Consider the following 72,089-nt stretch of genomic DNA (forward strand, 5'->3'; position numbering starts at 1 on the left):
CTGCATTTGGTGGCTACAATAAGCTAGCTAATTAGTTTATGGCCAGCTATGTTTTTTGGGTGGAAAAGAAAATATGGCAGCAGACTTGATCCACAAACGGCAAGAGTAGAAGACCTCCTCGGGGATGAAAATTTCAAGTACAAAACCTCCTTCATGAGCCTAAAGTGCTACTATTGTCCCTTACCCACTTGGTAGCAAGCATGCGTTAGGCTCATGCAAAAGGTCTAGAAGGAACTGATCTATACTCTCAAAACCACACTACCTCAATATGTTGCATGAGCTTGGGTCATTCTTAAAGGAATAAAATACAGTATAATACATGAATTGAACCCATAAGAAAGTTAGGCTTGGTTGAATTGGCCTTATAGAAAATGTGTCACAAAAATTTGTATCAACAACAATATTAATGCCATTTGTGTAAAACAAATGATAGCGGAAACATAAGTACACATAATATGGTGACACAGGGAAAACCGATGGAAAATTATTCAAAAGCAAAAACCACAGTGGGGTTTTGCAACCAACCCCAAGGAAAACAAATCACCATATAGAATCAAAGTTTTTAAGAGATAGAATAACTTTATTCTAAATTGCTACAACCTGTGGTAATTAATGTAATTACCCAATGCAACTATGAAACCATAAACTTCTTCTATATATGAACCATTGCGCGTGAACTTCCTGATCATGACTCCAAGTACCCACTTGAAGCTTTTGTTCCAACAACTTGATAATTCTGGATTCAGCAGCTTCTGAATCAATTTTCGATCTTTTTTCAATCTTGATCTCTGAATGATGCTTTGAGAGAGCTTGGTATGAACTAACCCTAGATGTAATTTAAAAGTCTTGAATCACATCCTATAGGATTTCTTTTATAGCTTGGCTTAGGAGGCACGAAACCCTAGAAACTTAAACAGTTAAATGGGCTCAAAAACTGAAATTTGATACGATTGTTGATTGAGTGACTTCAATTCTTGATAGAATGAAAGTATTAAATCTTGATTTATCAAGTATATATCGAAACGGTGTTAAGAACACAAAAACATTAGTGTTCATTTCGTAGTCTTGAGCATCAATCTTGAATTTGAAATCAACTCAAAACACACTCACAAGACTTACACTTGATCACATGAAAACGCTCACAAGACTTACATTTGATCACAATGTTCATGGTTTTCCAACCTACCACTGTGGACTCAACAATATTGAACAATATGATGTGGTCATGCAATAATACAAGAGCAAAATTGCCACTTCCAGTTTTCCACACATGCACCTCTATCAAGCCAGCTCCAAAAACAATGAAATCACAAAATTTTCTAAAACCTAGCCCTCCCTCATCCTTCGGTTTACACAGGATACTCCATTCCAAAGTAGTGAGGTAGTGCTTCATTCTTTCAATTGATTTTGATTTCCACCAAAAGTGTTTCAAAATTGAATCTATGCTTTCACTAAAGCTTTTAGGAAATAGTAGCACTGACATTGTATAAGAGGTATTGGCTAATGCTACTAACTTGATTAGAGTGTCTCTTCCCATTCAAGATTGACTCTTGCACTTCCAATTTGCTAGGTGTATTTGTAAATTGTGACTCTAAATTTGTTGGATCTAAAAATTTGTGTACTAATTATATGCTTACTATGAGCTTCCTTTCTCCTCTTCTTTTTTAGTTACTTAATCTCAATAAGGGTTAGTTCTTGATGTTAATGTATGTTTGTTTGTTTAAACCCCTTAAAACAGATTGTTTAACCTTATATATTAGCCAAGTGATTACTTAGGTTAATTACTTAGATCTAGATTAAAAAATAACAAATCATATCATGCAAAGTAGCGGAAAGTAAAAAACACCACGATATGATGACCTAGGAAAACCAATGAGACCAGCAATTTCAAGGTAAAAACCTGGGGAGTATTTGACATAGCTATTTTCAAGGTAAAGAAAATCTAGTATAAGAGAATCGGAATTTTTACAATTAGATTTAACCCTTAATCTATTGCTACCTCCAGCAGTAACTTACTGACATGACCACGTGCAAGTTTCGAATCCATGGACTCCTTCTTTTCTTAGACTTACTGCAACACAAGCACCCACGCTTGTGACTTTGAGATCCCACTCAAAGATTTCAGATCAGCTTCAGTTGTTGATCTTTGTAGCAGCAAGTAGGTTCTACCAATGCTTGATTGTAGATCTTGCTTCAGTAGACGATTGTGTAGTTAGATAATATAACACATCTCAGATTTCAAAAGGAGTAGCTCATAAGTCTTCCAAAAGTCTTCAAAATGTAGCTAGGGTTTCCCTTTTATATGTGGACAAGTTAGATTGAAACCCTAGATATTTTCGCGGGCTTGTACCTTATTTCAAAATTTTGCAAAATCTAATTTCTACAATTTTTGATTGGTCAAATTTGTTTTTTGATCGATTAAGCTTGACAGATTCTCAACTTTCTTTTCTACAGTTAGTTTGAACTTAAAGCTTGAAACAGACATCTTTAAGCAATGCCTAACACATAGACTAGACATCTTTTGTTCTCGGTTTGTCAACACATACAAAATAGAATTCTAAACTTTTAATCCTAAATCTTTAGAACCTAACAATGTAATCAATGGAAAATCTATGATTCTAGACCAAAATTAAAGAAGAAAACAATGAGGATTAAGAACAAAATAGATGTCATGCCTCAAACGTTTAAACAATTTTCTTGCCATCAACAAGAATTTTTTTTAAATATATTTTATTTATTGATTTTGCATACACTTCAGATTCAAAGTTAGAACCCCTTAAAAGTTACTAGGGCTTTTGAGTAAAGTTGTGGTGCGCCTTTATGTTAGAACTATTTTTCTTCTCTCTTATGTGTGTGTGTTTGTTTTTCAAAAAAAAAAAAAAAAAAAAAAATCCCCCATATGTACACAAAAGAAAAAAAGAAAAAGACTACTTCGCCAAGATTTGTGACTAGTTTTATAATAATTGGAAGCATTTGACTTTTTTACACTCCATCCAATGTTTACATTTTAATTTTGAGAAACCCATCCAATGATTTCATGATAACTCTTTTTTCTCCATATTAACATTGTACTTTTCTTTTTCTTTTTCTTTTTTTTTTTAAATTTTTTAATTTGGCTTTTAACTTTTATGAGTTATAAAGAATATTAAAGTATCATGGATTTTGAGTTGTGTTTATAGTGTGCTTTTGTGTTAAAACTTCTTTCTCTCTCTCTTGTGTGTGTGCTTATTTCTATATAAAAAAAAAAGTATTAAAGTGTTAAATTTTATTTTACGAAAATTATAACTCACCATTCTATTAAACTAAATGAACCTCATGTTCTCCCTTGAAAAAAAAAAAAAAAAAGTAACCTCACGTTAAACAAATTTAGAATTAACCTTAATGGGCCCTATTCTCATATGGGTCTATCCTTGCCAAGATGCTCAATCCTCAAGAGGAGATAGCCTAGGTCCATCTATCTTACTATTTCTTCTCATGTTTGGCTAATGAATTATCCATAGAGAAAGTCTAGGGATCCGTTCCACTTATTTTGCTGAAACTGAAAATTTTTTGTTGAAAGTACTATAGATAAATGTAAAATTTAGCTGAAATAATACAATGAGACTCATGAATAGTATCAAAAAGTGCAGTGAGACCCATAAATAATAGCAAAAATAAGATAAATAGTAAAATAAGTTGGCAAAAATAATCTTAACTAAACGAACACTAAAGACACAAAAGTTTTGATAAAATAATACACTTGTCGATGTGACATATTAGTAGTGGTAAATAATAAAAAATGATGTTAGTATAGGCCCAAATTAGAATCGGTGAAAGCTTGCCAATTCAATAAGTGTAAAAAAATTGACAAATATTTTGTGTATATACTTATTCAAAAATATAAAAAATCGATACTTCACTTTTCATTAAATGAGCTTTAAAATTCATCTTATCATGTCTGAAAACATAATAGATATGGAATCTACAACAAAGTCAACATCAACAAATTTGGAAAGGTACTGATATGGAAGCTACTGCAGAATCCGCTCCAATAGATTTGGAAAGCTTCTAAATCAACTCTTTCATAATTCTTTGCATCATATCTTCCACAATTCCAGCCTCTATCAATAGAATATAACAGCTACTGTGTATTAAATTCTCACTGATTCAACATGTATTTCACCCACTGATTCAACATGTATTTCACCTATATATGTAAATACAAAATCTCTCTCTAACTTATCTTGAGATAGATTTTCTCAATTTGTCTTTATGGTATTAGAGCTAAAGGTGAGATAGAGAGATTTTTTTTTCCTTTGCTTTATTCACAGCCATAACATGTCTTCCACCTCAAATTCCTCTTTGTCTTCAACTCAATCTAAAGAATACCCTTACCCTGTGACACAAAATGTCGCTAATTTTGTGTCACTCAAACTTTCATCCACAAACTTTCTTCTTTGGAAGACACAAATGTTAAACATCCTTGAAAGCTATAATCTTCAGGGCTTCATCACAGGTGAGGCAAAGCCACCATCCCAGTTTGTTACTACTGAGGAATCCGACTTACAGTCAGAGAGTCTCAATCCCAGCTTTATAAAATGGTGAAAGACTGATCGCCTAGTAAAGGGATGGCTAACAACCACCCTCTCAGAAGAAGTGCTTGGCATTGTAGTAGGTCTTGATACTGCTGTCGAGGTCTGGAATGCATTAGTCCATGCCTTTGCCTGTATTTCTTCAGATTGAAGCCTTGCACTCAAGTAGCGGCTCACCTCTATGAATCAAGGTACTAACACCTTAGCAGAATATCTAAGTAGATTTAAGGTTGTTTGTGACGACCTTCTTGCCATAGGAAAACCTGTACCAGACCATAAGAAGTCATGGTGGCTCCTTAATGGTCTTGACAAAGGTTATGAGATGTTCACTACCATGAAGCTTCGGTCACCAATCCTACCTTACACAAAGATTGTTACTCTATTGGAGAGTCACTCCGAGAGGCATCAGTTGGACACACAACCTACACCTCAAATGGCCTTCCATGGCCAACGTGCAAACAAAAAAAAGAAAAACAATGTGGGGGGGGGGGAAGCTCCTTCAAATCCGAAGAACATGGTTTTTCTCAAGGAAACTCATCTAGTTCAAGGAAACCAAATCAACCAGATGCATAATTTCAAAGTGCAAATAATCCTTTCAAATCCAACAATAAGGATGAAGTTCCTATATGTCAAATATGCAACAAACGAAATCACACAGCCCTCAAAATATTTCAACCTTTCAATCATTCCTTTACACCAAAAACATACCACAAGCACTTGCTGCCATTACCATTGCTGACAGCCAGGACTCTGAGGGTTCAAGGACATTGATGGTACTGACCACATCACAAGAAACCTAGGTAATCTCCATTCTTTGACACCTTATATGGAAGGAGTAATGGTTGGAAATGGAGATGTCTTACAGATCACTCATATTGGACAAGCAAACATTAAGTTTGGTAACAATTCTCTACAACTTAATAATGTGCTATTAGTTCCTGATATAAAGAAAGATTTAATATCTGTAAGTAAACTTACATCTGACCTTCCACTTAAATTTGAATTTGATGGAGATGGTTTTGTGATCAAGGACAAGTCAACCAATAGAATAGTAGCAAGGGGAACTAAGAAGGATGGGTTGTATGCACTTGCTGGAGAGTCAAAGGATGGTTTCAATACAACAATATTCTTTTCTTCTTGATTCAGATGTGTCGACAATGAATGTTGGCATCAACGCTTGGGTCATCCACATCAAAGGGTTGTAGATCATCTTCATATTAAGAAATTTATCTCTCTTGATCTTAAAAATAAGTTCTCTGCCATATGTACTAGTTATCAAATGGGAAAGTCATGTAGACTTCCTTTCTTATCTGTTGAACATGAAATAAAAACCCCATTCCATAAGATTCATTGTGATCTATGGGGACCAGCCCCAATGAGGTCTAAAGAACAATTTCGATTTTATGCAATTTTTATTGATGACTATACACATTTCACTTGGTTCTATCCTATGCGCAAGAAATCTAATTTAATTGATTGCTTTGAACATTTTCATAAGTATATAAGTTGTCAGTTCAATGCCAATATTCATATTTTCCAAAGTGATGAGGGAGGAGAAATTAGCTACTCTTGGCATTCATCATCAGTCTGCTTGTCCAAAAACACTTGAGCAAAATGGTATTGCTGAACATAAGCATCAAAAGATCATATCATTAGGCCTCACAATTATGTTCCATACACACTTACCACTTATGTTTTGGACTGAGTGTTTTTCCACTGCAGTGTACTTGATCAATCGTTTACCTTCACCAACACTTGGTATGGACTCTTCATTCTCAAAGCTTTATGGCAAACAACCTGATTATTCATCACTTCGTGTGTTAGGTTGTAAATGCTTCCCATATCTTGGAGATTATAAGAGCAACAAACTATAACCCAAGTCTCTCCTTTGTGTATTCATTGGATATAGCACCAAGCATAAAGGCTACAATTGCTTTTAGCCACCCACTGGCTAAATTTACATCTCTCGCCATGTTGTGTTTGATGAGAAGATCTTACCATTCTCCACACCAACACAACTATATGACAGTAATCCAATTGAAGGGGAACTTAATACCTTTTCAAATTGGGAGGCATCTTCATTACCAATATAATTGACTAATGCTCTTCCTATTTCAGGTTTTGCACCACCAACCGTTTCTCACATGGACCGTCACCAAGACTCAATTGAAACACCTCATGTTCAGCCCCTTACAACTAAAGCTGAATCAAATCAACCAAGCTTGGTTCCACCCTCTACCAGCACTACATCTTGCTTTGTTTCTCCTCTTATAGAACAAAGCAACAAGCTAGAATTATATGTTCTAGTTCCAAATGGCCATTCCATGGTGACTCGCTCCAAACGAGGGATTCAATGTCCCAATCCCAAGTATTTTGGCCTCAACACAATACAAGTTCCACCCATCATACCTACTAAACCAAGGTCAATTACATCTGCCAAGAAAGTCCCTGGCCGGTCTGCTGCAATGTATGAAGAACGTGCTGCCTTGCACACCAATCATACATGGACTTTAGTACCCCATCGCCTCAATATGAATGTCATTGGGTGTAAATGGGTATACAAAGCTAAATTGACAGTAGATGGCTCCCTTGAACGTCTCAAAGCAAGGCTGGTAGCTAAGGGGTTTAACCAAGTTTATGGTATTGATTTCTCAGAAACTCTCTCCTGTAATCAAACCTGCTAGCATTTGCCTTGTTCTCACAGTGGCAGTTGTCAAAGGTTGGAATATTAGGCAACTTGATGTCAAAAACGCATTTCTTCATGGTTCTCTTTCCTCACTAGTTTAGATGCATCAACCTCCAGGATATATTGATCCTAAATATCCAACTCATGTTTGCCAACTTAGTCGTGCTTTGTATGGACTTAAACAAGCTCCTCAAGCTTGGTTTGATTAACTTGGTACATTTCTCCTTAACCTTGGATTTTATTCCAGCATCTCTTATCCCAGCATGTTCATTTGTCACTCACAACATGGTGTCCTTATATTACTCCTCTATGTTGATGATATGGTGATCATTGGTAATGATGCCAACCACATCAATTGGCTTATTACTAAACTTGGTCAGGAATTCTCTATCAAAGACATGGGGCTCCTTCACCATTTCCTAAATATTGAAGTTCACCATTGTCAGCATGGCCTCTTTCTTTGCCAACACTGATATGCTGAGGAAATTCTTAGTCGTGCCTCTATGAAGTCGTGCAAACCAATCTCTACTCCCATGCCTGAAAAAGAATGATACTTATCAGCTACTATGGAGCTATATCCTGATCCATCTTACTACAGAAGCATAGTGGGAGCCCTTCAGTACTTAACATTCACTAGACCAGACCTTTCCTATAGTGTCAACTTTGCCTGCCAATTCATGCATGCTCCTACTATGGGTCACTGCAAGATGGTCAAACGCATTCTTCACTATGTTCGTGGCACCACTACCCTTGGGATAAACATTCATAAATCAAGCACCCTTGACTTGTATGGATTCTCTGATGCAGATTGTGCCGGCTGCCTAATCACTAGGCGATCCACAACTGGTTTTTGTACCTTTCTACGTGGAAATTGCATTTCTTGGAGTGCCAAGAAACAGTCCACAGTAGCCCGCTTAAGTGCTGAAGTTGAATATTGAGCTATGGCCTCCACTGCAGCAGAATTAACTTGGCTATCCTTCACTCTTCGTGGTCTTGGTATCCCATTGCCATGCCCTCCTATCTTACATTATGATAATCTCAGTGCATTATACATGACTGAATCTTGTCTTCCATGGTCGAACAAAGCACATTGAATTAAATTATCACTACGTATGTGAAAGAGTGGCCCTTGGCGCTCTTGAAACTCGCTTCGCTCCTTCCAAACACCAATTGGTAGACATTTTCACCAAGCCAACATCCAAGGCATTATTCCTTGATTCAAGACTTAAACTGGGCCTTGTGTTTGACCCTCGATACAGTTTGCGGGGGAGTGAAAACATAACAGATATGAAATCTACAACAAAGTCAACATCAGCAGATTTGGAAAGGTACTGATATGGAAGCTACTGTAGAATTTGCTCCAACATATTTGGAAAGCTTCTGAATCAACTCCTTCATAATTCTTTGCATCATATCTCCCACAATTCTAGCCTCTGACAATGGAATATACCAGCTACTGTGTATTAAATTCCCATTGATTCAGCATGTATTTCACCCACTGATTCAGCATGTATTTCACCTATATATGTAAATACAAAATCTCTCTCTTACTCATCTTGAGATAGAGTTTCTCAATTTGTCTTTAATGTCAAGGGTATCCTAACCTAGTAAAATAACATGCTCTACTTTAGTAGAAGAACCAAGTTCAAATCTTTTTTTTTTTTTTTTTTTTTCTTGTTGTAGTAATTATTGAATTATGTTTTTTTTTTTATATAAAAAAATCACCTCACAATGTGTCTATAGTTTGTGGGATGTGAAAGTGTTATATATATATTTGATAATTTGTACAATAAGTGGGGTAAGAGATTCGAATCCTAATTCTTCTTTAAAGAGCATTCCTTGCGAGGAATGCAAAATTACCTTGTAGCAAATAAAATACCAAAAGATGCCCCCATTAGTTTGTGTTTGATTGTAGCAAACAATATGCATATTATTGTAGCATGGTGTAAAACATATTTTCATTGATTTTTTATTCTCTCTCTTGTTTTGGTTATATTGGGTTTGTTACTATTGCTTTTTTTTTTTTGGGGGAGGTTGCTATTGCTGCAAGTGGTGTAATATATTATGTTATTATGATTTAGTGTAAAATATAAAATGGGATCTATGGTATGTTGCTTTATGTGGTGATATAAAATAAATAATGTGGGTTTTGGTAGTGTACAAAAATGCATTTTTTTTTTTAAAGAATCTCATGGAAATGCTCTAAGGGAGATCAAATGATACCACTAAATAGGCTCTTGACCAATTTTTTTTTTCTCTGTAAGTATCATGTATAAATTCACAATTATCTTAGATTAGTTTGTTTGTTTGCTCCCTTTTATTTTTGGATAGACATCTTATGATTAGTTTTGAACTTGGGTATATAGGAATAAGCCCAAATTGTCTATACGCCTTAAGCCCACTTGAGAGAGAAAGAAGATAGCCGAAACTTGTGGCTGTGTGGCAGCATATTGTCTATACGCCTTATCCACTGGCTGTTGTGGTCGTTATAACTTCAAATATAGTGATAATACATTCTCTGACATTTGCTTCCCTCTTCACAGTACCACCAAGAATTCTCCACCATGGCTTCCTCCATTGTGTACCCAGCAATACCTTCAGAGGTAAGTTTCATCGATATCATCTAAGACTATGTTTAATTTCTTCGTTCATAATGTAGTCCTCAAGTTGCCAAATGCCAAACCTTTGTTTGGAACTTAACATGGTGTTGTTTTTTATCAGCTATGCTCTAGAAAGAGTGCAATTTTCTCTTCCTCAAATGCACTTCTTGTCAAGCCCACAAGGACCCAGATGGTGGGGAAGGGCAAGGGAGTGAGAATCACTTGCCAAGCCACAAGTATTGCCGATGATCGAGTTCCTGACATGGCTAAGAGGGAGACCTTGAATCTGCTTCTTCTAGGTGCTCTTTCGCTTCCGACTGCAGGCATGTTGATTCCTTATGCTACTTTCTTTGCTCCACCTGGGTTAGTCTTGCCCTCTTCCATATTCTTTTTTCTTTGTTATTTACTTTCCCCATTAATTTCTTTAAATAATCGATTACTTTATTTTTATTGCTGATTAGAATATGGTTGGCTAGCTGCTATGTGATTTTAATTAAAGTTATTTATATAGTCTAAAAATCGAATGCATTTTTTATCCTACAATAAATCGCCTGTGGTCTTTATTTCTTTCCATAGAAAAGATTTTCATTGAAAATTTCTTAAACCGAAAGCTAAACTTTTTTTCCTCCTTCCCCCAAATCTAACTAAATGAAACATTATATTTTATTTCTCCAAAGCTTAAACGGTCAGAAAATGATTAATTCAATCATTTAATCTTAATTCTAATTATCCTTCTCATCTCATGTGTTAGTCTAAACTTTCATTTAATAAGTGGAGTTATCTATGACTTTCAACTTTTTAAATGGGAAATGGAAAAGGAGACAAGGTTCAGGACCAGTGGCAGTGCCACGTTGGGGGCAGGGGGTTCAAATGAACTCCCTGACCTGAAGAAAATGAAAAAAATTAAACATAATATTTTAAAAAAAATTTCTTTTGAGCCCCTAAAATTAAAATTTGACCACCTTAACACTAAAAACTGATAAAAAAGATGGGAAGATCCAACAATAAATTAAAAGATGCGTGGCTACACGATAAGAGGAGAAAAACAAGAAGAGGAAGTAGAAGATAACAGAAATTCACAAGCGGGTAGCGGAAGCTTAATAGTTTGTTTGAATAGAGGGAGAGTAGAGTAGAGGGAATGAGAGTCAGTTAAATTAACTTGTTTAGATTTTTTTAAGGGAGGAGGGGGAGGGATTTGGAGGGTTCTAGTTGCTTCCAACCCCTCATTTTTAATTTCCTAAATTGAGAGATTTGGAGAAAAAGTAGAGCATAGAAATGCTTGACCAAATGAATTACCAAATTTATTCTTACCATATTAACAAAATTACAAACTATGATTAGCCTTATTATTCCCCTCACTCTTACTTAATTTTAAAACATCTAAACAAGGTGGAGAATAACCATTCCCCTCTATTCTCTCCCCACTACTCTCTTCCCCTCTACTCCCTATCTACTCTCCTCTCCCTCCAGACTTCCATACATAGCATAAGTCTGAAATTTTATCCTTCATCGTCTACACCTAAAACTTTGAGAAGGGAAACTGAAAAGTGAGATAGGTTATGAGATTTGGAAATAAAAAAATAGTAGTAATAAAGGTGATATTCCGTGAGTAGGTGGTGGGAGTGGGGTTTAAGGATTTTTTTTTCCCTAATAAGGACTGGAGTTTAAGGTTTAAAGGAAGCTTCCTTGAAGCTTCATAACTTACAAATATCCCTACATGTTTTTTTATTTAAAGAAAATACCAAATTTGATTTTTTTTTTTAATAACCAATTTAATCATTTTATATTATTATGAATTTTATTTAAAAAATTACGTTCAGTTCATTAATTTAATTTGCAAATAATATCTTAATAATAAAGATATAAGTAGTAATATTTATATTTGAGAAAGGTAAACAAATCTTTTTTTTTTTTTTGATACAAGGCAAATGACAATAGGGTATGATAGAGTAACTAGTAAGGAGTGAAGACATTATTTTTGATTGAATTGTTGAGTTTAGTCCTTAATAGTCTAATAATATAGACCCCCCCCCCCCCAAAAAAAAAAAAATCTTTTAATAGTTAATACAAACATCATGACAAGATATGTACAAAAGAAATGGAACCTTAAATTTTCTAGGTGGTATTTTGACTTGAAACAACAACGATAAGATTCACGTATGATTACAAAAATTTTAAGGTAGCGAGGCAAATTTTCAGTAAATTTTACAATATTGATTAAGAATGAATTTAAAGGCTGTTGCTTTTAAAAAATTTACTTTGTATGATAGTTGAATACTCTAATGTCTAAACTCACCTTTTTAAAGGACACATCAAAAAATTTTGAATGAGCAATCATCTCCTTATCTGGGAGGAAAAGAAAATGAAGATTGATGATCACGATTGGCACATTAGAATGCAGATACGTAGTATATAAATATTTCTCCCCAATTATGCTCATATAATCATCTGTCTTCATTAAGAAGGTATATTAAGGGGAGCAATAACTTCGTTGGTATAAATGGCTGATAAAAGTAGTGTTTTTCCCAAAGAACAAGATAATAAGTAAGTCTAGACCTATATTCGCAAGTTACTGGAAGATCCATCTCTACAGTGGCTTCGAGTTATATTTTGACATCCTTTTGAGGCCAAAGAGATGAAACATAGCATTGTGAACATAATCTCTTTTTTATTTTTTATTTTCTATTTGAAGTCAGCATAATCTCATTGATTTGCTTGAAATGTGATGGAAAGTTGTCTTCTACAAAATGGAGTTCCTTATTATTATCTTAACTCTATTGTCACTATATGAACATTGCCTCTGCCTCTAAATCCAACTCTTTGCAGCTAAGTTCTAAAATTGCACCGGCATCATGCCTAATGCTCATTGTATTTGGCATTAATTTGCTGATAGTTATGTTTGTTATCATCAAGATACCAATTTTTTGTTCAAGTTGGAGTCTGAGTTTTCTAATCTCTCTTCTTATGCTTAATTGGAAAACAATTACAGGTCAGGAGGTGCTGGTGGTGGTACCATTGCAAAGGATGCCATTGGCAATGATATCATTGCAGCTGAATGGGTCAAAACCCATGGCCCAGGGGACCGGACCCTTTCACAAGGACTAAAGGTACTGATATATCACACTAGTCACCACTGAAACTATTTGCCATAAACATGGATTCAGAAAGTTTTTATTAATATGTTTTCAAAGGAAGGAGCATTGAATACGCACGATTGAAATTTTACACGGAAGGCATGTTTGGGCACCCTATGACTCACAACATGCTGTCAAAATAAGATGTTGGAGTAAGAATATAATAAAATATGTGAAAAGCAATCCATAGAAAGGCAGAGACACTAAGGATATGCTAGGGCTTAAAATATGTGACAAACAGGGACTCTTTTAAATGTAGTCATGAAGGATATGCTAGGAATTTAAGATCATGATAGAGCAGCTGTTATGAGATTAACTTGGTTTGACTTGATAACCTACATTCGTAAGCCCTAACAACTAAATTTTTACTATATTAACTATATTATTGCAATGAGTTCATTTGAGAGTATATAGAATGCTATCAACCCTAAACTAATTATTGACTAGTCCTAGATTGTATATATACAATACAAAGTATTGTTGTTAAAGCGGAAGCAAAGATTTCCAAAACAAATAATAAGAAATAAAAAGAAAATATTGACATAAATATACACGATACAACATCAAGAATTTACGTGGTTTGACTTTTGGCTTATGCTCATAGGTGGTGGAAAAGAAATTTCACTAACAAATTTACAGAATTCAAAATGGTGTAAAAGCATGCTCAAAAAGCCTAAGCACGAATACACCCAAAATCTCTCTCACACATATATACTAAGTTCTCTCTCTCAAATACAAAGTTTAGGGCTAAATACAAAGTTTGGGATGCACTTAAAATAAAGAAAATTTATCTTTTATTTGGAATTGTTGCACAGTGTCTTCCACAAAACCCCTTCAAAGTTCAAAGAGGAGTATCACTCTCACAATTTGTCACACCATATCTCTCTCTTGCCAAAGCACCTGTACATACAAATTTTGTGTTTTTTTTGTTGTCACAAACATCACCGTTGCAGTCTCAATTTGTTTGTGAGAGAAATTGGTTTTTCATCGCATTTAATATAGGCGTGAAACAAAAGCCACGCATAAGAAAGGAAAAAGGATGCATGCATTAACGAAGCCTTGAAAATTCAAATCAAACATCTCACAAGTAATACTCTCTAATAGTACATATTGTACTAGCTAGTATAATAAACCTAGACCAAAGTCAGTGGGTTTTAAGCAAGATGTCTTTCAAACGTGCTGTATACATCGTCAATAATAGATTATAGCACATTTCAACTTTAGACTCATGTACAGTTATAGAAAAAGCAGTATGGATTTTTCACTTTTGATTTCCAGGGAGATCCAACCTACCTTGTTGTGGAGAAAGACAGAACTCTGGCAACGTATGGAATTAATGCTGTCTGCACGCACCTTGGGTGTGTTGTGCCATGGAACTCAGCTGAGAAAAAATTCATCTGCCCTTGTCATGGATCTCAGTACAATGATCAAGGGAGAGTTGTTAGAGGACCTGCACCTCTGGTAATTGAAACATAACTTTACCCTTTCTTGCTTATTCAATTTCTTCTAGTTCTAGATGACATTGCATGTAAAAGTACCATTAATAAAATGACTTATTTAAATGACCTCTATGTTGAAATGGTATATGTTTGAGAAATTTAGCCATCTGAATTCCCTTGTGATTACCAAAAATTTTAGTTCCTTGAACATCTGAAACATATGAAGCATGCGGATGTATAACTTTCCTTTGCATATTTATTGACTTTTTTTTTTTGGGGTACTTGTTGGAACAGTCTTTGGCATTGGCTCATGCAGATGTGGATCCTGATAATGGAAAGGTTGTGTTTGTACCATGGGTCGAAACAGATTTCAGGACTGGTGAAAATCCATGGTGGTCTTGATTCTCTTCTCAGCTCGTCCCTCCATCATATATCCTAAGTTGAAATGGGTAATTAATCATAATGTTATGCACCATTGCTTAAGCATACTGTAACATTGATTTGAAAAGTTTGTAATTTTAGCACGAAGGGTTGTATTGTAAAATGAAACAAAAGATTTTGATTCTGTCACCGTAATTATCTGATATTGACAGCGTCTTTTGGTCTATTGCTTGCATCTTATTGCGTTAATTATTTGTATCTTGTACGTATATAGTTCCCACAAGAAACAAAATATGTTTGTTTTTTAAAAATAACATTGATTCTATAAGGGTTTCTTTAATCCACAATGATAAAGACTAGAATTCACTAGAATAATATTGGAGAAAACTCTCAATTAAGTTTTATTGATTGAAAAACTTAATTGTTTTGTAGGCTACCATGCGTTTTTAAATAGAAATCATAAGGCTACTTGGAGATGCTTAGAAAACACTAAAGCATTTCTAAAAAGACTAGGAAAATATCTAAAAACTCTAATTTGCACTAAAGTAAGAATTTGGTGGCAAAATAGGAAAAATTACCAAAAATGAAAAAGAATTTGATATAATTGCAAAATCAAATCTGTTGTATCAAGGAGACGTCTTAAAAATTAAAATATAATAGACATTATTCTGAATTTTAAATTAAAAGTTAAAACAATAAAAATAAAAATTGCTAAAAATGGCAAAAATGAAGATTTTAGAGATTTAATAAAGAAATTTGCCTACAAAGTGACTTTGGTTGTGACTGAAGGCAATGATTTTTTCTCTTAGTGCCGTTTCATATGATATCGCTAATTTTCACAGAAGACCATCGTTATCATCAATGATCTCTATTAGCACTTTTCTGTTTCCTAGATTTTTTGCGCACTGATTTTTTTATGGTTTTTCTACTCGGACAAAGTATGTGCTGTTCATTCTACATCATTATATGTTCACTGTGTCCTTTTCTTGGGCTTGATTTGCTTATGTAAGTTGCCCACAAAAACACAGGAACCAAGCCAGTCGTTAAGCAGATAAAAAGCCTTCCCAAAAAAAAAAAAAAAAATCAACGAAGGAGCAATCAGAACTAAATTATATATTCCAAAACAAATTACGTCGATATCTATGTATCTCCGAATTCCTAACTTTTTTGTTTGTATATGCTTTGCTATTAAGTTAGGATATCTCCACATTTGAGTGAGATGGTAGACAAAAGGATTAGTCTCAGCTTCTCACCATCTAATCATTCAAATTAAATGAAGTTGTTCCACACTCCCAAAGTCAATTAGAAGTTTTCTTAACCAAAAAAAAAAAAAAAGAGGGGCTGTGGCGACTTCAGAATTTTTTTTAAGAAAGTCAGTAGTAGTGAAATTAAAAATTTGTCATAGGGACAAGTAAAAAAAATAAAATAATTAATTTTTTTTATATGTACAACTTCCGTACTATATACATTATACAATAATCTAAAATAGTATTTTAAATATAATTTAGTAAAAATATCAGTAAGACAATAACCATTGAATGCATAAATAAATATAATTAAATAACTAATCATACATGTGGTTAGTCTTTTGGAGTTAGACTAATTGTAAATGCGAAACTAAGAAAAAAAAAAAAGTAACTAATATAAGTTTTTATTTTTAAAGTGTATAATTTCCTAACTATACACGAGGTCAATCTCTTAGAATTGGAGAAAGCACTAAAAGACTTACTAGATTTGGAAATCTATAGAGCATTTATCAATCTACTTGATTAAAAAGAGAGAAAAACTAAGAAAACATAGAAGGGAAAAAGAAAGATAGAGAGAACGAGGAGATAATCACAGATATAGATAACGATTTGTTAGTTGTAACAGTAATGTACTTTTTTGTTGATGAAGAAGAAAAGTGTAGGAAAAACAACTTTATTTTCCTATTAATGGAACAGTAAGCCAAAGTCCTGATTTTTTTTAATGAATGAGCAAAAATTTGAAACTTTTTTCTTCTTATAAAATTAAATATTTTCAGAGTGGTGCTATTGACACAACATATTCACAATAAAATCTAGGTGACAAGTTGTTAAAGGTAGGAAAAAAATGATGTTAGTTGTGAGTCCAAATAAAAACTAATTACAACTTGTCACTTACCCTTTATATATATTAAATTATTGTGAAACTAGCGTTAAGATACTCATATTCAAACTAATATCAGCTTCGTTTAAACAAAACTTAGGGTCGGAGGTTCAAAATTTTATTTTAGGGGCTTAAAAAAAGTATTAAAAATTATATATATATATATATATATATATATATATGTATGTATGTATGTATGTATATGTATCCAACCCCTTGGCTTTAAGGTAACGTCACCCCAAGGGGGTCAATTATAGAAGAGCGTGACTACATTGATTTTACTTGCAAGCTCCCTTCATAATTTTTTTTTTTTTACTTGGTAAATAAAAAATGGTTAAGGGGGGCGATTAATATGACTTATCTACTTAGGCGTAATCATAATAGTACCATAACCGCTCCCGAGTAGGACTCTTACACAAATATTGAACCATGTTTAGGCAAATAAGTGCAAGAAGTAGAGATGCGCATAGTGGCATAGAACCTACTGCGGAGAAAATATTAATCGCTTGAAGCCTAAATGTACAAAATATTAATTTTTTGAAGTGAAAATCATTAGATTCTATCGTAACAAAACAATATGATACTCTTTTATTCACATAAATGATGGATCTTATTATGAATTTAATGAATGATTATATTAATTGATGCTTGATTGCACTCATTAAGAAGGAATCAATCCGTTTTCATTATATTAAAAAATGGTCATACTAACCAATGCCCTTAGGGCATTCTCATGAAAATTTTCTTTAAATGAATTATTAACCAATACCCTTAGGGCATTCGTTAGCATTTTTCATTAAGAAATAGCAAAAGCTAATAAAAAATATCTTGTTAATTCATTCTCAAAAAAAGGAGTGTCTTGTTAATTGAATGTTGTGCTACTCTCTAAAAAAGTTGATTAATTATAATAAAAATTTCAATCTTAACTAATGTTCTTAAGCATTCGGTAACCCAACTCTTAAATAGAAAAAAAGTATATTTCATAATTACGTAGGAAGAGTGAGTATTATACTCCGAAAATTTTGAATAATTATTCCTTCAACGTCTTACCAAAATTAACACTTAGCATTTTGATTTTATTTCACAGTTTTTCCAAATCATCAAATGGTATAAGGAAGACCATCATAAATTTTCCGGACGACTTTGACTTTGTCCAACTTGGAGGAAACAAATCAAAGTAACCAACAAATACAGTTGAAATTTAACACACTGTCTCATGTAATTAATGTCCTAACACGTACAGGTACAGGTTTATTAATTATGTATACCCTTAAGAATGGTATCAGCTCCTTCCTTGATCAACTTCCACGCAGCAGCCACGTGGTGATCTTCAGTAAGTGTGGCTCCCACAGCAAACCTCAGGATATAAATACCACCGACTATTGTGTGGGTCATATAAACCCGCCCACTTGAGTTGACCCACTCAAGTAGCTTCCGGTTCAACAACTCGGTATAACCCGACCCGGCCCATGAAAACGGGTTTAACCGAAAACACACTAACCCGAATCGCCTTGGCACGACGATTTCGAACCGTGGATCGGATTTCACGAGCCCCTCGAACGCCTTCGCCATCCGAACATCGGACCGGATATGACTTTGGAGGTTTGCAACGCCATAGCTACGCAATACGAGCCATAATCGGAGCGACTTGAATTTCCGACCCGTACCCACTTGCCAATCCTTAAAATCCACCACAGACTCGGACTCACTTGCTTTGTTTCTCAAATACTCTGGGTTTGTACTCAATGCCTTCACCAATAACCTTGGGCTTTTGACCCACAAACAACAACAATCTAAGTAACTGAGTAGCCACTTATGCGGGCTTAGACTCAATGAATCAACTCCTTCAATCCCATTGAAATATTGCCTAAACTCGGGACAAATACATGCACTGCCACCATAAGCAGCATCAACGTGCATCCACATACCGTACTCACGTGCCACGTCAGCAAGAGGCTCGAGAGGATCAACGGCTGTGGTTGAAGTTGTCCCCACCGTAGCGCAAAGGTAAAGTGGGATCAACCCCGCTGCCACGTCAGCCTCCACAACCTTACGAAGGAATACAGGGGATAGAGAAAAAGCTGCATCAAGGTTTGTGGGGATGGATTTTATGTTACATGGAGTTATACCAGCTAGTTTAGCAGCCTTGGTGAAAGTGGAATGTGTCTGATCTGAGCAATACACAACAAGCTTTCGAATAATTTGGTTGTTGCCGTTTGTAGCTACCGCGCGATCTCTGGCGGCAATGAGAGTGACAAGAATGGCTTCACTAGTGGTGTTTTGAATGACACCGCCACCAGTGCCAGAGAACATGAATGAGTTTGGGAGTTTAAGCATGTTAGCCAACCAATCCATGACTATCATTTCAAGTTCTGTGGCAGCAGGTGAGGCTAGCCAGTTGAAGCCAACAGAGTTGAATGAAGTGCACAACATTTCTCCTATGAAAGCTGCAGTACTCACTGTAGCTGGAAAGAATGCAAAGAAGTTTGGACTTAACCAATGGGTCATGCCAGGGATTATGTTTTTGGTCACGTCTGAGAGAATGGTTTCTAGGGGTTCAGGAAGGTATGGTGCAGTTTGGGGAAGGAGAGTTCTGAGGTAACCAGGTTGGACTTGGCTTAGAACTGGGTAGGTTTCGATTTTTTTGTAGTAGTCAGCTATGAAGTCCACCATTTGGTGAGCTTGTTTTCGAAATTCTTCAGGGTCTAAGGGCTTGAATTCACGTTGGGCTGAGGAAGAGCTATCGGAGCTCAAGTCTAGGCTACCCATTTTGAAGGAGTACAAAGAAGTTGAAGAGGATTAATGGTGGTGAGCAGAATGAGCTGGTTAGAGGGGTTTAAATTAAGGGAGATAGGGAGCATGTGGGACAAATGGGACGGATGGAAATTAGACGGTTTGGTGTTTTTTTTTTGTCAAAACTTACAGTCATTATAACTTTTGATTACAAAAGTAGTTGTGGAGTGGGGGTAAGTACCGGTGCGTAGATGGATTTTTTTTTGGTTGTTGAGATTTTGGTCATTGTATTGGAGTACGTTGGCTTGTCTTTACAGAAAGTGATCGACGTTCTTGTCTGATAATTGGGTCAATGCACATATCCTTAATTACATTGAGATTTGTCAGTCATTCTATCATGACTTTTCTGATTATATTACTGTGCTGTCCTTCTATCTATCATGACTTTACTGATTGTAGAAATGTAATAAGGACTCTGCTATACGCCTGCCTATACCTCGTTTCATCATGACTTTAATTCCAGATATACAAGAAATGTATGGACCGTGCCGTGCCTCTTTCCATCATGACTTCGCTAGATACAGAAATGTAAGGACTGTGCTGTGCCTTATTCTATCATGACATGAACTGCGTTTCCTTTCAGGGTAAAATACAAAATACACAACCTCGTCAATGAGGTGTGGGCTAATATTTATTAGGTTTTATCAAGATTTTTCGAAATTATCCGATTTGTTTCCTATGTCCAACTTACATTGAGTCCGTTTGGATAGCCTGTTATAAGATCCTAAACGCGCGTTTTTATTAAAATCGTCAATACGCACGTGTTTGATATAACGATTTTACTAGAAATTGCGTTATTTAAAACGTCAAATATTACGTTTTGAAACTGAGGTACAGGATAGCTTTTTGAAAAACTTCATTGAAAACGCAAATCACTTTATACATTTTAAAGTTTGAATACCTAAAACATCCTCAAGTTTTTGCTAAATGACAATAACATCAGCTACCATAGAATCTCACTGGTCACCTTCAAGCTTGCTCTTTGTCCAGTGGCGGAGCCACCTTCAAGCTTACCCTCCCAAAAAAAACTTCAAGCTTAATGTAATTTTAGCAACTTACCTAATCTGCACCACCATATAGTAGCAGACAGCACTAGCTTTCACTGGCAGATGCATCTGGGTAGGCACATGCTAAATAAGTAGTCTTTACACTTTTCTTAACTCATCTCCTTTAAATCTCCGGCATCCTAACTCTTCTACCTTTTTTCTTGAAATTCTTCTTTCTTTATTTTTTCAGTTCTTCCGTCATTTTTATGAAGCATAGAGAGTGACTTTTTGATTTTACCAAGCAACATTTATCAATTATCCATCCTACCTCCACCACGTGTATGGTTGAAACTAGAAGTCTCAAAATTTAGAGTCCCTAGGTGGTCACGTAATGGCATAGGTCATAAACTCTTTTATGACTTTTCTTTTTTATCTTTATTTGTTAACTGAACATAACAAACTACTATTATTATATCTAATAAAAATATACAACAATACATCATGTAATTGGTTGTATTTAATTATATATATTTTTTTTATATATTGAAATTTGGATGATAATTTAGTAGACAAACTAAATAGTAGACAAACTAAATGCTAAGTCCTTTTTGGTAATTTGCACCCAAACCACAATTTTAGACTAATACTGTTCACAAAGTTTGCCAAACGTTTTATTGTGATTTTCAAAATTGTGTTTTCAAAACGCTTATTTTAAAAATACTATTTTTGAAAACGCATTTTTTTTAAACCGCTTTTCCAAATGGAGCCATAATATCGTTTTGGTAATCCATTGTGTTAGCCCAAAATTAAGGGATGATTTTTGTATTTTAACTCACTGATTATATATAAATATACCTTTTTCAACCTTTCTAGTCAATAGTATCTACACCAATGAAAGAATACACATTTTTCAACCTTTCTAGTAAATCTCCACGATAAGCACAACCTAACTATAACTTAAGTTCTTTCTCAAAAAAAAAAAAAAAAAAAAAAAACTTAAGTTTGGGTCTAGCTTATAAGCTTTTTTTATTTTTTTAAACGGGTTTCAGTTTGCTTAACTCGTAAAATTTCTGATGGTTGAATAAAAGACTAGGGGTTCAATCTTCGCCTATACTAAAAAACCGATTTGGTGTCTTGGTTTGATAATAAAGAGCTATCATTAGGAGTAGACACTATAAGTTGAAACTCTCTAAAAAAAAACTTTTTTTTTCTTCTAGTTTTTATATACAACTTTTTAAAACTTTATATATTACTTTTTTTTCTTACATTTTTAAAGTACAAGTATATATACTTTATCACATTTTTAGCAAAAATAATTTAACAAAAAGTTAGATAATTTGTTCTCAAACTGACGCCTAAATTTTAGGTTAACTCAAAGAAACCTAATTATTTTTGCATACTAACCGGCCAAGACTTCCATAAACAATGTTATTCTTATAAAGAAATTGTTAGGACCATTACAAATTTTATTACAAAATACTTACGAGTTGATGTGATAAGAATATAATTGGTGTCACTTAAATAGCATAATAAATATTGGGTATCCCTGGCAGCACTCATTAATTCTTGCCTCCTTCCTTCTTCTTCTTTTTTTTGGCAAATCAAGAAATTGATTTTCACACATTTTTTTGTCACATTTTAATTACATATTTTTGAAATTTTCAATATACCAAATGTGTGGGTTTAGTTAGTTCAATTGGTATAGGTTAAATTGATCGTGCTCGGGTTCAACTTGGTCAAGTTTGGGATAGAAATAGGTTCATGTTAGAATTGATTGCAAACCCTAGTACCCTTAACTAATCTTTTAGAGTTGGATTAACCTAATATGACTATTTTTTTTTTCATATGCCAAAAAAATAATAAAAAATTTTGTCACATTATTTTTATATTCCTCTCAATAAAAATAAGAGAACAAGTAAACGACAACATTTAAAAATAAAATTTACATAAAAAATTATTAAATTTACACAATCTAAGGTTTACTAATCTAAACATCATCATAAAATAATTGAATAAGCTAAGAGCCTTGTAATTTAACTAGTTGGCACCTCTTGGTATTTTTAATGGAAACATATAGGATTTAAATTCTCCCTCTCCCAATTATTGATTAAAAAAAAAAAAAAAACCTAGATGTCATGGACCATATCATATTATCAACGTCCATAGGTGCACCTATCACATATAAAGTATGAAATTAAATTAATTTAACTATGTAAAGTTTTACGAATAAAATATTACATACTAGGTGATGAAAAATAAGTAAATAATTCATATGTATTGCACCTCAATCTAATCAATATTAGTAATAAATTCACTAATCTAAATATTCATACTTGAGAATCGCACCCTTAACTAATCTTCTAAAGTTGGGTTAACTACTTAACTTGATATGATTTTTTTTTTTTCACGTGCCAAAGAAAAAAAAATGATCATTTTTTTTTTTTTTGTGTATTCCTCTCAATAAAAATAAGAGAACAAGTAAACGACAACATTTAAAAATAAATTTTACATAAAAAAATTCTTAAATTTACATAGTTTAAGGTTTACTAATCTGAACATTATCATAAAAGAATTAAATAAGCCAAGAGTTTTTTAGCTTAACTAGTTGATACCTCTTGTTGTTTCCAATAGAGACATCTAGGATTTAAATTTTACCCCACCTAACTATTGATTAAAAAAAAAAAAAAGTTGTCACAGACCATATCATGTTATCAATCTCCTTAGGTGCACCTATCGCATATAGATATGAAATTAAATTAAATTACCAACATAGATAAATAATTATGTAAAGTTTTAAGAATAAAATACAACATATTTGGTGATGAAAAATAAGTAAATAATTCATATGAACTGCACCTCAATGTTGTCAATGTTAGTAATAGATTCAATAATCTAAATATTCATAATTGAGAATTGCACCTTAAGTTGTTGATTAATATTTTAATATTTTTTATATATACTACAGAATTTTAATATAATTTTAGTATACTATAAAATTGGGTCAATAAAAAATTAAAATTCTGTAACTATTTCTATTCTTTAAATGAATTCAATATTACCTTGAAAACTATATAGAGCTTCAAGTGCAAATCAAACTTTTCACATTCTCTGGTAAAAGGCAAGATCAATAATGAGTAAGATATTTATCACCAACACCAATGTTAAAAGTTGATTCCAAAATAATCACAATTATATGAATGCTCAAGAGATTATATTTTGTTAGGTTCTAAAAGTTTAGAACAATTGGTAAACTGTGAGCACAGACTTGTCTAGATATAGATTACTAAGTCTATAGGATATATTAGATAATATTCAAGGTGTTGCAAGTCAGAATAGAAGAATAAGGAAGAAAGTAGGTTCAGGAATTCAAAATATGCCAAGTTTGACCAATTGAGAAGAAGGCTCAACCGATTGAGACACAGATCTGCATAATTTTAAATTAAGCCCATTAGCTCATTAAGCCCATTAAATGATTAGAGTTTCAAATCTAATTCACATAGTATTTAAAGGAAACCTCAAGACACGTTTTTTTAAGAGAGAGAGAGAGAGAGAAGAGTGCTTCTTGTGCCTCCTATTGTAGTTCTAGGGTTTCCGTACCCAAAACTCTCTTAAATTTTTTATTGACAATATTCTTTAAAGAAACTCAAGATCTAGTGTTGTAAAAGTTGCTACTATCACTAGTCATCAAAGGTGCTAGAAATTTAAACCTTCAAGGGTGGTCTTAGAGTCACCAATTGGAGAGTTTGTGTTGATGATCTAAATCTTTGAGTGGAGCTCTCAAAGTCACAAATTGGAGTGTTTGTGTGCAACAGATTTAGATTAGGAGAGTTCGTGGATTCAAAGTTGCGTGTGGTTACATTAGTAAGTACTACTAGTGGTAGCAGTAGATTTAGGGTTAAGTCCATTTAAAACTTTCATTCTATTAGTGAATTGTCACCTTATGGATTTTTTAGGTTAAATCCTCCCCAGGTTTTTTACTTTGAAACTGGATTGTTTCATTGGTTTTCGTTGATCATCATATCATTATATTCTTTACTTTTCCCCTGTTTATGATATGATTGATACTTATTTAACCTAGATTTGTTTAATTGACCTAAGTAACAATTTGGATAATATATTAGGTTAAACAATTTGTGTTTTTAGGGTCCTAAAATCTAACATGTTCCATCAACTTGGATAATATATCCAATTTTGCATGTTGCTCTCAATTGAGTCTATGCTATTTCAAATACAAGTCCAATTCCCATAAAAAAAAAAAAATCCAATTGATTATATATTTATTTTAGCACATGTGAACTTTCATAACATTTAAATTTCTAACATAGTTATACATAGTCAAAAAGCAAAAAAAAAAAACAAAAAAAAAACCAAAAACAAAAACAAAATAGCAACAAACAAATCAAAGTCTTTTATCTATTGTCATCAAAATTCTATATTTTTGACATTTCTCTATTGCTAACAAAAGTTGGCTCTCACTACAACTTCTCTTAGACTGTAGAATGGTGGTCCCTCTTAGGAGGTGTTTTTTTCTTTCCTCTATCCTTAAGGTAACACGTTTACTCTTAAGGTTTGTGGGATTTTTTTTGTTCAGGGCTATTATACACCCTTTTTTCTTTTTTCTCTAATCATGGATGACCTCACAAAACATTGGAAAGGGCTCTCTCTAACAAAGAAGAATGTTCCAATTTTCAATTTTGAGAAGGATATGGTTGAGGAGGAATCCATCATTGAACCAAAATTTCTAACTAAGAGAGCTTTGAATGCAAATACAATTGCAACAACCTTCAAAGGTCTATGGAGATCAAAAAATGGTTTCAAAGTTAAAAACCTTGGCAACCATTTTGTCCTTTTTACATTTTATAATAAACTCGAGGTGGATAATATAATTTCGAGTGAACCTTGGAGTTTTGATAAGCACCTCAAGGTGTTGCAACGCTATGATAAGGACATTAGTGTGGAGGAGATGCCTTTCAACAAAACTTATTTTTGGGTTCAAGCCCACAGAATTCCAATTAAATACTCAAGCCAAAAGGTGGTGGATGTTATAGATGCTTCCCTATTAGTTTTGTATTCTGGCTCTTTACCTACTTCCATAAATCATACTGTCATCTCACTAATTCCAAAAGTTAAGTTCCCAGAAATAGCTTAGGACTTTTGGCCCATCAGTCATTGTAACGTTCTGTATAAGATAATCTCCAAGGTCAATGCAAACCTCCTGAAAACAATTATCCCTCAGTCAGTCTCAGAAACTCAGAGTACTTCCATGTCAGTCAAACTTATCTCAGACAACATCTTAGTTGCTCTTGAAACCCCCCATTATTTGAAGAATGAGCACAAAGGGAAAAAAGAGTTTATGGCTTTTAAGTTGGAATAAGCAAGGCCTACGACATGGTGGAATGGGTCTTTCTTGAAAAGCTAATGGAAAAAATGAGTTTTGATAGAAAATGGATAAATCTTGTCAGTGCCTACATCCATTCAGTGTCCTACTTTGTCTTGGTTAATGGTGAGCCTTGTGGTCTAATTCATCTTGCTAGAGGACTTCGTCAAGGAAATCCACTTTCACTTTCCTCTTTCTTTTGTGTGCAGACGGTCTACACTTTCTTCTCCAACAAGCAGAAAGTGACAAAACTATCTAGGGAGTATCTATTTGTCAACAAGGGCCGAAGGTCTCACACATTTTTTTCGCCGATGACAGTCTCATTTTTTGCAAAGCAACAGAGAATGAGTGTCTAAAAATTCTAGCGATTCTTGCCACTTATGAATAGGGCTCAAAACTTATCTTTTTTTCAGCACCAATTCTTGTCCCCAGATGAAAGACAGAATGAAGCATCTCTTGGGAGTTTCAACTATAGCCCAATACGAAAAATACTTAGGTCTTCCTTCGCTGGTGGGTAGAGGCAAGAAACATAACTTCATATACATCAAAGAGAGAATTTGGTACAAGCTTCAAGGTTGGAGGGAGAAGCTTCTCTTTCAGGCAAGCTGTGAAGTCTTAATAAAGGTTGTGGTTCAGGCAATGCCAACATATAGCATGAACTACTTCAAATTGTTGAAGGGTCTTTGTAAAGAGATTGAGACACTGATCAGGAAATTTTGGTAGGGATATCAGGGTGAACATAGGAAAATTCATTGGGTACATTGGAAGAAGCTATGCTTACCCAAGACATAGGGGGGAATGGGTTTCAAGGATTTAGAACGTTTTAATGACGCTTTCCTTGGTAAATCTGGAGGTTTCTCACCAATCCAAACTCTCTTTTTAACAAAGTTTTTAAAGCTTGATATTTCCCCCACTGTTCAGTCATGGATGATGAAGTTTAGTCCAAAGCTCTTATTCTTGGTAGAGCATTTTTAAGGCAAGGAAAGTGATAGCTTTGGGCTCTACTTGGTGCAAAGGAAATGGAACTAAAGTGCTGATCAAAGGGGATAAAATGTTACCTAATGCTCACTCTCGAAAGGTGATCACACCTCTCAGAAACTTCCTAGGTAATTTATTGGGTTGTGATCTAATAAATGAGGAGGAATTAAGTTGGCTACCTAAAAGGGTCAATTTGGAATTTTGGCCCCATGATGCTCAAGCCATTCTTAGCATTCTTCTCAGTAGATATAAACCAGATTGTTGCAAAATTTAGATCCCGGTTGATAGAATTAACAAGTTTTAAACCCAAGTTGTTAATTAGATTTATTATGAATAAAACTTGTTAAAACAAACAAATATTAATATCATGTCAAAATCATATGCAACGGAAAAGTAAATAAGACAAGATATGATGACCTAGGAAAACCAATGAAACAAACTAGTTTCACAGTAAAAAACCTGGGGGAAAACCTTCCTGAAAAGCAATTCGCTATAGTATAGAGAAGTTTTAGATCTAGTACAAAACCTTTGCCCCTAGTCTCTACAATCCCCGTAGATGAACTTACTGTAGAAGCCTTCTACCGCTTTAGAACCTTTGAGCTCTTCAATATATGAACATCACCCTTTGATGCATGGATCCCAGTACGTGACTATCTCTTTTGCATGAATCCCAGTACGTGACTCACTCACCAACTTGAGGAAGAAGAATGTTGGCTGCAAAGTTCTTCACTTCATTAACAATGAAGATCAAGAAGCATTTGGTTACAAAACCCTAAGGCGCAAAGATACAATAGCTTTTTTTAGAGAGAATAAGGTATCGGTCACCGTTTGCATGTGTTCTTCTCGTATTCTCTTCTATGACGGCCTTTAAAATAATCCTTATATATGTCTAGGGTTATGAGAAAAGAAACCCTACACATATATGTCAGCATGGGCTAAAAATTAGTTCTGAAAATTTTGATTTCATAATTCTTGATAGATAGCTATCTGTCTATAGCTGTCGAGACCTCGATAGATAGCTATCTGTCAGCAGCTGTCGAGACTCATTAAATTTCGATAGATAGCTCATTAAATTTCGATAGATAGCTATCTGTCAGCAACTGTCGAGCTATTTGTTTAGCTTTAATGAACAGCTTCTCTTCACTTGTTTCTTGGTTCAATCTTCATGGCTTTAATACTAGACTTGAACAACATGTTTCTTGAAGTACTAAACTCATCATAGATCTACCCAATTACAAGTAAAATGCGTTTTGTCAAAGGATTAGCCAATTACATAAAATATGTCCTTAACAATCTCCCCCTTTGACAATTCGTGACAAAACCACAACAAACAAATGAACATATGAGAGAAGTCATAAATCACTCAACTTATACTCATTTGTTAAATACAATAAAATCTATCCTAACACAAACTCTTGAAAAACTTTGCAAGAAGAGAGTTCATGGCAAGAAAGACTTTGACAACCTGTATCTCTGAAACACTTTAAACAAAACTCATCAAGGTAGTTTAGTGTGAAAAACAATACATGCAAAAGGATCTTGATGGATCGAGAGCTGTCGAGCTGCTATCGAGCCAACCTTAATGGATTGAGAAGTTGTTGAGGATCTATCGGCCAAACAGAAGGTTTCTCGATGGATCGAGAATCTGTTGAGAAACTATTGAGAATGCGATAAAAGGAAGCTAAAGAGCTCGATGGATAGCCTAGCTGTCGACAGGTATCGAGAAGTTGTCGAGATTGCTTAAAAGTAGTTTTTCAAGAAGAGAAAAACACAGATATGAATGCAATCAAGCATGCCGCTCTATCAAAAATCCAATCAAAATTTTAAGCACTCAAAAACATCTCTAAAAATATATATATATATATATATATATATATATATATATATATATATATATATATCAAGCATTTAAATCCAAAAAAAAAAAACACACACACACACACACACACACTAAACAAGTCTAACTAATTTTATATTTCAAAAATAAGTTAAAATAGTTTAGTAAGCATACATTAACACATGTAAACCTTATGATGGCCAAATCACATTGTACCTGCACATGTATCAAAAGTAGCAAAGAATATTGTGTTGTGTATGAAAAAATATCGCAAGATTGCATAAGTGTCTATATGTTATGGCGATTTGAGATATAAGTAAATCAATTTAACTCACACATGATCATAACTGCTTGATGGAGATTATCACATTCGAGGTACATCCTATAACCCCCACATCTCCTAGATTACACACTTGCAATCATGTTTTAAAACATTTTGATCTTTTTGCTTTTATTTTTCTTTGCACATTTTTCTTTTATTAAGCATATCATGCATAGGCATACAAGAGAGAGAAAAGAAATACTCAATTATGTTAAGATTTTTGACATTTCACTTTTGCTATGCCGAAGCATACAGATGTCATTTCATGTTTGGCAGGCAACGGTGGTGAGATGATTATTTATGCCTTTCTCTTAGGATTTTTTAGTCCTTCCCGTCAAAAAGAGTGATACAAGTGTTATGTACAAGAGATCACTTAACCTTACTCATCACAAACACGAGCCACAAAGCTCACTTGTTTAGTTATGCATAAAGATGCTCATCTAAGCTACAAAAGATACAAAGTACACAAACACATACTCTTTTTGTATATTTCAGATTCTTTCCCTTTTTTTATTTTGAAAACAAAACAAAATAAAAACTAAACAACCAAACAAAAACAGACCAACAACATGAAAACATGAAAGAAAGATGCTGATGCATGAAAGCATGATTCCAAAAGCATATAAGAAATCAAGCAAAGAGAGTCCTACTTTAGATAGAAAGAATTAAAGCAGAGGACAACAGAAAAAACAATTAAGTCTTAGGCTCCTTTCTTACCCACACAGCACGAGTCTTTGCCCATGAAGATGAAAAGACATGTGTCCCAGTATGTCTACTAAAGGATATAAAAGAATTAGAATTCTCATGAAATTGAGTTAAAAAACTCAATACTTTTAATAACTCTCCAAACAAAGGTGTAGGTCCTTGAGAGAAAACCTGTGACCATTTGGACACTTACTTTTAAGAATACAACTTAAAGCAATTAGAAAGAATGTGTCCAGAAACACCACAATAGTGACAAACATGAGCAGTTTTAGTACTACTAGATTTCCTAGAGTGAGGTCTAACAATAAATTTAGAATTAGACAAATAAGTTATGGATTTCATACCTTTATTACCTTTCTCAGATTAAGGCACAAAAACAATCTTTGATCTAGAAGTCGTGGGAGAGGAGGGGCCAAAGGAAACAACATATCCTAAGCCTGTCTTATTAAAGCTAGGCTTTTAAGCACTCAATACTTCATTAAGCTTTGCACTAGACATTCTCTTCATTTGAGGTCTAGCTTGACTAAGCTTAACTTCAAGATTCTTGACCTTCTCTTCTAATGAGGTGTTCTCCACAACAAGAGTCTCAACTAACCTTGTAGTCTCATCTAGTTTGATTAATAGATTAGTTTTTACCTCATTAAGCTTTTTTCTACAAAGATGATAAGTCTTTTCAAATTTTAGGAATTCAGTGCATAGCTTATCATGGGCTTCCTAAAGGATCAACTTCTTGAGTACTTCATCATTAGAAGAATTCTCACTGTCATTAGCACTCTCCACAATCACCAAATTGATTGAGGCAGCAAAGGCCATAACATGACTACATTTATTCACATACTCATCAGAAGAGTCATTCTCAGTATCACTCCAGGTAGCAACCAACCCTTTATCTTTTGAATTCTTGGTCTTTTCCTTCATAAGATAATTTGGGCACTCTATCCTCATATGACCAAAACATTTGCACTCATGGCACTAGATAGAGGATTTCTCATTCTTACTCTTTCTAGAAGATTTAGATTTCCTAAGAGGTTTGTACATATCATTGTTCCTAAATTGAAGAAGCTTGATAATCTCATTAGCTATAAAGGTGAAGTCCTCATCCTCATTCTCATCTTCAAAATCATCACTCTCTTCCTCTATACCCTCAAGAGCCAAGTTTCTACTCTTTCCACATTTTCCCATTAAATCTAATCTCATCTCATAAGTTATAGGTTCCTTACAAGCCCAGTCAAAGGAATGTGATCAATGTCCTTTACTTCTTCAATGACAATAATCTTGGCATGGAATCTTTCAAGTAAGGACCTAAGAATTTTCCTAACAATTTTGGATTTTGCTATAGATTCTCCAAGGCTAAAGAAAAAATTCACAATATCCTTGAGTTTAGCATAGAACTCATCAAAGGTCTCATCCTCCTCCATTCTTATTTTTTTAAAACTACTAGTGAGTCTTTGAAATTTCATAGTCTTTACTACCTTGCTACCTTCATAGGTGGTCTCAAGAATGATCCATGCTTCCTTGGCAACTTTTATGAATGATACTTTCTTAAATTCCTTATTGGTCACCCCACAAAACAAAGCATTCAAATCCCTACTGTTGAAATTTGCCACTTTGATTGTTGCTTCATCCCAATCCACCGGTGCATCCTTTGGCTTAATCTAGCCAACTTCAACAGCTTGCCATACCTGTTTACCTAGAGCTTGCAAAAAAACTTTCATACGAACTTTCCAATATGCATAATTAGTGTCATCAAATAAAGGAGGAATCAAAAGAGATTGTCCACGATCCATGACAACGGGAGTCAAGGATCACACTTAGGAAATTAATCCAATCAGAGTGTACCTACTCTGATACCACTTGTTGGGAAATTTAGACCCCAGTTGATAGAATTAACAAATTTTAAACCCAAGTTGTTAATTAAATTTATTATGAATAAAACTTGTTAAAACAAGTAAACATCAATATCAAGTCAAAATCATATGTAGCGGAAAAGTAAATAAGACAAGATATGATGACCCAAGAAAACCAATGAAACAAACTAGTTTCACAGTAAAAAACCTAGGGGGAAACCTTCCTGAAAAGTAATTCACTATAGTAAAGAGAAGTTTTAGATCTAGTACAAAACCTTTATCCCTAGACTCTACTATCCCCGTAGATGAATTTACAATAGAAATCTTCTACCGCTTCAGAACCTTTGAACTCTTCAATATATGAATATCATCATTTAATGCACAGATCCCAGTACGTGACTAATTCCTTTGCATGAATCCCAGTACGTGACTCACTCACCAACTTAAAGAAAAAGAATGTTGGCTGCAAAATTCTTTACTTCATCAACAATAAAGATCAAGAAGCACTTGGCTACAAAACCTTAAGGCGCAAAGATGCGACAGCTTCTTTCAGAGAGAATAAGGTATCGGTCACCATTTGCATGTGTTATTCTCGTATTCTCTTCTGTGACGGCCTTTAAAATAGGCCTTTAGAATAAGCCTTATATATGTCTAGGGTTGTGAGAAAAGAAACCCTACACATACATGTCAATATGGGCCAAAAATCAAATCTGAAAATTTTGATTTCGTAATTCTCGATAGATAGTTATTTGTCTATAGCTGTCGAGACCTCGATAGATAGCTATCTGTCGATAGCTGACGAGCTATCTGTCTAGCTTTAATGAACAGCTTCTCTTCACTTGTTTCTTAGTCCAATCTTCATGAGTTTAATACTAGACTTGAAAAACATATTTTTTGAAGTACTAATCACATCCTAAATCTACCCAATTACAAGTAAAGTGCGTTTTGTCAAAGGATTAACCAATTACATAAAATATATCTTTAACACAGATGACTCCTTCATTTGGCATGGTACCTCTCAGGGTGTTTACTCAACCAAGAGCGCCTATAAACTTCTATCTGAATCTGATTGCCATGCACAAGCTAGTTCTTCAAGTCCATCTGATCATAGTGGTTTTTGGAAGTCAATTTGGAGTCTAAATGTCCCTAGTAAAGTGAAGCATCTTGTTTGGAGGGCTAGTTGCGATTCTTTTCCCACTAAATTAAATCTCTTAAAGTGAAATGTTACCCAAAATTGTATGTGTGAGATGTGTAAGGAAGATCAAGATGATGCAATCTGATAAGTACCTGTGTAGTTGTGTAATTGTGTGTAATTGAATAAGTGGCAATGCTTGATAGCTAGGTTCAGTCAGTTAGGCAGTTAGGGTAGTTAGGCAGTTGGGTTGATTGGTGTACTGGGATGGGTTGTATAAAAGGGGGGCAAGTTTTAATTGAAGGGAACAAGCTGAATAATATTGAATTACCCTCTTCCTCTCTCAATCTCTGTTCTTATCCCTATCTTCTTCCAAAGGAGGTCCAGATCCCCTCGAAGAGATCTACCACAAAACATCAACCTTGCTAAATTCTCAAGGTGCTTAACACAGTCCATGCTCTTTGGGAATGTATTTCAGTCAAGAAGGTGTGATGGGAAGGGCAACGATTGGAACTTTTTTTATCAGAAAGGTTTGTTAATTTTGCTAATTTTTTTGCTGGTATTCTTAGTCTCCCAAATTCACTTGATGCTGGGATTTTCTCTATGGTAGCCTGGAGCTTGTGGTATAGAAGGAATGCTCTTTAACTTCAATAACCTTCCCTACCAATCTCACAAATTTTCTCTTCAGCAGTAGATTGCCTACGAGAATTCTAGGAGGTTCATGATTATCCCCTCCCTCCCCCTTTCCCTAAGCCCACTCACGGAGCTTCTTGGATTCCCCCTATTCACGCCCCTTTCAAAATCAACTTCGATGGAGCTCTGTTCAAGGACATCTCTGCTACTGGTCTAGGCGTAGTTATCTACAACAACCAGGGGGAGGTCATTGGTGCAATGGTAGAGAAGATCTCACTCCCTTACTCGGTGGTGGACGTGGAAGCTTTTGCCTTTAGAAGGGCTGTAATTTGTGCTCGAGAACTTAGTATTACTGAAGCTGAAGTTGAAGGGGATTTGGCCATGGTCACTGATTTCATCAATTCTGAAGGCTTCTGTATGGCAGGTTGTGGTCACATAATTGAAGATTCATAGTTAGCTATGCTTGATTTTGGCTTTATTTCTTTCTCTCAAGTAAAATGATCTAGTAATCTGTAGCTCATCATTTAGCGAAAAGAAGTAGAAGGTTTGTTAGAACCTCAGTTTTGGTTGGAGGAGGTGCCTAAAGATATCACTCCTTTTGTAAACCGTGACAAAGTTTTGATTTAATAATACTCATGGTCTTGATTCTCAAAAAAAGAAAATTGGTCAACCCACTCATGTAATCCGCATGTTAGTAAATGGTAAAATCATCTTTCTTTAGGTATTAAAAAGTCACTACCTATACATACATTTTTTTTTTTCCAGAAGGTTTAAGAATATATGACCATTGATGTGGTTTAATAAATGAGTTTTATTTAACTCAACTAATAAAGTTTTTGATAATTAAATAAAAAATTTAGAATTCAATTTCGACTTACACAAAAAGTCGATTAGTGTCTTATAATAAAATATAATCTAGAAGTGTTTGAAACTCTAAATAAAAAAAAGATAACTAATATAAACGTGTCAACTTAACTAACTAGAGTTATGTCAAGACCACTGAATTAGACACAACTTTATACCACAACTCGTCACATGATGAATTATGATTGACAAAGGTGCGATAATAGGGTATATGGAGATAAACCTTTGCCAATTACAACTCACCAGTGACACAAAGTTATGCCCATTCGGTGATCTCAGCTTACTCAACTAACTATTATTATGAACGGTCCCAATCCACCTTTGTCAGGCCTAAATGTACACGTCATTCCATACGACTGACATGTGCCTTGTACTATTAGGCCTTTACCGATGATCCAAATATACCATTTACTGACTTGCTAGACCAATGAAAGAAAACAGAGCCATCTAGATATCTCTTTGCACATTACCTGGCCTAAACTTCGTTCAACAATGTTGTTCAAGCAAATTATCAAATTCTTATTTATAAAAGTTCCAAGACATCAAAAATATTCCCCTTAACTCAATTGGAACATGTTTTTTCCCTTGAATAAAACTTACGTTTTTTTATTTTTTATAGTTAAAGGAGAGACTTTAAAAACACAAAAACTAAGGAGGATGAGTCAGGCACAGCCTCTCAGTGTAAGTGCCTGCAGCATCAACATACAAAACAAGTTTGAGGTCCGGAGGTGGACTATCAAAAACTAAAAAATCTGAAGACTGAGAAGCTCCATTCTTGGTGAGCTTGTCTGCACATTAGTTAGCTTTTCTGAAACAATGGCTAACCTTCACTTGTGGAATCTGCCCCAACAGGAACTTGCAGTCAGTAATAAGGTTGGAAGTAAGAAAGAGGCATTGAAAACAATTCGACACGAAATTGATTTTGAAAATTATTATGGAAGTAAGAAAGATGTCAAAAACAAATAATATTAATAAAGAGAAAAAATTAGGAAAAAAAGGAAAAAAGTGGACCCAATCATACATAATAGAGGACACCATAGACTTATGACCAACAATGATGAGAAATTTTCACTAATAAATATAAAGATTACGAAAATAATATAGAGACGTTCTCTCAAAACCTAAATCCCAAATAAAATGTACTTTTTCTTACCAATAACATGGACTAGAGAATTTTTTATTCATCAATTCTAATTTTCCTGACAATGCCACAACACTTATATATTAGATTTCCCTCTAGTTTTTTCCCTGTGAAACAATTTGTTTGTGAAGTTTCTATTGGGACTTATTTAAATGTTAGGAATCCTTGGATAGAACTCACTCTTGAAAACCATATTGTAAGGAGATGGTGCCCAAGACTTTATAGACACATGATTAAACTTACACTTAAACCATGTGAGATATTAGGATCATAACATACCACCACACTCTACAGCCAACGTCCACGACAACTCACTCTAGTGACACTGACCCGATGGTAAGCTTTTCTCTTTTTGGCGACTCCACTTACCTATCAGTTATTTTAATCTAGCCTTTAGGTCACCTCCTCCAAGATTCGACCACAAAGTCACAATTCATTTGATCTCATACTCAATAAGTTACGTCCAATTACTTGACGTAATGGTTGGCTCAAATACCAAATATTAGGAACTCATGGTAGAACTCACCCTTGAAAACCGGCTTGCAAGGAAAGGGTACTCAAGAACTTATAAAAACATAGTTAAATTTATGCTTAATCTATGTGAAACATTAGGATCATAGCACTAAATCTCATAAAATTGCTATGAAATTCCAGGAATAGTAAAAAATGGCAAAGCTTGAAAGAGAGGAATTAATTGTGAGATTGGATAAATCGAATAAAAAGAATGAAATTGTTAGGAAAAAAATTTCCTATCAAGATGAAAAGATGAAAAGCTTAGAATAAGAGTTAGCTGAGTCTAAAGCTAAACTAGAAAAATTGTGTAATACCAAGCCTACTGATAATAACATATCAGTTTTTGTTCCCATTAAGCTTAAAGATGACAAATTTTATATTCCTCCTCTTAAGAGGATTCCAAAAAAAAAAAAAAAAAAACTAATTTTGCTAGGTTTGAAAAAGGTAAAAACTCTGATATTGGTGCTGAAATTTCTAAACTTGTGTCTAAATCCACCAGTAGATTGTAGAAGAAATCTAATTTTGTGTCTACCTATCACCACTGTAGTGTTGTTGGTCACATTAGACCAAATTGTTCTTTGATGAGGCAAGAACCAAAACGTTGTGACTAAAATTCCTTTAGGAATACTGAAGTTCCTAAATTTATTAATGTCTGTCACTTTTGTGGTGTCTTGGGTCATATTCGTCCTAACTATCATAAATTAAAATTTAAACTTTCAGTGTTTTAGTCTAAGATATGTGATCATGTACACAAATGTAGAAAAATTGTTTGATATGCTTTAGAAAAATTTAAGATTGTTGCCTTGTGAAATAACATGGATTTCTAGCTCTCTTAAAAGAATTTTATTCTTCCTAAAATACAATCTGTTTTTCATAATTTTTCACTTTCAAAGCCAAAGACATGTGTTATGTGGGTGAAAAAAGGCCTTTTGAAGTGAGTGTTGTTTGCATTGTCCTCAATTTAATTCTTTCAATTATTTGTGGACATCTATCTATTTTTGGTTCTATTATTATTTTTGTTTGTTTTGATTATTAAAAAAAAATCCAAAAAATTTAGAATTTTCAAACAAACAAAAATATTTTATTTTGTCTTATTTTATTTTGCTTGAGGTGTATTATATGAATTCTAATATCTCTCTTAACTTAGAACATACTTGACATTGTAGAGTAACATAGAAAGTGTGTTGCATAACTAGGTGTATGACTATTTTGAGATAAGCACAAATTGTGGTGTCAATTGTATAAAATTCATGTATGCATTGTATTTTATACTTTAGCACATGCACACTTATTACTCATTATTAAATCTCTTGTAGGTTAATTTTATGGGATGAATATTTATTGAGAGCCTTAAGTTTTTTAGTCAAGCATTGGTATGAGTCTTGAAAAAATTCTGTATTTTTCACGCATGTTGAAAAAATAATGGAAATTGCTATCTCTGTTTTTCTATGGTGAGTATTTACTAGCTTATACATATACTCATGGGTTAATTAAGAAATTGACACTTTTTGTTTATGTACCATTTATAGTTTAGTTGAGCACTGTTTATGCACTTACTAAGTTAGTTAAGCAAGTGTTGGTTTCTATGTGATATAAGACTAAAATTTATGATTGAATTACTTGAGTCAAATATTACTCATTTTGACAGGAATGACTAAAAAATCCAAAAAGAAATGTATAAATAACAATCTCACCACTGATATTTGTCAATCGATAATACCTTAGTGTTTAAAAAAAATACTCATGCAAATTAAGGGATGCACAACACTTTAAAGGGTAAAACTATATATATATGTATGGGTCGAATTTAAAAATTAAAAAAAAAAAAAAAAAAAAAAACTTGTATGCCTTAACTATGCCTTTGCTAAAAACTTTATGTTTTATGCACGTCTTTTGGGAGATATGAAAGTTATTAGATGTACATCAAGATGATGATCCCCATCAAACCATTATGATATAAATCAAGTGATTATTTTGTATTTTTGCAATCATACCTCTCACAGGTTTTAACACTTGCTCACTAACTAGTACCACAGACTATATGCATACACTTTGCTAAGTTTGGTATTGAATTTGATTCTTCAACTACTTGATCATATTTTAGTTCAGTATATGTTAGTACATGCTAATCTTGATGTGAGAATTGCTGAATTTTTTAAAATGATTTTTTTTTTTTGGAGAGATAAGGTGGGTAATATATGTGCAAATACAAATAAAGTATCTTTATAAAAAAATATGTGCATAGAAAAAAAAGTGAAAAACAAAATGTATAAAAGTTCAAAAATCTTTGATTTATGTGAAAACCTTGGAATTTTGATTATGTTTATGTTCATAACTTTTTCTCTACTCTTGAGGTTGATTTTAATTCTCAAGACACCTTGACACTAAAACACCTTTCATTCTAAATTTTTATATCATTGAGATCTATATTGCATAGTCTAAATTGATTGTGCTTGAAAGTATTTGCATGCATCTGTTCATGGATCACATAGTATCAAATTTGCATATATTAAGAGTGAAAATATTTGTATTCATGTGAATCTTTACTTATTTCTTTTAAGTTTGGTTTGTGTTTCTTTATTTTTTTCCTGCCTACTAATTTTCACTAAAATTGTTTTTCTTAAAAATTGTTTTATCATTCTTATATTGTAATAGATGGAGAAAATTGTTTTTAAAACCTATGCTCTTCATAAGAGGAGTTGCATTTATTTTCTATAGAGCTTATTTCTTTTGTGTTTCCTTAATTGTCTCCTTTCTCTTGACCTCTCTTGCGCATATTTTCTATCTACCTTCTAATTAGATTGCTTTTGTCAATATGTGACAAAAAGGGGAAGAGAATTTGAGAAATTTGGAAATCCTGTTTAAAATGTTTTTAACTATTTTTATTTAGGAAGAGAAGAAATTGTTTTTGAATGGGAAAAGAAAAGAAGTTTTCGATATATCTAACTCAAGGGGAGCGTTTGTTTGAATTATTCTTGCATACATGCTATTTTAGTAAACTTTGCAAGTTTATGTATTTTGGGGGTGTTGTACCCATTGCTTATGATTTATATTATCTTAGTTGTGTTCAACAAGTTAGTATCAAACGATTTGCTTTATGCCTCACATGTTTTGTGCTTATATTGATGACAATTTATTTTATAGTGATAAGCCAAAAATGTATTGACCCCTTATGATGAATTAATTGATTAATTACCCAAGTTTATTAATTAATCAAATTAATATGCAATGTACGTGGCAGCACAAACAAATTACCAACTAAAATATAATGCAGCAGAAAATAAAGTTGACACGGTGATTTGTTTACTAATGGGGAAAACCTCCAAGGCAAAAACCCCATCAGGTGATTTTAAGATCACTACTCTCGAGAATTCATTATTCTCACAACAAGCGGTTACAAGTAAAGAAATCCCAATACCTTATACCAACCTACAGTTAAACCCTTACCCCAATACACAATTAGACTTGTTTTGTAGTGACAACCTCTCCTTTTAATGCACGGATCCTAGTACGTGACTTGATCACCAACTTGAGAAGGATGTTGGCTGCAAAATTCTTTAATTTATCACACGATGAAAATCACGAAGTTGCTTGGTTACAAAACCCTACGGTGTACAAACACAGCAGCTTCGTTAAGATGAACTAAGGCAAACTAGGTTTCCGGTTACAATTTGCATGAACAACACTTTGCTTCACGCTTGTGCAATTGTGCTCTTTGTGACGGCCCATAAAATAACCTTTATATATGTTTAGGGTTGTGAGAAAAGAAAGCCCAAAATACATTCACAGATTGGCATGAAATTAGAACTAAAATTCTGATTTTCATAAATTTTGACCTTATCTATTGAGTGGTTGTCGAGCTTCAAGCTGAAACAACTTTTTAAACCTCGATAGATACTAGCTGTCGAGCTTTAATGAACAAACTTCTTCACTTATTTCTTGGACAAACTTGCATGGCTTGAACACTTGAAATTGAAACCTTGTTTCTTGAAGTATTAAACGCATCCTAGATCTACCCAATTACAAGTGCGTTTTGTCAAAGGATTAGCCAATTACATAAAATATTGACATATGTTCTTAACATGATTCCCATATGTTCTAACATATAGTTTAGTGATTCATATTATTTATCTGCCTTTATTTTCACACATGCGCTAATGTGCTCTTTTGAGTGTTTCAGGAAAAGACAGGTACATTTCAATCTAGATCTTTTACCTCTTCTTATAACTTCTAAGTTAGGAGTCTTAGATTGGGATTTGTGATGCATTTGGACATTTTATTGTATATGGGCAACATTTTTTAAATGTGGTTTTGTCATGAATTGCTAAAGGGATATATTTTAAGATTTTATTTATAAGCAAAACATATTTTGTAAGTGTCTTTAGAAGTTTATTTTTGAAGATAGGATTGCTACAAAGTTCTGCAATTCAGAATGAGAATTTGGAAATTTCGACTAATCAAGCTCTTAAATTCAATTGTTTGAAAATCATATATCAGATTAGTTTGCAAATTTTAAAGCCCAGCCCATTGTCCAATCTACTAGGGTTTCATGCCACATATTCTACTGTATAATAGAGACTCTATAGGATAAGAGAGAGAGAGAGAGAGAGAGAAGTGCCTGTTGTGCGTTTTATTATGTATCTAGGGTTTCTATACCCAAAACTTTCTCATATCTTCCCCCGGTGATATTCTTTGAAGCAACTCAAGATCTGATGTTGTAGAAGTTGTTGATCCTACTAGCCATCAAAGGTGCTAGTGATTTAAATCTTCAAGGGGATATTGAAGTTGTGGCTTAGAGGTTCACGTTGCAGCAAGTTAATATCAGAGACATTTGCTAGATTCAAAGCTCAATTTTATAACTATAGTTAGAACGAATAATGTTATTCTGATTATAAATCTATATCTAATAGCGACTTTTTTCACCTTGAGATTGATATGGTCAAGTCCTCCCAAGTTTTTCCTGTGAAACAATTTGTTTCATTGGTTTCCTAGTTCATCATATCGTGTCTTATTTAATTTTGTAAAGTTGTGATTTACAACTATTTTGTGTTGGCTTTAATTTTGTGCCAAATTTAATTGTAATTTTGTTCAATCATGTTTACCCGGTATTTCATGTGGGATTTCATTGTATGGGTCGTGTGTGAGAGAGAGTGGGAAGACTTAAGTTTTTATAAAAGACCAAGTGGATTTCGCGAGAATTTTCGTGAGAAGCCTTCCCGCAAAGTGAGCCACGTGCAGAGCACATGACTGGAATGCGAAGAGTCATAACAGCTGGTTTTTGTGAGTAATTCGTGGGTAAGGCCTTTCCACGAAATACCCATGAAATGTTCTGTTTTGTTATTTTGGCATATCTACTACACCCTATCTTCACCCAAACTATATATACCTTCATCACCCACATATTGAGAGGAGTGCTTTTCAGAGAGAAAACCCTAGCATACATACTTGAGAGTTAGAGATTGTTATACCCACAATCATCTACACAATCCTTTGTGATTTTTCTTAAACTCCTACCTTTCCATATCCATATCCTTGAGAGGTTGATAGCCCAAACACTTACCACACCTATTCTGAGTGTAAAGTGAGGTTTTGGTGCTGCTGGGAAGCATTGGAAGAAGCCAAGTATTGGCAGATACAATCGGGCTGAATTGCGGGATCCGAAAAGCTAGACAAGACATGGTTCTAAGAAGCCTTATTAGAGTGGAAGCTTGGAGGGCTTAGGTGCATTGGGTAGATTAGAGTTGGAGGGTCTCTTGTTATTCGTGTATCCCAACTTACTGTCTAGTGGATTGATTTACCGCTTGGAGGGCAGCAGAGAGGTTTTTGGCCGAGGTCTTCGATTTCTTCTTCGATAACACATCGCCATGTTATCTTGTGTTTGCATCTTTCTTCCCTACTTTTTTAGCTTTCATTTTATTGTTGAGATCTGTTTAGTATGGCTTAGAGAAGTTTTACTGTTTGTTCGCTAGCATTTACTCTATTCCGTACTTAGTTTAAGTTAGAGTAAAATCAACTGAGCCGTATTTTTAATTTTGGGGTCTAAACAACTCTTGTGTTGTAACGCAAATCCGAGCTTTCAATTGGTATCAAAGCAGGCGCACTTGTCGTGGTTTCATTACCTAAGAGCTATCCTAGACCCCATTTGAGATGGAACGATCTCAATCCCTAAATGCACCTCCCTACTTTGATGGGAGCAATTATGTATTTTGGAAAGTTCGTATGAGAGCATTTCTATGTTCTATTGATGATAGTGTTTGGGACGCAGTCGAGATAGGATGGACTAGGTCGGAGGCCGCCAAATCCGAATGGGATAAGGTAGCCCTTGCGGCAACTAATGCTAATTTCAATGCTTTAAATGCTATTTTTTGTGGTGTTTCTCTTGAAAAATTTCATAGGATCTCTCATTTTAAAATTGCCAAGGAGGCGTGGCAAATCTTGGAGATGACCTATGAAGACACCAAGAAAGTCAAGGACACAAAGCTCCAAATGCTTACTACCCGACTTGAAAAGCTCAAGATGAATGGCAATGAGTCCTTTGATTCATTCTATAGGAAGCTCAATGAAATAGTGATCGCCAAGCTCAATCTTGGTGAGGAGATTGACGATGCTAGGGTGGTGAAAAAGATTTTGAGGTCCTTACTAGAGAGCTTCCGTGCAAAAGTCACAGCTATAGAAGAGAGCAAAGATTTGGACGAGATCAAGATTCAAGAACTCATTGGATCTCTCCAAACATATGAGCTCGAATTACCTTCTCACAAGTCCAGCAAATCACTTGCTCTTAAAACCATCAATGAGAGAAGTAACTCCTCCTCCAAAGAAGATGATGTGGAGAAGGAGGTAGCGTTCCTTGTAAAGAACTTCCAAAAATTTCTTTAGATGAAAAACAGTGGGAAGTATTTTAGCAAAGGAAAGTTCTCATCCTCCAAAGGTGATAGGAAGGAGTTCAAGAAGAAAGATGGGAAGAACTCTCAATCCCCTCAAGGAATCGTTTGCTACGAATGCAACGGTCATGGACATCTCAAGAAGGAATGTCCCAACTATTTGAGAGGGAAGGGTAAAGTGTTTGCCACTACCCTTAGTGATGCCAAAAGCTCAAATTCAGACACGAAAGAAGAGTGTGATAGTGACGGAAATTATAGGGCCTTCATGGCAATTACCTCCTTTGATTCTAAGGATAATTTGAGAAATTTGGTTGATGAACTTGGTGTACATTCAGATACTGAAGAAGTTGAAGGTTTGGATGATGAGGATGTGTGCCTCAATGAAGGTGAGAAGAACCTTCAAGAAGTCTATAATGCTTTGCTAGAAGATTGTGGCAAATACGCTAAGGTTACAAATAATGCCGTGAAAAAGATGAAGAAAATTGAAGAAGAGCATAGGTGCACCCTTGTGCTACTTAAGGAAGTGAAGTGTGAAGTTGAAGGGCTTAAGGGAGAATTGGTGGAAGCCTATTCTAAAATCAAGTTTCTTGAACTTGAAATTATTCAAGCAAATGTCAAGGTTGGGTGCATTTCCACCAAGAAACTTGACAGTATGCTATCTTTATAAAAATCTTCACATGATAAGACCGGTTCGGGCTATATCGGTGAAGGAAGCTCTAGCAATGAACCTAAAAAGGAAGTAAGGTTCGTATCAGCCAAGAATGTAGAGAAACTCAAAGAGGTGAAGCCTGAGATTGAGACCCTTGTTGTTGCAAAGAGAACCATTGGTGCAAAATCAAAGGATAAAGGAAAGTCATTACCCAAAAATCAAAAGGGACCTTAAGTGAAGCATTGTTGTCATCATTGTGGTGTGCATAGGCACACAAGGCCAAATTGTTTCAAGATTCATGTACTCAAGAAGGCTAATTCTATGCATGGCCAAGAAAGTTCATGAAGGATACCAAAGGAAGCACAAGCTAAGGGAGAAAGTGAGGGACAACTCATTAGAGATGCTATGAAAATGTTAAAGAACATCTCACTATGCCTTGTTAGCTTCACCCCGAAGTTTGAAAGTTATGTTGGTTGTACCCCTCCATCTAAGGATCTCACCCAAAACACTTGTAAAGTGTGAGTGAAGAAGGGTACTCATGCATGATCACTCTCTATGCCCATGCATTAATACTTCCAATGTTTTAGGGTCATAGGTTCATGCATCATGACATATACAATCTTCTTGTGTCATTACTTCCAGTTTTAGCATGTTTCTTTTCAAGTGTTTTGTACTTGTTGTTTTTGTTGATCTTACTTTACATGTTCTGTTTTTGAGTGTGTTGAAAAAATTCAAAAACCATAAAAATTGAAAAATTTCCAAAAAGTTTGATCACTTGTGTTATGTTTATCACATTTGAGTTTGGCCTAGTACCTTCATTCTAATGGTGTACTACATTTATGAGCTTAGCTTGTTATGTATGTGTTGAGTTATTTAGACCCCTTAAAACACAATTGGATTAACCTAGTTAACAAGCCAAGTTATTACTTAGTCCAAATTCCAGATCTAGGTTAACATAATTATATAATCATATTAATGTAAAGTGCGGAATATAAAAACACAAAGATATGATGACCCAGGAAAACCAAATCGATAAAAAAAACCTGGGGAGGATTTAACCTAACTATCCTCAAGGTAAACCTGAATCTACTATGAAATAATCGAAGTTTGTACAATAGAAACTTAGACCACTAACATCCTATTGCTATCCACCAATAGAAAACTTATTAACACGACCACGTGCAAACTCTGAGACCATGGACTCCTTCTTTCTTGGATTCTCCAGCAAGTACAAGCACTCCCGCTTGTGTATCTTTAAGCTCTTATGGCAGTAACTGAATGATCATCAAGTTCTTGACATAATCTTCTTCTTGATAATCCTAAGTTTGTCTGAAGGCAAGCACCTCTCAGATCTCACAAGAGATTCACACAAACAGCAATATGAGCAACCTCAAAAACATGGCTAGGGTTTGCCTTTTATACTTAGGGAAAAATATAAAACCCTACACGTCATATGGGCTTAGGGCTGAGTTGGAAATTCTGCAGAAAAAACAATCTGCACGACTTTCGATCGGTCGAGTCTAATTCTCGATCGATCGAGCCAGGCAGAAATGCACAGTAACTTTTGCAGTTAACTCGATTCCAATTTTACATGAATGACATACTTTGAGCAAGTCTAAAACAAGACTAAACACTTTTTTTGATCATTGTTTGCCAACAATACACATTAGGGTTCTAATACATTAGTTCCTAAGTACTTAGAACCTAACAGTATGCACATCTATCTTTGTGGAAAAAATCTTGACATCTATGTGTAATTGTTGTAAATTGATTTTCAAGCTTGTCATGAATGATTAGTCAATAGTCTTGTTGGTTTTGATACATGCATAGACTTGTGCCTATATATCTTCCCACTTTTTATGTTTTTGCTTTATAGCTCAACCAATGTCAAATCTCAAAAAGAGATAACGAGCTGCAAAAGCCGTCACACATACTAGTATTTGACTAGGAGAGAGGGAAAGCGAATTGTATTGAAATGTACGGTGCCTAAAAAGCCAAAGGCTTACTCTTAAAATTGAAATATCAAAATTTCAGGCATCGATCTCAAAATAAGATATATTGTTCGTAAATCATCAAATGTTATAAGTTGAAAGAAGCCAAAAGAAAAGCTTCAAAGATATGTAATCATTTTCTTGTGGGAGGTTATATATGTTCATTTCTATAATTGAGATAGACTACATGACTTAGTACTAGTTGTGTATGACTTGATTGAATTGATCATTGAAGCTTCACTCTAGACTAAGGACGTTTCTACATTTGATACACACATACAACATACAAGTCTATTGTTCAATGAATGCTTATTTCATTTGTGTGATTGTACATGTGCCAATGTGATGTGTATACTCAATTGCTTGTCGATCAAACCCAAAAAGATTTTTGAGTGTTTTATATGTTTTTGAAAGTGTTTTTATGCTTTTGTGTTTTGAGTTTTTTTTCATATTGTTTTTTTCATGTTTTTCATCAAAAACTCCTTCAGGGGCATTTTCACGAGAAGCTCACGAGTAAGCTCTTCTCTTCCCGGGAAAATGAGATAGGCAAAACAAAAAATTTCAGACGAAAACTTTCGTAATTGTTTTGCAAGTAAATCTTACCCACAAAAAGTTTTGTGCTTCAAGGACATTTTTCGCGAGTCACTTCACGAGAAACTAACCCGCAAAAAATGCATGTCTTCAATTTTTAAGGGCTGAACATGACAGTTTTTTCAAACATAAAAATTTGCCTCCCTCGATCCTCTCTCATCCCTAAACCTATGTTCTTTAAAAAACCCAACCAAAACTCAAGAGAAATCATCTCAAAATCCTCTCTAGGGTATGTTTGATCAATATTTTCTCTTTATTTCTTAAGATTATGCCTTAGATTATAGGTTTTGCATGAGTTGGGTATATTTTTTAAAAAGAGTTGGGAAACTTCATGTTTTGTGAAAAAAAATTTCAATTTCTTGATTGGGCTCTGTCCCATTTGCTTTGATTGTGTTTGTGTTCGCCCTTTATGGCTTTTTAACATGTATTTAGGCAAGATTTACACATGTTCATGCGTTACTTACATGTTGTTTGTGTTGGTGCATACCAAGTGTTTGATAAAATGCCCAAATGGCATTTTGGTATTGTTTGGGACTCTGATGACTACCAAACTTTAGGGATTACCATGATTATACATTTTTATCATGTTTAGATCATTGGTTTTGTATTTTACACACTTTGACCCAAATGTGCTTAGTCATGCCTTGATCATGCATCATATATGCACACCACATGCACACTTGATACACACACTTGTTCACTTGTCATGTTTTGCATATCACTCTGCTAGATAAGTGTTATTACATGTTTAGCACTAATTACATGATCTTGTGACATTGTTTATACTCTGTTTAGGACTTTGTGGTTGTTTCATGGACTAACTTGGTACTAATCAAGTTTGTGTTCTTGTTTTGTGTTTTTGCACTTGTGTCTTTGTGTTTTGTGATTGTTTTTGCAGATGTCTCCCTTCAAAAAATCAACTGTGAAAGGGGGTAGTAGCAAAGAGAAAGAACCTGTGATTGATATTGATAGTCTCACTCCAAAGTTAAAGAGGACTCGTTCATCGACAGGGTTCTATGATACTAAAAAGTTCGAATCATACACTGCATTTCAAGCCTACAAGAGCTATTTCAAAGATGCCTCTCTATTGGTTGAAAGGGCGGTTGAGCAAGCGTCTCTCTTTGAGACAAACATCCCAAAATGGTTTTCCTTTAAGGATTGGAACTACCTTCTAACCAGTTTTGATGAAGCATACGAAAAAATGGTGAAGGAATTCTATGCAAATGCCATTTTCTGAAGGGGATGAATTGAAATGTTGGGTTAGAGGAAAAAACTTTACAATGACACCTTCCTATTTTGCTAACATTTTGCTCATCAACCGACCCATGTTTCCAAAGCCACTAGTGTATGATGACTTGGATCCGGAGCAAGATTTAGTTTGGGAAACTCTAGGAGAAAACTTGGAGTTCTCTTCCAATGGGAAATCAGTGAGTGTTGCATCACTATCACCCGAATTGATGCTGCTCACAACAATTATGTTCCACAACCTCTATCCTCTCTCAAACACTGGGTACATGAATCTCGGTCAGGTCTTATTCCTTCATGACCTGATCAATGATGAAGAGATTGATATTTGCTCTCATATCTTCCACATCTTGAGCAAAAATGCTGAGAGAATTTCCTTAAGGAACTTCCTTCCCTTCTATTGCCTTATCTCAAAAATTTTGAAGCTCAAAGGCTTTCATCCATTGGAAGATGAGTCCCCGTACCCACAGCAAAGTCCAATCAACATCCATACTCTCAATGCTAGCATCAGTCACACCCAAAAGGGAGCCAAGCAAGAGAGTCATGCTCCTCATGGTAGTTCAAGCTCTAGCTCACATCCCTATGATGAGAAGTTAGACAACATTATGTCATCTATCCAAGACATCAGTACTAAGCTATCCGGACTTGAAAACTATCATGCATTCACAACATATCCGTTTTGACACAAAGTTCACATCTCTCCAAACTCAATTGGACCAAATTCAAAGGAAGTTAGAGGAAGATGAAGACTAGCTATTACATGACAAAAAGGTGGAGATGGTTCATGATAGGGGGAGTGTAATGATAGGGGGAGAAAGAGCTAGATTGAAGGGGGAGCATTGGAGATCAAGATCAAAAGAGCAAGAAAAGCCTACATTTGATATATTGTTTTATGTTTATATTTACATTGCTTTCTTTTAAAGCTTTAAAGTACTCTAGTTTAAATTTCATTTCATTTTTAGTACTTGGTTTATGTATCCTTGCTTTGTAGCATTTTAAATACTTTTAGATTAATGCATACATTATCTTTAGCACTACACACTTGTGCCCTTATTGGATCTTGTATCCTTGATGCAAATACCTTTTGTGTATTGCATTAGTTGTGTGTTGGAACACACTTGTGCCCTTATTAGATCTTGTATCCTTGATGCAAATACCTTTAGTGTTTTGAATTGGTTGTGTGTTGGACATGCAATTGCTTTTTGCATTGCTCTTAATTGCATTGCATGTCTGTATGATCATTTTAAATGCTCATTATATTCACTCTTTAATGAATGTTCATGTTTGATCAAGTTATGCTTCATAGTTTATATCTTGTTTAATTCCTTGATTGCATTTTACTTGTTCCTATACGTACCTTGTATTCAACTTATCGCAAGCTTAATGAAAGTTTTGTTTGTGTGCGAGTGTTTCAAGATACAGGTGTATACATGCAAGTGCTTTGCAACTTCTAGATTAGGTGTGAGTGAGTTTTACCACTGTTCCCAAGCTTATGTTTAAGTCTAGAGTCTGTTTTAGGGGTTTTGTTATGAAATAGCCAAAATGGAAGATTGTAAAGTTGTGATTTACAACTATTTTATGTTGGCTTTAATTCCATGCCAAATTTGATTGTAATTTTGTTCAATCATGTTTACCCTGTATTTTATGTGGGATTTTATTGTATGGGTTGTGTGTGAGGAGTGTAAAGACTCAAGCTTTTATTGAAGACCAATTGGATTTCGAGAGAAGCCTTTCCACGAAGTGAGCCATGTGCAGAGCACATGACTGGAATGCGAAGAGTCATGACAGCTGTTTTTCAAGAGTAATTCGTGGGTAAGGTTATGATTTACAACTATTTTATGTTGGCTTTAATTCCGTGCCAAATTTGAATGTAATTTTGCTCAATCATGTTTACCCTGTATTTTTATGTGGGATTTCATTGTATGGGTTGTGTGTGAGGATTGTAAAGACTTAAGCTTTTATTGAAGACCAATTGGATTTCGCGAGAAGCCTTCCCACGAAGTGAGCCACGTGTAGAGCACATGGCTAGAATGTGAACAGTCATGACAGCTGGTTTTCACGAGTAATTTGAGGGTAATTTACAACTATTTTGTGTTGGCTTTAATTCCGTACCAAATTTGATTGTAATTTTGTTCAATCATGTTTACCTTGTATTTTATGTGGGATTTCATTGTATGGGTTGTGTGAGAGGAGTGTAAAGACTCAAGCTTTTATTGAAGACCAATTGGATTTCGCGAGAAGCCTTCTCACGAAGTGAGTCACGTGCAGAGCACATGGCTGGAATGCAAAGAGTCATGACAATTGGTTTTTGCAAGTAATTTGCTGGTAAGGCCTTCTCATGAAACGTTATGTTTTTCTATTTTGGCATATCTGCTACACCCTATCTCTACTCACACTATATATACCCTCATTACCCACATATTGAGAGGAGTGCTTTTTAGAGAGAAAACTCTAGCATACACACTTGAGAGTTAGAGATTGTTATACCCACAATCATCTACACAATTCTTTGTGGTTTTCCTCAAACTCCTACCTCTCCATATCCATATCCTTGAGAGGTTGATAGCTCAAACACTTACCACACCCATTTTGAATGTAAAGTGAGGTTTTAATGTTGTTGGGAAGCATTGGAAGAAGCCAAGCGTTAGCGGATGCAATCAGACTGAATTGCGGGATTCGGAAAGCTAGACAAGACACGATTTCGAGAAGCCTTGTTGGAGTAGGAGCTTGGAGAGCTTAGGTGCATTGGGTAAATTAGGCTTGGAAGGTCTCTTGCTATTCGTGTATCCCAATTTATTGTCTAGTGGATCGATTTATCGCTTGGAGGGTGGCAGAGAGGTTTTTCGCCAGGTTTTTCGCCGAGTTCTTCAGTTTCCTCTTCGATAACACATTACCGTGTTATCTTGTGTTTGCATCCTTCTTTACTCTTTTAGCTTTCATTTTATTGTTGATATCTGTTGAATATGACTTAGAGTAGTTTTATTGTTTGTTTGCTCACATTTATTCTATTCTGCATTTAGTTTAAGTTAGAGTAAAATCAACCAAGCCGTATTTTTAATTTAGGGGTCTAAACAGCTCTTGTGTTTTAACGCAAATCTGAGCTTTCAAATTTTTCGAACTTGCATGATATTGATGATTAGTTATATAACCTAAGACTTTTATAATATATTTAATTAACAACTTGACTTTAAAATTGGTTAAATATAGTATTTTGATAGGGGTCTAGACCTAACAAAATCATTCCCAATAGAATTCTTTAATTCAAGATAACTATAAAGATTACTATATTTATAAAAGAAGGTATTAGGCTTAAGACATGGGAGGTGCTTAACTTCACAAACAGCCAAAGAGGACCCAATAGGCTAATACACATTTGATATATATATATATATATGTGTGTGTGTGTGTGTGTATGTGTGTGTATCTTTTAAAATATATATATTTAATAATATCTTTTACATATTGACGTGGTGAGTGGTTATTGATAAGTAAAAAAATAGTATCATTAATGGGCCCAAATTAGAATCAGTAAAAATTTGCTAAATCAAAAATTTGTAAAAATAATGTAAAATAGTTTATGGCTATAGGCAGTCATCACAAAACCCTCCATAAAACTAAGGAAAATGCTTAAGCTACAATTTTTTTTCCCTAATTTCAAATTGTTGATGTGGCGAGGGGTTATTACTTATTAGTAAGCGAAAAGGTGATGTTAATGGTGAGCTCAAATGAGAACTAATACAAATTTGCTACATCAACAATTTGTAAAAATATTATAAAATAGTTTCATCCAACATCATTGACTCATTGATTTAATCCTCACTACCTATAGCTTTGTCACCGCCATTCTGCGTTTGCCTCTCCTCTTTGTTGCTGCCCTTCGCAAGGTCATTGTGGTTAACGACCAATTACGTCTTGAAACGTTTATTTGGTACAAACAACAGTCATTTTCTCCAAGATTTATAGATCTCAAATTTCACAAATTCTTTTGCTTTGATCGCTTTGTTGGGGAAGAGCAACTGGAGTACCCATTGTTGGAACTATTCAATTGCTTCACATACGCACCAAAATTACATTAAGAAGAAAATGGCGCACTAAGATTTTTAGAGAGAGAGAGGGAGAGAATTTTGGGCTGGTAGATGAGGGCTAGGATGGTGCAGAGTAATTAAAAACAACCATTATTATATTATGTACATGGTATAAACTTATAGTTAGCTACAATTATAATATCTTCTCAAAAATAAAAAATACAAGTATAATAAATCTAATCCAATCTTGCTATATTTTTAAAGTTTAGATGTCTGAATTTACATACAACCATTGTTCAAAGTTTGGAGCAACACTTGATACGGTCAATCAATTTGAACTTTGGAGAAGGATTAGAACTCGGCAATGAGGTGCTGATGATTATTTTTAAACAAAATAATAAAAAACAATTAATAAGAAGTTTGACGTGGAATATTTTTTTTTATTTAATTGGTAATTGTTCATGCCATACCAATCGCACTCACAATAGTTTGTATGGAATTTTCATTCGAATAAATGGAAAAATTTTAGGTGTAGTTTGTTAAGGTGTTGTGCCTTCGGATTTTTAATTAAATTAAACCCATGACTATTCGGACCAATGCGACACAAACAATATTTTTCATAGAAAATTAAAATTAATATAATTAAGTGTTGAATTCAAGTGGGAACTCAAGGAGCATCACCTAAGAAAGTATAACTGAGTTTTACATAATAAATAAAAACTATAACATTACTCTAGTGGTCTCATAAAAAAAGAAAAAAAAAAAAAAAAAGCATTACTCTATTGAGAGACGCCATTTTCAGCAATGAAAATAACATAGATTTTTAGTAAATTTCTTTGACAAGCCAGAAGTTGAACTACCTCTAGGCTAGCCTGTCTAGATAATATCTTTATTCACTACGATGCCATTCTCACAAATTTTTATTCACAAATCAAAATATTTGATCTTCACTAATTTTTTCTCTCGCATTTTATTTATCAAATTCTCATTTATTAAAGTTTCGTAATACCAATGGTGATTTTTAAACTTGGTGAGAGATCAGCCAATATCTCAGCCCATACAAAATACAAATGCTGCTTGTTCCCTCTTTCGTATTCATACTGGCGTCACATCTTTTGTTGGCAGACAAGGTTGATTGAAATGGTTGAAAAAGTAAGAGGATTATGAATCCATGGAGAAAATGAGCATTTGTCCTTTTTGCCAAAAATTTTCAGCAAAATGCTCCATATTTGAAACTAGTTAAGGAAATGTAAAACTCGATTTTTGGACAATTGAGTTTCAATTTAAAACTTGAATTTCGGACAATCGAGATATAGCAAATTAAAAAATTTAAAAAAAAAAAAAAAAAATTGGTACTCGAGTACCATGTGAAGTACTCAAGTTCATGGAACTCGAGTTTCTTGAAAAAATTCAAGTGGAACTTGAGTTTCATGAACTCAAGAACTTCACATGGTACTCGAGTACCCAAAAAAAAAAAAAATCCTAAGTCCATGTTCACTATAACTCGATATTTCAAAAATCAAGTTTTACATTTGAAACTCGATATTTAAAAAATCCAGTTTCAAAACAGGGATATTTTCCTAATTAGTTTCAAATGTGGGGCATTTTACTAGATTTTTTAAAAAGAAATAGCAAAAGCCAATGTCTGTGCCTAAATATATATATATATAGGCACAGACATTGATTCATAAACCTCTCACGTTCTCAACCACTTCAATCAACCTTGTCTGCCAACAATATATATATATATATATAAAAGACATTGAGAATCATTAACCCACGTAGACTTAAAACTTCACAAATGACTAAGGAGCCCGTAAGGACTAATACACGTTTGAAGCGTGGCCTGTTTAAAACTACCTACAAAATTTAAGCAATACTAGTATACTACTTAGACCTATCCACGGGTCGGGTCGGATCAGGTTTAGGCTCAACCCGCATCCGATTCGACCAGATTGGGTGGACAAACTTTCAACCCGCCGCCGACCGAGAGGACGATCGGTTCGGACGGGTTGGAACAGCAACGAGTGGCGGTTGGTTTCAGTCGAAGTCGAGATCTGGAAAATAGAGAAAACCGGCGAGAAAACAATGAAAATCAGTCAAAATCCTTTGAGATTTTGCCAGAACTAGAAAAGATCTCGACTAGATCTGGTGAAATCTCACCGGATCTAGCCAAAAACTTGACTAGATCTAGCGAAATCTTACCGGATGTAGCCAAAAAAACTCAAAAGTCGTCAGACGATGAAAATCAGCCAAAATCTTTGGAGATTTCGCCGGAAATAGCAAAGATCTCGACTAAATCTGGTGAAATCTTGCCGGATCTAGCCAAGAACTCGACTAGATCTATCGAAATCTCACCGGATCTAGCCAAGATCTAGACAAAAAAACATCTCAAAACTCGTCGGATTTATCAAATATCACCGGAATATTTATAGGTCGGTTGGATCGGATTTCTCGAATTTTGAAGAAGGAGAACCGATGTCCGACCCGTCATAGTTGGGTTTTGGAGGAAGCAAACCATTGCTGACCGTCGGAGAAGTCGGTTCAGTCGGTGGCAGGTCGGGTGCGGTTGGTTGAGGCGGGTGGGTCAGGTCCCGCAATTGACTGAACAGCCCTAATACTACTAAACAAAAGGAACCATTTACCCCCAAAAAAAAAAAAGGAACCAAATCTAGGGTGAGATTTGTTCATATTTTAAAAACGTGGTAAGAGAACGAAAGGACAAGATTTAACACATTTGAAGTTCAGATTTTAAAAATGTGGTGTGAGTCGGATACTCGGAGCAGAACAACAACGACACACACAGGATGTGTAACGAGTGAAAGTGACGCTATAAGCTAGCTTCATGGATTTAAAGTTCATGCGTTTGGGATTAGCTTTGAAGCTAGTTATTTGCTTTTAAGCTTTTATGTACATTTTATTTAAACTTCAATTCTTTTTATTTTTTCAAAGTACAAATACACTTTAGCATATTTTCAGCAAAAATCTAATTAAGTTGTTTCCAAAAGAAGACCTCTCAAATTTTATAGCACAATTTCTTCCTTTTATTTAATTTTTTTTCCTAGTTTTACCCGTAAACTTAAGTGTAATCTTATAAAAAAAATGGAAGTTTAGACTTAGTGTATAAAATACTTGTGAATGTTTAGATACCCAAACACAAATTTTCCAAAGCAATAGATGTGCGGAATATGAAATATAAGCAATATCCAATTTGGCAAACTACTTTAAGCCATATTTTAATCATAAGCATAGCAGCAATTAATGGTTAAAGGGTAAGGGAAGGAAAGATGCAAACACAAGATAACATTGGCACATGTTATTGAAGAGGAAGCCGAAGAACTTAGAGAAAAATCTCTCCGCCGCCCTCCAAGCGGTAAATGATCCATTAGAAAATCAGTTGGGCTACATGAATAGCAATAAACCCTCCAAGCCTAATCTACCCGATACACCTAAGCCCTCCAAGCTTCCTGTATTGTATGTCGATCTGTGTCTTCTCTAGCTTTTCGGATCCCACAATAAGCTCCATATTGCATCCACCATCCTTGGCATCTTCTAATACTTCCCAAAGCTCCAAAAACACTCTCAACACTTTGAATGGGTATGGGTAGTGTTTGGGTACAAATTTCCTCTCCATGGGCATAATAATAGGAGAGGGACGAAGAAGAGACTACAAAGATTTCTCTCTAAGAATGAATAGCTCTCTCTCTAACAAAGTGGGTGTGTTATGAAAACCTCTATTAGGGTTTTTCTCTCAATGGGTTTTCCCTCAATTTCTGTGAGTAATGAGGGTATATATAGTATGAGTGATGGGAAAATAAGTCACACTAAAAAATCCTCTAACCAGTGAAATTCATAGGTCACTCGTGGGTTGCCTGAGTAGCGAAATCCATTTGACACAACTAGCACATGACTCTTCAACTTTCACAACTGGCACTTGACTCTTCAGTTTCAAGCATGTGCTTCTCATATGACTTTTAGCTATCTTGATCAAGTCTCCACCACTTAATACTAAACCCATTACAAATAAATCCCACAAAAATAGAAGGAAATAAATTCATGCAATTACAACACTTTTTGTCATGGAATAAACCAATACTAATGTTATGAGAAAAATCATAACTTAACACTTTTTCCTTTTTCAAAGTACAAATACACTAGCATATTTTCAGGAAAAATCTAAATAAGTTGTTTCTAAAAGAAGACCTCTCAATTTTTATAGCACAATTTCTTTCTTTTATTTAATTTTTTTTCCTAGTTTTACCTGTAAACTTAAGTATAATCTTATATAATAAAAAAATATAAGTTGTTTTCATTATCCTCCTTATTTTTTATTAATAATTTGAAAGTTAGAAGAGAGGGAGATTTTTGAACCATGGATGTTTATGTTGGAAATTAGAAGGTGTCAACTAAGTTACAAGTCTTTTGGCATTTTTAGTTATCATTATTGTTTTGAGAATTTTTGTTAAAATAAAAATAAGATGAAAAAAATGTATAGAGAGTGGATACTAGAGATGACTAACATGGTTCCATCTAACAACCTACCTTTACAACAAGAATCATGACTTTGTTTGGTTAGGGGGATAGAAAAATGGAGGGACAGAAAATAGGGAGGGAAGAGAAAAGTGGGGAGAGGAGGGGGGGGGGGTGGAGGAGGGGATAAAAGAGATTTTCGTTTTCCCTCATGTTGTTTGATTAGGGGTGAAAAAGTGGGGAAATAGAAAACTCTTTTGTTTTGTTGAAAAGAAAAATAAGATGACTGAAAATTTAGCCTGTAAAAATTTACAATTATATTCCTATTAGATAAAACAAAAAATAACAGATTATATTTTTATTAAAAAAATATGCATGAATGGGAAGTTCATTAAAAATAAAAAGCACTAGAAATTCATGAACCCAAAATCGTTTACTAAAAAAAATAAAAAACCAAAACTGATGGAAAATAAGAAACTAATAGTGGCAAAAAAAAAAAATCGAAACTGATGAGAGGAAAAAAAAACCCAAAACAGTGGGAAAAAGTGAAAAAAAAAATTCAAAGAAGAAAAAAAAGTACAAAAATTTCAATAACCCAAAATTGTAACTATTAGACAAAACAATAAACTATGGGAAAAATAAAACCCAAAATAGCTTTAAAGAAAAAATACTCAAAGAAGAATGTTGGTTGGGTATTTTGGTCTGAAAGTTTTCTCTCCATTTTGGGGAGATTGAGTTTTAGTGGATCTAGAGAGAAAATGTTAAATTACCAATTATCCCAAAAACTTAAATTGTTAGAAAAATGATGAATTTAATTACTTAACCATAATTCTAACAGATAACACTCGGGCCCATCATTTTCTCCCTCTATTTTCCCTCCCAACCAAATACACCTCTTCCTTCTCTCCACTTTACTCTCTTTCATTTTCTATTGTCCTTATTTTTCTTTTTAATATTAAGCTATATAACCTTTTTTTAATAGAATGAAAGTGTATTTTTAATTAAATATAATTATATAACTAAACTTTAAGAAGTAAGCCTAAAGAATTACACTATTACTGTACTTAAATTTTGCTAAGAGACTAAATCTAGTAAAATTTAAAAGTGAACATAAAGAATACCTAAGTTTTGCTATAAGAGACCAAATCCAGCAAAATTGAGATTTTGTGTCATTTTCAGTCTTTTCAGACTAAAAACTTCTCAACCCCTCTTCCGCTTTGAAGCTATGTGGCTTCAAGACCCCCAGTGTGCCGATATAGTCCAAGAAGCCTGGTATGAAGGTCTCTACAAGCCGGATGGTGCTTTAATCACCAACTGTCATGCTAGCTACCGTGACCGACTGACTGCTTGGAATAAACTTGAATTTGGCCACGTTGGAAAAACGATTGCGAGACTAAACCAGAAGCTTCAAGTCCTGGAACACCATCCTATCCGCAATGATACTGAAATCCAAGAGGTACGAGCGGCTTTAAACCGATGGCTAGATGCAGAAAATACAATGTGGCACCAGCGCTCGCGCAACTTATGGATCACTGATGGTGACCAGAACACTTCTTTCTTCCATCAGAAAGCATCTAATCGGAAAGTTCGAAATTCCATTTGAGGCATTTGTGATGCAATGGGGCAATGGCAGGAGGATGATCAAACTACTGAGACCATCATTCTGGAATATTTTGAGGCCATCTTTCGTTCAAATGGACCTACTAATAAATCTGTCCTGGTTGATGCGGTCCAACCTGTGGTCACAGAAGAGATGAATACCTCCCTCACTCGGCCTTTCACAGCTGATGAAGTCCACAAAGCTCTCAAACAGATGCATCCCAAAAAATCTCCTGGCCCTGATGGTCCGCCTCCTCTCTTCTTTCAACATTTTTGGTCTCTTACTAGTGAATGTGTCACACAAACTGTTCTGGATTTCTTGAAATCGGGAATTATTCCTCCAAACTTTAATGAAACACATATTGTTCTTATTCCAAAGACAAAAAATCCCACAAAAGTGACTCAATACCGACTGATAAGTCTCTGTAATGTTGTTTCTAGACTTACCTCCAAAGTCATTGCTAATAGATTGAAACGTTTCTTGCCCCGTATTGTAAGTGAAAACCAAAGTGCTTTTATGTCCAACCGTCTCATCACTGACAATATTATTGTTGCCGTTGAAATTATGCACCACCTAAATCAAAAAAGAAGTGGTAAGGTCGGTGAGATAGCTCTAAAACTTGATATGAGCAAAGCCTTTGATCATGTTGAGTGGGGATGCTTGGAGAAAATCATGCAAAAAATGGGTTTCAGTGACAAATGGGTGAAACATATGTTGCAATGTATTACATCCGTTACATATTCTGTTAGGATTAACGGGAAGCCCAGAGGTCACATAATCTCGTCTAGGGGTTTGAGACAAGGGGACCCTATCTCCCCCTTTTTGTTTCATTTCTGTGCAGAGGGACTCTCAGCTCTTCTAAATCATTCTACGGCTGCTAGCCAACTTCGGGGTGTATCGGCTTGCCCACTTGGACCGAAAGTCTCTCATCTATTCTTTGCTGATGACATCATAATTTTTTCCCAAGCAACTCTAGAGCATTGCAGCCATCTTGAGCATCTTTTAACTATATATGAGCAAGCCTCAGGCCAACAACTAAATAACGAGAAGACTGCTCTTTTTTTTAGCAAGAACACCCCACGGGACACACAGGAAGAAATTAAAAATTGCTTTGGAGCAGAGGTGATTAGGCAGCATGAGACTTATTTGGGCCTACCATCTCTAGTGGGCAGATCAAAAAAACACACCTTCAGAGCTTTAAAGGAAAAGCTTGACAATAAACTCTCTGGCTGGAAAGAAAAGCTGTTATCCTAAGCAAGTAAAGAAGTTCTCATCAAAGCAGTCACACAAACCATTCCCACGTACACAATGAGCGTTTTCAAACTTCCAAATTCACTATGCGATGAACTGTTTGGGATAACTAGAAGATTTTGGTGGGGCCAAAAGGAAGGTAAAAATAAAATGGCTTGGTTGAGTTGGAAAAAAATGTGCACGCCAAAGGAAAATGGAGGATTGGGTTTCCGTAACCTCAAGGCTTTCAATCTAGCTCTTCTAGCTAAACAAGGATGGCGTCTACAAATGAACTCCAACTCTTTGGTTCATAGAGTACTCAAGGCCCATGATTTTCCAAATACAGATTACCTACATGCTGAGTTAGGCGCAAAACCATCGTTTGCATGGCAAAGTATTTTTTCTGCTCAGCCTATGGTGCACGCGGGCTACCGTTGGCAGGTAGGAGATGGTAAAACCATTGGGGTGTGGACTGATCGCTGGCTGCCGAGACCCTCTACTTTCCGTGTCTTCACACCACCGACCTTACTGCCTGTAAATACAACTGTGGACTCCCTCATAGACCAAGAGAGTGGTGAGTGGAATCTCAACTTGATCCACCAGGTTTTTCTCTCTGATGATGCCACATCCATCCTTAGCATTCCTCTAAGTAGCCACAAACCTAAAGATCGCATGATTTGGGCTTTCACTCCAAGGGGGCATTTTACTGTCAACAGTGCATACAAAGTAGCAAGAACCATCACTCAACCATCTTCCTCACCCGAAACATCTCATGGCAATGAAAAGACCCGGTTTTGGCACCAAATTTGGAACCTCCACATACCCAACAAGATAAAAATATTTACGTGGAAAGCACACAATAACATACTTCCCACTAAAGCCAACCTTCATCATCGACGGGTTGTTGAGGACCCCACCTGTGATGCCTGCGCCTTAGCACCAGAAACGGTCGGTCACTTATTTTGGGATTGCTTTATTGCTAAGGAGCTTTGGACCCTCTCAGACATACCGCTAGAGAAAACCGGGATCAACCATAGGTCTTTCATGGACCTCATCTGGTATATGCTCTTCAAGCAACACACGAACACCATACTCATCGAACTAGTAGTCACAATAGCATGGAGTGCTTGGTTTAGTCGAAACAAAACTCGCCTGGGGGAAGCACGACAATCCCCGCAAGAAATCCTGAGGCGAGCTCGCTCTACACTACAAGACTATTAGCTTGCCCACCTAAGGCCCACTCAGTTCAAAGAAGCCAAGGATGGCCATTGGGTCCCACCCGCTTTTCCCTGGTACAAGGTTAACGTAGATGCCGCAGTCTTCTCCTAGCTCGGCATGATCAACATAGGTGTGATCATTCGGGACCATGTTGGGTCAGTCATTGCAGCCTTAAGCAAACGCCTCCCCCTTCCTTTAGATCCCTTGGAAGTAGAAGCTAAGGCAATGGATGAAGCCACTAGTTTTGCATGGGACATTGGCGTCAGCGATGTCATTTTTGAGTCAGATTCCACTACTGTTTGCCATGCGATGGAGAACCCCATAGATGCCCCGGTCTCCATCTCTACCGTGGTCTCAGGTTTTTGCTCAAAACTTCATGCGTTTCGTACCTTCCAATAGCACACGTGGGGAGACTGAGAAATAGACCAGCTCATACTTTAGCTGCTTATTTAAAGAGTCACTACAAGAAAACTGGCCTATTGCGGCGGGTGCGAAAACTGCCGCTATAGGTCGCCTATTGCGGCGCTTTTTCGGCCTGCCGCTGTACATGAGATCTATTGCGGCGGGTCAATGACCCGCCGCAATAGACCTAGTATATTGCGGCGTACTATTGCGGCGGGCCAGTGACCCGCCGCAATAGACCTGCTTTAGTAGCCTTCGGCTTAGATATAGCGGCGGGTCAATGACCCGCCGCAATAGACCCTGAAATTGCAACGGGCCTATTGCGGCGGGTGCAAAAACTGCCGCTATATGTTGTCTATTGCGGCGCGTTTTTGGCCCGCCGCAGTAGATGAGATCTATTGCGGCGTTTTTTGTGACCGCCGCTATAGGTAAGGTTTTTGTATAAAATCAAGTTTTTGTAATTTACAATAACGCATAAAAGATGAGTTTAAAGATCAAATGATAAATTACATCCGATTGGCATGAAAATTGGCATGCATGTTAAGAACATATAGAAAATGTGATCCAACGGTTGGATTTTCAAAATATGAATTCAACAATAAGTTATTGGTTGGTGTAACAGTTTTTAGAGTTACATCAAGTGTAACTTGAACCCAACTCTATATTTCTTAATTCGATGTGAATTTTGACAAATCTACCGTTAGATTACATTATCTTCATATATTTTTCATTCTTACAAAATTTCAAAGTGATCAAAGATTAATAGCCATGTCATCAATCAATTGTTTGAATTCAAGTTTTTGTAATTGAAAATAACGCATAAAGGATGAGTTTAAAGATCAAATGGTAAATTACATCCGATTGGCATAAAAATTAGCATGCATGTTAAGAACATATAGAAAATGTGATTCAACGGTTGGATTTTCAAAATATGAATTCAACAATAAGTTATTGGTTGGTGTAACATTTTTTAGAGTTACATCAAGCGTAACTTGAACCCAACCCTATATTTCATAATTCGATGTGAATTTTGACAAATTTACCGTTAGATTACATTATCTTCATATAGTTTTCATGCTTAAAAAATTTCAAGGTGATCAAATATTAATAGTCATGTCATCAATCAATTTTTTAAATTCAAGTTGAGTGTTTGTTGTATACCTTTGTCATTTGTATCTACGTGTATTAGTTTTCTTTTTCTTTTTCTTTTTTGCTTATCTTTTCTTTTTGTATGTGGATATTTTCAAACTTTTCAGTCAAACACAAACTCTTTTTTTTCTTTAAAGTAACCCAACATACTTCCCTAAATGGTTCCAAAAAAAAAAAAAAGAGAAACGTACTTCCCCCTAAAAAAAAGATTAAAAAAAAAAGTAACCAAACAATTAAGAGTATTTGAGTTTAAAAAAATAAAAAACAAAACAAGAAAAGAAAAGAAAGGAAGGACCAAGAAGCAACCAAATTCAAATAGAAAATATACTTTTCAAATAGGGAAGAAGAGATTTAGAAGAAGAAAAAAAGTGAGAATTGAAATTTTAAAGAAATAGCAATTTTAAAAAAACAGCAATTTTTTAAAAATAAAGGGAGAGATAAAAGAGGTTGAAATTTAGGATTTGATGAAAAAAAGAATAGTTTAGTTTTATGTGGGGGAGTTAATGATATATTTTTATTGAATTATCCTCAAGTTTTGTTTGCGTTTGAATTCCTATATAAAAATAAAAAGGGAAAAACTTTTGAAAATACATTTGTGAGAGTTTGTGTTTGAATTGCTATTAAAAAAAGCACAAAGTTTAAGTATCAAATTTTGTGATAGAAAAATATAGTAATTCAAAATTATAATGGATGTAAATTATTAACATATTTCCAAAAAAAAAAAAAGTGGCTTACGCACGTGCTCATAGGCTAATATTATATATAGATAATAATAATAAACAACAAAAATGTTTGTAACCTTAGTGGTTAACGCACGTGCCTTGCATGTTTTCCAAGGTCCTGTCCAGGGTTCTAACCTCCATGACAGACCCCTTTTTTTTTCCTTTTCATTTTTAAAGTTACTATATCCAAAACTACGTCGTTTTGGTTCTATTTAAAACTAAACATAAAAAAACCCTATACATCTCTTTCTCATTCAGCCGCCCTCCTCATTCCCCATCCCCTCCCTCCCTCCGAAACACCGTCTCCGCCTCCTGAAACTTGAGTAGATCGGCTGCTCAAAAGCCAGCAATGGACGCCGATTTCGTCAAGAGAAACAACGATCTTCAAGGCAGACGCCTCAGTCTCATCGATGTCTCCTCAGAGGACGATTTCCTCTTATTCAGTTCCTCCTTCTCTGAATTGCTCCACCATTCTTTTTCAGGTTCTAAATCCACAAGTTTCTTTTTCAGTTTTACAAGAAGAAGTTCCCTGAGAACAGAGATTTTCTCATCACTTGCATCGCATTATATCCTTTTTTTTCTTTTTTTTTCCTTTGTTGATTTCTGTTTGGCTGATCAGAAAATGTATTTTTCTGATGTTAATTTTCAATTATTGATGTTAATTTTGAAGTTTGTGATCCTTGACTATGGGTACGTATGTAGTGTTCAATGGGTTGTTGCAGTTGATCATATACACGAAGGAGAAGAATGCGATTCTGTTTACCTATCCTCCTGCGGTGAGTTCTCTTTTCTCTAGATGGAAACTTAGAGCTATAATTGTAGACAATGTGTTTGTATTTAGATTTTAGACATATTATGTGTTTGTGAAATGAAAAATTGGATAACCCGATATATAAATAAAAGTGTTTCCTTCGAGATTCTAGGGCTGCCTTTTCAGTTTTGCTTTTTTCGGATTCAATTTTCGGGTTGATAATTTTCCTTCATATCGTCTAATTTGTTTAGCTTATTGTTTATTTGCATTGGTTCTTAGAAAATAAGCTGAAAAAAAGTACAGTTATCCATAGAAAGAGTAAAGCAAATATTTAATTGGATCTAAATCTATTTTGATTTAATATAATGTTCAGAAAATGAGGAACATGGAAGTGTTGAGTTGTTGGAGTCCACGGATGCGAACACATTAGAGGACACATTTGGCAGTTTTGATCATATGGAGCAGGTGCCTCAACCATCTGAATCAAAGGAACCAGAAATGACAACAAAAAATCGCAAATATAACTTGCGCAAGAGTTTAGCGTGGGATAGTGCTTTCCACACAAGTGCAGGTATGCTTTCTGCATATTCTCGAAAAATATGGAAGCTTATTGTTTGAAGTTCAATTGTGAGGAGCATGACTTTGTTGGTATATATATGACAGGTGTTTTGAAAACAAGGAAATATTCAAGAGGCTGAAGCTTCATTACGAGAAGGCTTATCACTCAATTTCGAGGTTCTTTTTTTATTATTATTTTTTCCATTTTCATCTTCAAATGTAGTTCGTTTTTTAGATCCCATTTTGATTTCTTCATTCATAAAAATGCTTTTCAAACCTTTGTAGGACCATGAATACACTTTTAAAGAAATGGGGTTCATTGTGTCTGTTCGAATTTTGATATAGATAATAGAGGGCATGTAAGGGTCAATGAGAACTCTGGCTCAAATGTAATGTATTTGAGATGCCTCCATGGTTTAATTTATAGGATGCCTAGCAAATCAACACTAGCCTAGTTTTTTTTTCATTCAACTCCATAAATTAATTTCGATTTCCCAGTACTTTTCTTATCTTTTTATTATTTATATTTCATTTCAATTTCTATTTATTTTATCTTGTAGCTTATGATTTTAGTTTTTTTTTTTCTTTTTAATTTATAAAGCCAATTGATCATCAGCTGATGAATACATTTTCTTGTTATATAGGTATGTTTAGTCATTATATTATTTAAAGAGGAGCTAAATTTGATGCCAAATGTTTTACTATTGTAGTATAATGCTACATTGCCACTTTAAGGTCAAGATGCTAAGCCCTTTTTTGAATATTTTTTATACATGTGTATTGCAAACTAAAAAAAAATTGTATACTCAAAAGGATTTAGAAAGATATAGTGCTCTTGTAGTGCTTTGAGTTTTTACTTGAATGTTGATTCAAAATAATAGTTTAGTCTTGGTCCCCCAAGCAAAAGTTCCTAGTTTCGCCCCTGCCTTTGCTCTCTTTTCATCTAGGAGACAAAAAATGGAGTTGGTGTTTGAGTTGTTTGTCCTTCCTTCATGAGATATTTGACTCATTAGTGCACTCTCAGACTCAGTGGATGGGGTATTTACTTTGGGTTAATAGTTTCTTTCTCATTAATACTCCACGGATTGACTCAGTGAATTTGATACCAATAGTTTTTTTTTTATTTTTTTTATTTTTTATAGTATGACACCCCCCTAACGTAAGGTCAATGTCTCTCACCATAAAGAACTACTTTATTACTTGCATTAATTTTTCAGTATTTCAGCTAGACCCTTTTTTTGTTTTGTTTTTGTTTTTGTTTTTTTTCTATTTATTGATGCTATATTCTCTCTTTCCCCATATTTGTATGGGTTGAATTATTTAAGCTTGTGTGTGTGTGTTTTTTTTAATAATGAATTTCACCACTCAATGCTCAAGCTGAACTATTACTTGGTGGCAATTCTCTTATGGTTTTACTTATTATACTTGTTTATTTAAACACAGTAATGTTTGATAATTTGCAGGCATCCTGCTTGCAAACATGTTGAACAGATTGAGGAACTTCATCCTAATATGGTTGTCAGGTATTGAATTTTTTTTTTAATAAAAAAATTCTTGCCCTAAGATAATTGCTTTTGGGTTCTCTTTACTAGTTGTCTCTTCTTATGATTTAAACACATACTAGTGCTTGTACTTTCTCTTTTTGATTTTTTTTTACTGAAAAATCTGCATTTTTAAGTCCTTGGTTTACCTTGAAATTGTTATATATGCATTCTGAATTGGTATTTAATTTGTGTTTGTGCTCTTTCTTTGGCTAGGTTGGATTACACAAAATTTATTCAGTTACAGACTTAGAATATATGTTAGATAATTTTAAGTCAATGGAGACAAAGATATAGTTCACAATCCTATGCCTTGTTCATGTACAGTGCGTAAATCAATTTCATTTTATAAATTATGTGACTTTGAATGTGTCTTTCATGCTTGTAAAGAATGTGTCTCCTTAAAATTATATCTCAATGTTTGTGTGTTTTTTTCTTGAAGAATTCATTATGTTCTAATACAATTATTTGAGATTTGGTTGTTTTAAGATTGGCTGTATTATTTGAGATTTTTAAACAGATTGTGGGATTAAAGTTTCATGTATGGGATGATAGTGTGCAGCTTTTATGTTTATAAGGGAAAGAAATGAGTGTTGTGTTTCTACTTGAATACAGGATGCTAGATCATGCAACTTATATATATGTATGTAAGCATTTGTGTACCAAAAAATTTAAATTAAAAATAAAGGAAATTATAGTTAATAAATTATTTTGTTAATCTTATTTCAGGTCTAGTAATGTCATTGATTGGATCTTTGCTCACAATGCTTGTAGTAAGTTTTTTTCTGCAGACTCATGTGTCTGCTCCTAGTGGTAGTTATGTTGCATTTGGTTCAAGGATATATAATTCTGAAGCTTTTCTATTTTATTATATTAACACTTATTTCTATGACAGACATTGATACTTCCTTGTGCTTCTATGTCAATATAATGTTTGTTTGGAGGCATTTGTGGTATTGTTTTAGTAGAACTAAAATTATTACCAGTTGTTTGTAAAATTATTACAGGTTGTTTGTGATTGGACTGGTTTTTTTTTTTTTTTTTTTTTTTAATTTTAAATTTAACCTATAGCGGCGGGTAAAAAGCGCCGCTAAAGGTCTAAAATTATGCTATAATTGAAGCCCTATAGCGGCGGGCTATCCTGCCGCTAAAGATTGTCACCTATAGCGGCACGCATATCCCGCCGCTAAAAGGTCAATAGACCCAAATGTAACCACATATGGCGGCGGTTTTCTGCCCGCCGCAATAGACCAAAACCGCCGCTAAAAGGCGTATCTACAGCGGCAGGTTTTTGTACCGCCGCAATAGAGATATTGCGTCGCGACAAGGCTGGCGGGTAGAACCGCCGCAATAGCTCCCGCCGCAATAGGTGAAATGTACCTATAGCGGCGGTTTTTGGGGCTTTAGCGGCGGTTTTGGCCCGCCGCAATAGGCCAGTTTTTTTGTAGTGAGTATTGACTCTTTTGTAACTTAGATGAAAGAGTGTCCACATTTTCTTGCATCTTCAGTTTCCTAAGATGCTATGTATTTTTTTGCAACTTAATTAAATGCAAGTATTCTTATAAAAAAAAAAAAAAAAAGAGAGCGTAAATCAAAATGAGACGCCTTAAAGATGACGGGATGATACCTAGCTTCAATTATTGGGCTACGTCGACTAGGCTAATAAATGAAAGGAACCGAGTGCTATTATGCAGGGCCAACTGCACAGTTTGGGAACTATCAAGTTGACTCTGCAAGCCTTAATTCTCTCATGCTTTATTGTGATGCGATGTATGGTAAACTCCGTTGGAAGTTGAAAGTGTCGTAAATGATATGACATTTATTATTTTCTTGGTGTAAAGGATTGTATCATTGAAAAAAACTATTATAAATAGGAAGTTGTGCTGTTTAATTATGGAGAATTCCTCACTCTATCTTTGATCTTTTCGTTCCTTATTAGTTGTTGAGTTTTAGTTCAGCTCCACAGGAGATTCTAGCATTTTACTCTCATTTTTTTTAAAATTTAACAATATATTTCTGTTTCGAAACTATATAGATTTGTATCTCTATTTTGAAACTCGATTTTAATAAAATCGAGTTTCAATAATAAAAAATAAAAAACTCAATTGTTTTTAAATCGAGTTATGCCAAGTAAAACTAAAAAAAAAAAAAAAAAAAACTTGCATGGAACTCGAGTTTATAGAACTCGAGTTTCATACCAATAACTATGTTTTAAATGTCCTATAGTAGTGTTTTTAATAGAACTCGAGCTCTATGAACTCAAGTTACATTCAAAATTTTTTTTTTTTAGTTTCATTTGGCCAATACCTATAGTTGCGTTTTAAATGTCCTATGGTGGTGTTTTTAATGGAACTCGAGCTCCATGAACTCGAGTTCCATGCAAGTTTTTTTTTTTTTTTTTTTTCATTTGGCCAATACTTGCGTTTTAAATGTCCTATAGTGGCGTTTTCAATGGAACTCGAGCTCCATGAACTCGAGTTTCATGCAAGTTTTTTTTTATTTTTATTATTTATTTTTAAGTTTGATCGCTCTATACTCGATTTTCTACAAATCGAGGTTTACATTGAAACTCAATTTTGGGAAAATTGAGTTTCAAAACAAGAGCATGAACCTAAATAGTTTCAAAACAGTGACATATTGCTAAATCTTTTTAAAAAGCAGGGCAAAATGCTAGAATCCCCGAGTATTCTGGGTGTTGGGAGAACTTGCACGATAGCTCCTCTTTTTTTCTTTTTCTTTTTTAAATAGATAACAATGCAATTTTTTCCATCTGTTATAAAAAGTTTTGGTCCTGGTAAATTTTCAATTGACCTTTCTTTTTATGTTTTCTAAATCTTATTATAAAAATTATAGCAACAATGTAGTGGACTTTAATAATTGATTTTAGTACTAATGGCAGTTTTGTTAAAACAAAAAATAAAAAATAATATAAAAATCATTATAAAAATAAAATAAAAACCTTAAGCTTAATGATTGAAAGTCAACAATAATAAGTGATGATGTCGAAAGTTTTATCACATTTCCTAAAAGATAGTCTGCCTTACGACATGACTTTTAAAAGATAGTCATGCCTTACGACAACCTTGAAGTCGTTTTCAAATTTGGTCAGCTCATACCACAAAAATTTGTGTTTGTGTGTTAAATACTAAAATATATACATATATATATATATGTATATGTATGTATGTATGTATGTATGTTAAATACTAAAATATATATTGGTCTAAGGAGGCCAAGTATATAGTAATAGCATACAAGTTTAGCCTAATTCTAATGTGCTGAAAGTTTTATAACTTAACTCACGCTTCTTAATGTTTTCAATAAAGACGTTTAGGGTTCAAATTCAATCTTTCTTATTTTGATTAACGAAAAAAATTACTCATATATATAATGTACATGAAGTTCATTGTATAAACAATTGAAGACATCAAAGAGGTAGCCACTTTCTTTTTCTTTTTTTCTCCTTTTTAAAAAAAAGAAAAAGAAAAAGAAAGAGGTAGGCACTTAGACATTCTCATGTACACGTAAATAGTCAGGCCAAACCATGTTAACTCGTGTTCTCTCTCTTACTTCTTCTCTATAATATTCTATATTATGTTTCTTTCAAATTCAATATTTTCTTTCTTTTAGATTTTTGCATGGTATCAAAGTAAGGGGGGAGAGGAGGGAACCTGAAGAGTTTCACAGATCAATGGCTTAAAATGCTCTTTTTTATTTGGAGACCCGAGGTTCAGGGAAGCAATGTTTACATAGGAGAATCCTTTCTAGAAACAAGCTATCAAGAGTGAGATTGAATCCATCTTACATGAAAATGGGTGAAACTTCTACCTGGTTGTAAATCTCTAGGATATAAATGGATATTCAAAAGGAATGTGATAGCGGATGGATCTATTGACAAATACAATGAGAGATTTGTTGTAAAAGGTTACAAACATAAGGAAGGTGAGGACGGACCAGAGGGGTTCATTGTTCCCAGGCAATAAATGAAATCATATAGGTTTATTAAATATTTGTATGGATTAAAACGAGCTCCAAAGTAATAATATGAAAATTTTGAAAATGCAATGATGTCAAATGGGTTTAGAATTATAAACAAGTGTGACAAATGTGTGTATACTAAGGAAACATTGTGTGTCTCTATATTGATTATATGTGTGGGTTCTAATTAACTCAATTGATAAAGTCTCTAATGGTTGAAAAAGAGATCTGAGGTTCAATCCCCGCCTACATCAAAAACTGATTGGTGTTTTGGTCTGATGACAAAGAGCTATCATCAGGAGCGAACGCCATAAATTGAAACTTTCTCAAAAAAAAATTTGATTATATTTTTATTATATGTAGTAATCATGACATCATTAAATCTACCGAGAGGATGTTGATTAGTAATTTCGACATTAAAGATCTAGGTGTTACAAATGCGATACTAGGAATGAAGATTTCTAGAACATCTGATAGACTTGTCTTGTCCTAATCACATTACATTAAGAAAATAGTACTCAAGAAATTTGGAAATACAATGAAAATCTAACAAGAACTCTTGTAGATGTAGATTTACATATAACTAAGAATGATGAGAAAGTCATGTCTTAAATAGAGTATTCACAATTAATAGATAGTTTTATGTACATAATGAAATGGAATGAAGATTTATAGAACATCTTATGCGCTTGTCTTTTCCCAATCACATTACATTAAGAAAGTACTTGAAATTTTTTGGAAATATGATGAAAATCCAAGGAGAACACCTATAAATGTAAATTTCAATATAACTAAAAATAATAGAAAATATATATCCCAAGATTTAGGATCAAAGGGACAACTGAATCAAGGATTAATTTTATCACAACGGGATAGCATTTCCTATTCACTCCTATGATGAGACAGTGATATGCAATTATTTTAATGATTCTTACAATTTGAAAATCCAAGTGGGGTATAGCTAGATACTTTAAATACAAAATCACATATATGAGTGTGAAGTGAACCACTTCTATGAGAGTTTCACAGTTGAATTTATTAGTGCATGTCATGAAATCCAAGAGCTGTTCAAGGCCAAAATGAACACAATCATAAGAACAAATTGTGTTCAAAAAGGAGTTATGTGCATTATATTGTCCTAGTATACAAAAATGGTTGAATAATCAAAGACTAATCATGTTCACAAATTAACCAGTATATCAAATAGTCTTTCAAAAAGGAAGATTCAAAGCCAAGAGCTACCTTTCCCAATACAGTGATATTTCACTCTATTCAGTTTGTGTCTACATTGTCATTTGCATTATGAGTTGTCAATTTTCATTCATGTGGAGGATTATTTGAAAACTAAATGTTTGTAGGTGTTTGAGTGGTCATTTTTAGCCTAAATTTAAGTGAACCCACATGTCCTTTGGGGTGGCTTAAAGATAGGAGGTGTTCTCCTTCACAAGGAGAAGCACCTCATGTGGTCACATGTAAAAAACGATTAAGATAATGATGAGAAATTGACTCCAAATGTTGGCCTCATCCCAATCAGCCGACGCTTCCTTTGGCTTCACCCAGCCAATTTCCATAGCTTGCCAGACCTTTTCATCTAAAGACTATAAGAAAGCTCTCATGCATACTTTCTAGTATGCATAGTTAATGCCATCAAATAAAGGAGGTATAATAAGAGACTGTCCTCTATCCATGACAAACAGGGGTCAATGGATCACACAAAAAAGATTAAACCTAATCAAAGTGTCCCGCTCTGATACCTCTTGTTGGGTTAAAATGAATTGACCTCTTGCAAATTAATTAATTACCCAAGTTCATTAATTAGATCAAATTACATACAATGGTATGGTAACACAAAAAAAATCACCAACTAAACTAAATGCAGCAAAAAATAAATTTGACACGGGTGATTTGTTTACGAATGGGTAAAACCACCAAGGCAAAATCCCACCAGGTGAATTTAAGGTCACCACTACCAAAAATCCACTATTATCAATCACAAGTGCTTACAAGTAAATGGAATCTTACCAAACCCTTTGGTCTATCCCAAAATACCAACCTACAGTTGAACCCTTACCCCAATTAAACTTGTATTGTAGCGGTTATCTTTCCGTTCAATGCACGAACCCCAGTACGTGACTAACCAATGATGCACGAATTCCAATACGTGACTAACTCTAGCAACTTGAAGAGGTTGTTGGCTGCAAAGTTCTTCAATTCATCAACAATGAAGATCATGAAGCTCCTTGGTCACAAAACCCTTGGCGTAAAGACACAGTAGTTTCTTCAGAGAGAGTAATGAACTAGGGCACTATCTGCTTGTATTATCTTGTGCGACGGCCTTTAAAATAAGCCTTATATATGTCTAGGGTTGTGAGAAAAGAAACTCTATACAAATATTTCAGTATGGGCCAAAAATCAGATCTAGAAATTTTGATTTCATAAGTCTCGACAGAAACAACTTATGTCAAGCTTCTGTCGAGCTTCAACATTAAATCTCAATAGAAAGGATTCTGTCGAGACTTTTGTCGAGTTTTAATGAACAGCTCATTTTCACTTGTTTCTTGGTAAGATTTTTATGACTTTAACACTTGACTTGAACAACATGTTTCTTGAAGTCTTAAACCCATCCTAGATCTACTCAATTACAAGTAAAATGCATTTTTTCAAAGGATTAGCCAATTACATAAAATATGTCTCTAACATAAGTAGTGACAAACCTAGGATTTCAAGCTAGGGGGCAAGAATATAAGCAAACAAAAAAAACATCTCCAAAAAAACATTTATATATGTAAAGTTGTGATTTACAACTATGTTTTATGTTGGCTTTATTCTATGACAAAAAGTGTTGTAATTGCATAAATTTGTTTCCTTGTATTTTTGTGGGATTTCATTGTATTAGGTTTAGTATTAAGTTGGTGAAAACTTAAGCTTAATTGAAGATCAATGCATTTCGTGACTAGCTCGAGAGAAGTTCACAAGAAGGGTTCCCACAAAAAGGGCATGCGAGAAGCACATGATTGGAAAC

General features: G+C 34.5%; 4 protein-coding genes and 1 pseudogene across 7 annotated transcripts; 4 read left to right on the forward strand and 1 right to left on the reverse strand.

Moving 5' to 3' along the window:
- Positions 1-9,621: 9,621 nt before the first annotated feature.
- LOC142640747 (cytochrome b6-f complex iron-sulfur subunit, chloroplastic) lies at positions 9,622-15,037 on the forward strand. Its single transcript, XM_075814985.1, has 5 exons — positions 9,622-9,860; positions 9,979-10,220; positions 12,847-12,964; positions 14,270-14,452; positions 14,725-15,037. The coding sequence occupies exons 1-5, from the start codon at positions 9,822-9,824 to the stop codon at positions 14,830-14,832; spliced, it is 690 nt and encodes a 229-aa protein (XP_075671100.1). The 5' UTR covers positions 9,622-9,821; the 3' UTR covers positions 14,833-15,037.
- Positions 15,038-18,015: 2,978 nt separating this feature from the next.
- LOC142639090 (tryptophan decarboxylase TDC2-like) lies at positions 18,016-19,740 on the reverse strand. The gene has a single exon (XM_075813192.1). It carries the CDS (start codon positions 19,705-19,707, stop codon positions 18,193-18,195), a length of 1,515 nt encoding a protein of 504 aa, XP_075669307.1. The 5' UTR covers positions 19,708-19,740; the 3' UTR covers positions 18,016-18,192.
- A 37,403-nt stretch (positions 19,741-57,143) lies between these two features.
- Positions 57,144-57,521, forward strand: LOC142639847 (uncharacterized). The gene has a single exon (XM_075813984.1). It carries the CDS (start codon positions 57,144-57,146, stop codon positions 57,519-57,521), a length of 378 nt encoding a protein of 125 aa, XP_075670099.1.
- A 4,965-nt stretch (positions 57,522-62,486) lies between these two features.
- LOC142638984 (uncharacterized) lies at positions 62,487-66,982 on the forward strand. 4 transcript variants are annotated; one of them, XM_075813065.1, is made up of 5 exons: positions 62,487-62,721; positions 63,364-63,561; positions 63,654-63,725; positions 65,012-65,071; positions 65,819-66,982. In XM_075813065.1, exons 1-3 carry the CDS (start codon positions 62,589-62,591, stop codon positions 63,686-63,688), a joined length of 366 nt encoding a protein of 121 aa, XP_075669180.1. In that variant the 5' UTR covers positions 62,487-62,588; the 3' UTR covers positions 63,689-63,725; positions 65,012-65,071; positions 65,819-66,982. The 4 variants fall into 4 exon arrangements, with proteins under 4 accessions (XP_075669180.1, XP_075669178.1, XP_075669179.1 ...); XM_075813062.1 differs by lacking the exon at positions 62,487-62,721 and adding an exon at positions 62,823-63,015; XM_075813063.1 differs by lacking the exon at positions 62,487-62,721 and adding an exon at positions 62,822-63,015 and having other exon boundaries at positions 65,012-66,982.
- Positions 66,983-72,007: 5,025 nt separating this feature from the next.
- LOC142639848 (equilibrative nucleotide transporter 3-like) overlaps positions 72,008-72,089 on the forward strand; it is a 6,528-nt pseudogene continuing 6,446 nt past the window's right edge.

This window comes from Castanea sativa, chromosome 6 (assembly GCF_040712315.1).
Source record: "Castanea sativa cultivar Marrone di Chiusa Pesio chromosome 6, ASM4071231v1".
NCBI classification, from domain to species: domain Eukaryota; kingdom Viridiplantae; phylum Streptophyta; class Magnoliopsida; order Fagales; family Fagaceae; genus Castanea; species Castanea sativa.

Bases quoted from the DNA above. Each gene is read 5' to 3' on its own strand.
- LOC142640747 (XM_075814985.1), top strand. From the start codon at position 9,822: ATGGCTTCCTCCATTGTGTACCCAGCAATACCTTCAGAG. The intron at 9,861-9,978 runs GTAAGTTTCATC...GTTTTTTATCAG, and splicing joins ACCCAGCAATACCTTCAGAG to CTATGCTCTAGAAAGAGTGC. The intron at 14,453-14,724 runs GTAATTGAAACA...TTGTTGGAACAG, and splicing joins TTAGAGGACCTGCACCTCTG to TCTTTGGCATTGGCTCATGC.
- LOC142639090 (XM_075813192.1), bottom strand. From the start codon at position 19,707: ATGGGTAGCCTAGACTTGAGCTCCGATAGCTCTTCCTCAGCCCAACGT.
- LOC142639847 (XM_075813984.1), top strand. From the start codon at position 57,144: ATGTGGCTTCAAGACCCCCAGTGTGCCGATATAGTCCAAGAAGCCTGG.
- LOC142638984 (XM_075813063.1), top strand. From the start codon at position 62,862: ATGTATTTTTCTGATGTTAATTTTCAATTATTGATGTTAATTTTGAAG. The intron at 63,016-63,363 runs GTGAGTTCTCTT...TATAATGTTCAG, and splicing joins TGTTTACCTATCCTCCTGCG to AAAATGAGGAACATGGAAGT. The intron at 63,562-63,653 runs GTATGCTTTCTG...TATATATGACAG, and splicing joins TGCTTTCCACACAAGTGCAG to GTGTTTTGAAAACAAGGAAA.